This window comes from Mobula birostris, unplaced genomic scaffold (genome assembly GCF_030028105.1).
Source record: "Mobula birostris isolate sMobBir1 unplaced genomic scaffold, sMobBir1.hap1 scaffold_751, whole genome shotgun sequence".
NCBI classification, from domain to species: Eukaryota; Metazoa; Chordata; class Chondrichthyes; order Myliobatiformes; family Myliobatidae; genus Mobula; species Mobula birostris.
Window position 1 is genome coordinate 1 of NW_027278468.1, and position 57,500 is coordinate 57,500.

The 57,500-nt window shown below is 55.0% G+C and overlaps 1 protein-coding gene across 4 annotated transcripts; it reads left to right on the top strand.

The window, feature by feature from the left end:
• Positions 1 to 18,101: 18,101 nt before the first annotated feature.
• LOC140193731 (nuclear factor of activated T-cells, cytoplasmic 4-like) lies at positions 18,102 to 54,467 on the top strand. Of its 4 annotated transcripts, none has more exons than XM_072250901.1 (10): positions 18,102 to 18,364; positions 23,125 to 24,151; positions 27,063 to 27,225; positions 39,741 to 39,940; positions 40,935 to 41,107; positions 43,499 to 43,639; positions 44,591 to 44,646; positions 46,443 to 46,569; positions 49,854 to 51,329; positions 52,030 to 54,467. In XM_072250901.1, exons 1-10 carry the CDS (start codon positions 18,265 to 18,267, stop codon positions 52,104 to 52,106), a joined length of 3,540 nt encoding a protein of 1,179 aa, XP_072107002.1. In that variant the 5' UTR covers positions 18,102 to 18,264; the 3' UTR covers positions 52,107 to 54,467. The 4 variants fall into 4 exon arrangements, with proteins under 4 accessions (XP_072107002.1, XP_072107003.1, XP_072107004.1 ...); XM_072250902.1 differs by having other exon boundaries at positions 49,854 to 50,996; XM_072250903.1 differs by lacking the exon at positions 49,854 to 51,329.
• Positions 54,468 to 57,500: the final 3,033 nt, after the last annotated feature.

The window sequence follows — 57,500 nt, forward strand, 5'->3', positions numbered from 1 at the left end:
ACCCAGCTCCCTCACACCGTCCCTCAGTGACCCCTCTCCCCCAGCACCCTGTGTCACTGACTGTATCCCCACTAACGATAACCCAGCTCCCACACACCATTCCTCAGTGACCCCTCTCCCCCAGCACCGTGTGTCACTGACTGTATCCCCACTGACGTTAGCCCAGCTCCCTCACATTGTCCCTCAGTAACCCCTCTCCCCCAGCACCCTGTGTCACTGACTGTATCTCCACTGACAATAACCCAGCTCCCTCACACCATTCCTCAGTGACCCCTCTCCCCCAGCACCGTGTGTCACTGACTGTATCCCCACTGACGTTAACCCAGCTCCCTCACATTGTCCCTCAGTAACCCCTCTCCCCCAGCACCGTGTCACTGACTGTATCTCCACTGACATTAATCCAGCTCCCACACATCGTTCCTCAGTGACCCCTATCCCCCAGCCCTGTGTCACTGACTATATCCCCACTCACGACAATCCCGTTCCCTCACACTGTCCCTCAGTGACCCCTTTCCCCCAGCGCCCTGTGTCACTAACTGTATCCCAACTGACGATAACCCAGCTCCCTCACACCATCCCTCAGTGACCCCTCTCCTCCAGCACACTGTCACTGACTGTATCTCCACTGATGATAACCCAGCTCCCTCACACTGTCCCTCAGTGACCCCTCTCCCCCAGCACCCTGTGTCACTGACTGTATCCCCACTGACGATAACCCAGCGCCCTCACACTGTCCCTCAGTGACCCTCTCCTTCAGTACCCTGTGTCACTGACTGTATCCCCACTGACAATAACACAGCTCCCTCACACCGTCCCTCAGTGACCCCTCTCCCCCAGCACCCTGTGTCACTGTCTGTATCCCCACTGACGATAACCCACCTCCCTCATACTGTACCTCAGTGACCCCTATCCCCCAGCCCTGTGTCACTGACTATATCCCCACTGAGGACATTCCCGCTCCCTCACAACGTCCCTCAGTGACACCTCTCCCCCAGCGCTCTGTGTCACTGACTGTATCCCCACTGACAATAACCCAGCTCCCTCACACCGTCCCTCAGTGACCGATCTCCCACAGCACCGTGTGTCACTGACTGTATCCCCACTGACGTTAACCCAGCTCCCTCACACAGTTCCTCAGTAATTCCTCTCCCCCAGCGCCCTGTGTCACTGACTGTATCCCCACTGATAACCCAGCCCCCTCACACTGTCCCTCAGTGACCCCTCTTCCCCAGCCCTGTGTCACTGACTATATCCCCAATGACGACAATCCCGTTCCCTCACACTGTCCCTCAGTGACTCCTTCCCCCAGCGCCCTGTGTCACTGACTGTATGCCCACTGACGATAACCCAGTTCCCTCACACCGTTCCTCAGTAACCCCTCTCCCACAGCAGACTGTGTCACTGACTGTGTCTCCACTGACATTAATCCAGCTCCCTCTCACCGACCCTCAGTGACCCCTCTCCCCCAGCACTGTGTCACTGACCATATACCCACTGAGGAAAATTCCGCTACCTCGCACTGTCCCTCAGTGACCCCTCACCCCCAGCAGCATTTGTCACTGACTGTATCCCCATTGACGATATCCCAGCTCACTCACACCGTCCCTCAGAGACCCATCTCCCCCAGCACCCTGTGTCACTGACTGTATCCCCACTGACGTTAACCCAGCTCCCTCACACTGTCTCTCAGTGACCAATCTCCCCCAGCACTGTGTCACTGACTATATGCCCACTGAGGACAATCCCGCTCCCTCACACCGTCCGTCAGTGACACCTCTCCCCCAGCACCCTGTGTCACTGACTTTATACCCACTGACGATAACCCAGCTCCCTCACACCGTCCCTCAGTGACCACTCTGCCCCAGCACCCTGTGTCACTGACTGTATCCCCACTGACGATAATCCCGCTCCCTCACACTGTCCCTTAGTGACACCTCTCCCCCAGCAGCCTGTGTCACTGACTGTATCTCCATTGACATTAATCCAGCTCCCTCACACCGTCCCTCAGTGACACCTCTCCCCCAGCGCTCTGTGTCACTGACTGTATCCCCACTGACAATAACCCAGCTCCCTCACACCGTCCCTCAGTGACCCCTCTCCCCCAGCACCCTGTGTCACTGACTGTATCCCCACTAACGATAACCCAGCTCCCACACACCATTCCTCAGTGACCCCTCTCCCCCAGCACCGTGTGTCACTGACTGTATCCCCACTGACGTTAACCCAGCTCCCTCACATTGTCCCTCAGTAACCCCTCTCCCCCAGCACCCTGTGTCACTGACTGTATCTCCACTGACAATAACCCAGCTCCCTCACACCATTCCTCAGTGACCCCTCTCCCCCAGCACCGTGTGTCACTGACTGTATCCCCACTGACGATAACCAGCTCCCTCACACCGTCCCTCAGTGACCCCACTCCCCCAGCACCCTGTGTCACTGACTGTATCCCCACTAACGATAACCCAGCTCCCACACACCATTCCTCAGTGACCCCTCTCCCCCAGCACCGTGTGTCACTGACTGTATCCCCACTGACGTTAACCCAGCTCCCGCACATTGTCCCTCAGTATCCCCTCTCCCCCAGCACCGTGTCACTGACTGTATCTCCACTGACATTAATCCAGCTCCCACACATCGTTCCTCAGTGACCCCTCTCCCCCAGCCCTGTGTCACTGACTATATCCCCACTCACGACAATCCCGTTCCCTCACACCGTCCCTCAGTGACCTTTCTCCCCCAGTACCCTGTGTCACTGACTGTATCCCCACTGACAATAACCCAACTCCCTCACACCGTCCCTCAGTGACCCCTCTCTCCCAGCACCCTGTGTCACTGACTGTATCCCCACTGACGACAATCCCGTTCCCTCACATTGTCCCTCAGTGACCCCTCTCTCCCAGCACCCAGTGTCACTGACTGTATCCCCACTGACGTTAACCCAGCTCCGTCACACCGTCCCTCAGAAACCCTTCTCCCACAGCGCCCTGTGTCACTGACTGTATCCGCACTGACAATAACCCAGCTCCCTCACACCGTCCCTCAGTGACCCGCTCCCTCAGCATCGTGTCACTGACTTTATCCCCACTGACAATAACCCAGCTCACTCACACCGTTCCTCGGTGACCCCTCTCCCCCAGCACCCTGTGTCACTGACTGTATCTCCACTGACGTTAACCCAGCTCCCTCACACCGTCCCTCTGTGACCCCTCTCCCCCAGCACCCTGTGTCACTGACTGTATCCCCACTGACAATAACCCAGCTCCCTCACACAGTCCCTCAGTGACCCCCTCCCCCAACACCCTGTGTCACTGACTGTATCCCCACTGACAATAACACAGCTCCCTCACACCCTCCCTCAGTGACCCCGCTCCCTCAGCAGCCTGTGTCACTGTCTGTATCCCCACTGACGATAACCCACCTCCCTCATACTGTACCTCAGTGACCCCTCTCTCCAGTACCCTGTGTCACTGACTGTATCCCCACTGACAATATCCCAGCTCCCTCACACCATCCCTCAGTGACCCCTATCCCCCAGCCCTGTGTCACTGACTATATCCCCACTGAGGACAATCCCGCTCCCTCACAGCGTCCCTCAGTGACACCTCTCACCCAGCGCTCTGTGTCACTGACTGTATCCCCGCTGACAATAACCCAGCTCCCTCACACCGTCCCTCAGTGACCGATCTCCCACAGCACCGTGTGTCACTGACTGTATCCCCACTGACGTTAACCCAGCTCCCTCACACAGTTCCTCAGTAACCCCTCTCCCCCAGCGCCCTGTGTCACTGACTGTATCCCCACTGATAACCCAGCCCCCTCACACTGTCCCTCAGCGACACCTCTACCCCAGCACACTGTGTCACTGACTGTATCCCCACTGACAATAACCCAGCTCCCTCACACCGTCCCTCAGCGACACCTCTACCCCAGCACACTGTGTCACTGACTGTATCCCCACTGACGATAACCCAGCTCCCTCACACCATCCCTCAGTGACCCCTCTGCCCCAGCACCCTGTGTCACTGACTGTATCCCCACTGAAGATAATCCCGCTCCCTCACACTGTCCCATAGTGACCCTTCTCCCCCAGCAGCCTGTGTCACTGACTGTATCTCCACTGACATTAATCCAGCTCCCTCACACCGACCCTCAGTGACCCCTCTCCCTCAGCCCTGTGTCACTGACTATATACCCACTGAGGAAAATTCCGCTACCTTGCACTGTCCCTCAGTGACCCCTTACCCCCAGCAGCATTTGTCACTGACTGTATCCCCATTGACGATATCCCAGCTCACTCACACCGTCCCTCAGAGACCCATCTCCCCCAGCACCCTGTGTCACTGACTATATGCCCACTGAGGACAATCCCGCTCCCTCACACCGTCCGTCAGTGACACCTCTCCCTCAGCACCCTGTGTCACTATCTTTATACCCACTGACGATAACCCAGCTCCCTCACACCGTTCCTCAGTGACTCCTCTGCCCCAGCACCCTGTGTCACTGACTGTATCCCCACTGACAATAACCCAGCTCCCTCACACCGTCCCTCAGTGACCCCTCTCCCCCAGCAGCCTGTGTCACTGACTGTATCCCCACTAACGATAACCCAGCTCCCACACACCATTCCTCAGTAACCCCTCTCCCCCAGCACCGTGTGTCACTGACTGTATCCTCACTGATGTTAGCCCAGCTCCCTCACATTGTCCCTCAGTAACCCCTCTCCCCCAGCACCCTGTGTCACTGACTGTATCTCCACTGACAATAACCCAGCTCCCTCACACCATTCCTCAGTGACCCCTCTCCCCCAGCACCGTGTGTCACTGACTGTATCCCCACTGACGTTAACCCAGCTCCCTCACATTGTCCCTCAGTAACCCCTCTCCCCCAGCACCGTGTCACTGACTGTATCTCCACTGACATTAATCCAGCTCCCACACATCGTTCCTCAGTGACCCCTCTCCCCCAGCCCTGTGTCACTGACTATATCCCCACTCACGACAATCCCGTTCCCTCACACTGTCCCTCAGTGACCCCTTTCCCCCAGCGCCCTGTGTCACTAACTGTATCCCAACTGACGATAACCCAGCTCCCTCACACCATCCCTCAGTGACCCCTCTCCTCCAGCACACTGTCACTGACTGTATCTCCACTGATGATAACCCAGCTCCCTCACACTGTCCCTCAGTGACCCCTCTCCCCCAGCACCCTGTGTCACTGACTGTATCCCCACTGACGATAATCCCGCTCCCTCACACTGTCCCTTAGTGACCCCTCTCCCCCAGCAGCCTGTGTCACTGACTGTATCTCCACTGACATTAATCCAGCTCCCTCACACCGTCCCTCAGTGACCCCTCTCCCCCAGCCTTGTGTGACTGACTATATCCCCACTGAGGACAATCCCGCTACCTCGCACTGTCCCTCAGTGACCCCTCACCCCCAGCTCCCTGTGTCACTGACTGTATCCCCACTGACGTTAACCCAGCTCCCTCACACTGTCTCTCAGTGACCCCTCTCCCCCAGCCCTGTGACACTGACTATATGCCCACTGAGGACAATCCCGCTCCCTCACACCGTCCGTCAGTGACACCTCTCCCCCAGCACCGTGTGTCACTGACTGTATCCCCACTGACGATAATCCCGCTCCCTCACACTGTCCCTTAGTGACCCCTCTCCCTCAACAGCCTGTGTCACTGACTGCATCTCCACTGACATTAATCCAGCTCCCTCACACCGTCCCTCAGTGACAGCTCTCCCCCAGCACCGTGTGTCACTGACTGTATCACCACTGATGATAACCCAGCTCCCTCACACCGTCCCTCAGTGACCCCTCTCCCCCAGCACCGTCTCACTGACTGTATGCCCACTGACGTTAACCCAGCTCCCTCACACCGTCCCTCAGTGACCCCTCTCCCCCAGCGCCCCGCGTCATTGACTGTATCCCCACTGATGATAACCTAGCTCCCTCACAGCGTCCCTCAATGACCCCTCTCCCCCAGCACCCTGTGTCACTGACTGTATCCCCACTGACGATAACCCAGCTCCCTCACACAGTCCCTCAGTAACCCCTCTCCCCCAGCACCCTGTGTCACTGACTGTATCCCCACTGACGATAACCCAGCTCCCTCATACTGTCCCTCAGTGACCTTTCTCCCCCAGCACCCTGTGTCACTGACTGTATCCCCACTGACGATAACCCAGCTCCCACACACCGTCCCTCAGTGACCCCCTCTCCCCCAGCCCTGTGTCACTGACTATATCCCCACTGAGGACAATCCCGCTACCTCGCACTGTCCCTCAGTGACCCCTCACCCCCAGCAGCATGTGTCACTGACTGTATCCCCTCTGACGATAACCCAGCTCCCTCACACCGTCCCTCAGAGACCCATCTCCCCCAGCGCCCTGTGTCACTGACTGTATCCCCACTGACGTTAACCCAGCTCCCTCACACTGCCTCTCAGTAACCCCTCTCCCCCAGCCCTGTGTCACTGACTATATCCCCTCTGAGGACAATCCCGCTCCCTCACAGCGTCCGTCAGTGACACCACTCCCCCAGCACCCTGTGTCACTGACTGTATCCCCACTGAAAATAACCCAGCTCCCTCACACCGTCCCTCAGCGACCCCTCTACCCCAGCACACTGTGTCACTGACTGTATCCCCACTGACGATAACCCAGCTCCCTCACACCGTCCCTCAGTGACCCCTCTGCCCCAGCACCCTGTGTCACTGACTGTGTCCCCACTGACGATAATCCCGCTCCCTCACACTGTCCCATAGTGACCCCTCTCCCCCAGCAGCCTGTGTCACTGACTGTATCTCCACTGACATTAATCCAGCTCCCTCACACCGACCCTCAGTGACCCCTCTCCCCCAGCCCTGTGTCACTGACTATATACCCACTGAGGAAAATTCCGCTACCTCGCACTGTCCCTCAGTGACCCCTCACCCCGAGCAGAATTTGTCACTGACTGTATCCCCACTGATGATAATCCCGCTCACTCACACCGTCCCTCAGAGACCCATCTCCCCCAGCAGCCTGTGTCACTGACTGTATCTCCACTGACATTAATCCAGCTCCCTCAACCCGACCCACAGTGACCCCTCTCCCCCAGCCCTGTGTCACTGACTATATCCCCAGTGAGGAAAATTCCGCTACCTCGCACTGTCCCTCAGTGACCCCTCACCCCCAGCAGCATTTGTCACTGACTGTATCCCCATTGACGATATCCCAGCTCACTCACACCGTCCCTCAGAGACCCATCTCCCCCAGCACCCTGTGTCACTGACTGTATCCCCACTGACATTAACCCAGCTCCCTCACACTGTCCCTCAGTGACCCCTCTCCCCCAGCAGCATTTGTCACTGACTGTATCCCCATTGACGATATCCCAGCTCACTCACACAGTCCCTCAGAGACCCATCTCCCCCAGCACCCTGTGTCACTGACTGTATCACCACTGACGTTAACCCAGCTCCCTCACACTGTCTCTCAGTGACGCCTCTCCGCCAGCAGCATTTGTCACTGACTGTATCCCAACTGACGATAACCCAGCTCCCTCACACCGTCCGTCAGTGACACCTCTCCCCCAGCACCGTGTGTCACTGACTGTATCCCCACTGACGATAATCCCGCTCCCTCACACTGTCCCTTAGTGACCCCTCTCCCTCAACAGCCTGTGTCACAGACTGCATCTCCACTGACATTAATCCAGCTCCCTCACACCGTCCCTCAGTGACACCTCTCCCCCAGCGCTCTGTGTCACTGACTGTATCCCCACTGACAATAACCCAGCTCCCTCACACCGTCCCTCAGCGACACCTCTACCCCAGCACACTGTGTCACTGACTGTATCCCCACTGACGATAACCCAGCTCCCTCACACCGCCCCTCAGTGACCCCTCTGCCCCAGCACCCTGTGTCACTGACTGTATCCCCACTGAAGATAATCCCGCTCCCTCACACTGTCCCATAGTGACCCCTCTCCCCCAGCAGCCTGTGTCACTGACTGTATCTCCACTGACATTAATCCAGCTCCCTCACACCGACCCTCAGTGACCCCTCTCCCCCAGCCCTGTGTCACTGACTATATACCCACTGAGGAAAATTCCGCTACCTTGCACTGTCCCTCAGTGACCCCTCACCCCCAGCAGCATTTGTCACTGACTGTATCCCCATTGACGATATCCCAGCTCACTCACACAGTCCCTCAGAGACCCATCTCCCCCAGTGCCCTGTGTCACTGACTGTATCCCCACTGACGTTAACCCAGCTCCCTCACACTGTCTCTCAGTAACCCCTCTCCCCCAGCCCTGTGTCACTGACTATATCCCCTCTGAGGACAATCCCGCTCCCTCACACCGTCCGTCAGTGACACCAATCCCCCAGCACCCTGTGTCACTGACTGTATCCCCACTGAAAATAACCCAGCTCCCTCACACCGTCCCTCAGTGACCCCTCTCCCCCAGCGCCCTGTGTCACTGACTGTATCCCCGCTGACGTTAACCCAGCTACCTCACACTGTTCCTCAGTAACTCCTCTCCCCCAGCACCCTGTGTGACTGACTGTATCCCCACTGACGATAACCCAACTCCCTCACACCGTCCCTCAGCGACCCCTCTACCCCAGCACACTGTGTCACTGACTGAATCCCCATTGACGATATCCCAGCTCACTCACACCGTCCCTCAGAGACCCATCTCCCCCAGCACCCTGTGTCACTGACTGTATCCCCACTGACGTTAACCCAGCTCCCTCACACTGTCTCTCAGTGACCCCTCTCCCCCAGCAGCATTTGTCACTGACTGTATCCCAACTGACGATAACCCAGCTCCCTCACACCGTCCGTCAGTGACACCTCTCCCCCAGCACCGTGTGTCACTGACTGTATCCCCACTGACGATAATCCCGCTCCCTCACACTGTCCCTTAGTGACCCCTCTCCCTCAACAGCCTGTGTCACAGACTGCATCTCCACTGACATTAATCCAGCTCCCTCACACCGTCCCTCAGTGACACCTCTCCCCCAGCGCCCTGTGTCACTGACTGTATCCCCACTGACAATAACCCAGCTCCCTCACACCGTCCCTCAGCGACACCTCTACCCCAGCACCCTGTGTCACTGACTGTATCCCCACTGAAGATAATCCCGCTCCCTCACACTGTCCCATAGTGACCCCTCTCCCCCAGCAGCCTGTGTCACTGACTGTATCCCCATTGACGATATCCCAGCTCACTCACACCGTCCCTCAGAGACCCATCTCCCCCAGCACCCTGTGTCACTGACTGTATCCCCACTGACGTTAACCCAGCTCCCTCACACTGTCCGTCAGTGACACCTCTCCCCCAGCACCCTGTGTCACTGACTTTATACCCACTGACAATAACCCAGCTCCCTCACACCGTCCCTCAGTGACCCCTCTGCCCCAGCACCCTGTGTCACTGACTGTATCTCCACTGACGATAATCCCGCTCCCTCACACTGTCCCTTAGTGACCCCTCTCCCCCAGCAGCCTGTGTCACTGACTGTATCTCCATTGACATTAATCCAGCTCCCTCACACCGTCCCTCAGTGACACCTCTCCCCCAGCGCTCTGTGTCACTGACTGTATCCCCACTGACAATAACCCAGCTCCCTCACACCGTCCCTCAGTGACCCCTCTCCCCCAGCAGCCTGTGTCACTGACTGTATCCCCACTAACGATAACCCAGCTCCCACACACCATTCCTCAGTAACCCCTCTCCCCCAGCACCGTGTGTCACTGACTGTATCCTCACTGATGTTAGCCCAGCTCCCTCACATTGTCCCTCAGTAACCCCTCTCCCCCAGCACCCTGTGTCACTGACTGTATCTCCACTGACAATAACCCAGCTCCCACACACCATTCCTCAGTGACCCCTCTCCCCCAGCACCGTGTGTCACTGACTGTATCCCCACTGACGTTAACCCAGCTCCCACACATCGTTCCTCAGTGACCCCTCTCCCCCAGCCCTGTGTCACTGACTATATCCCCACTCACGACAATCCCGTTCCCTCACACTGTCCCTCAGTGACCCCTTTCCCCCAGCGCCCTGTGTCACTAACTGTATCCCAACTGACGATAACCCAGCTCCCTCACACCATCCCTCAGTGACCCCTCTCCTCCAGCACACTGTCACTGACTGTATCTCCACTGATGATAACCCAGCTCCCTCACACTGTCCCTCAGTGACCCCTCTCCCCCAGCACCCTGTGTCACTGACTGTATCCCCACTGACGATAATCCCGCTCCCTCACACTGTCCCTTAGTGACCCCTCTCCCCCAGCAGCCTGTGTCACTGACTGTATCTCCACTGACATTAATCCAGCTCCCTCACACCGTCCCTCAGTGACCCCTCTCCCCCAGCACCCTGTGTCACTGACTGTATCCCCACTGAGGACAATCCCGCTACCTCGCACTGTCCCTCAGTGACCCCTCACCCCCAGCTCCCTGTGTCACTGACTGTATCCCCACTGACGTTAACCCAGCTCCCTCACACTGTCTCTCAGTGACCCCTCTCCCCCAGCCCTGTGACACTGACTATATGCCCCCTGAGGACAATCCCGCTCCCTCACACCGTCCGTCAGTGACACCTCTCCCCCAGCACCGTGTGTCACTGACTGTATCCCCACTGACGATAATCCCGCTCCCTCACACTGTCCCTTAGTGACCCCTCTCCCTCAACAGCCTGTGTCACTGACTGCATCTCCACTGACATTAATCCAGCTCCCTCACACCGTCCCTCAGTGACACCTCTCCCCCAGCGCTCTGTGTCACTGACTGTATCCCCACTGACAATAACCCAGCTCCCTCACACCGTCCCTCAGTGACCCCTCTCCCCCAGCACCGTGTCACTGACTGTATCTCCACTGACATTAATCCAGCTCCCACACATCGTTCCTCAGTGACCCCTCTCCCCCAGCCCTGTGTCACTGACTATATCCCCACTCACGACAATCCCGTTCCCTCACACTGTCCCTCAGTGACCCCTTTCCCCCAGCGCCCTGTGTCACTAACTGTATCCCAACTGACGATAACCCAGCTCCCTCACACCATCCCTCAGTGACCCCTCTCCTCCAGCACACTGTCACTGACTGTATCTCCACTGATGATAACCCAGCTCCCTCACACTGTCCCTCAGTGACCCCTCTCCCCCAGCACCCTGTGTCACTGACTGTATCCCCACTGACGATAATCCCGCTCCCTCACACTGTCCCTTAGTGACCCCTCTCCCCCAGCAGCCTGTGTCACTGACTGTATCTCCACTGACATTAATCCAGCTCCCTCACACCGTCCCTCAGTGACCCCTCTCCCCCAGCACCCTGTGTCACTGACTGTATCCCCACTGAGGACAATCCCGCTACCTCGCACTGTCCCTCAATGCCCCCTCACCCCCAGCTCCCTGTGTCACTGACTGTATCCCCACTGACGTTAACCCAGCTCCCTCACACTGTCTCTCAGTGACCCCTCTCCCCCAGCCCTGTGACACTGACTATATGCCCCCTGAGGACAATCCCGCTCCCTCACACCGTCCGTCAGTGACACCTCTCCCCCAGCACCGTGTGTCACTGACTGTATCCCCACTGACGATAATCCCGCTCCCTCACACTGTCCCTTAGTGACCCCTCTCCCTCAACAGCCTGTGTCACTGACTGCATCTCCACTGACATTAATCCAGCTCCCTCACACCGTCCCTCAGTGACACCTCTCCCCCAGCGCTCTGTGTCACTGACTGTATCCCCACTGACAATAACCCAGCTCCCTCACACCGTCCCTCAGTGACCCCTCTCCCCCAGCACCGTGTGTCACTGACTGTATCACCACTGATGATAACCCAGCTCCCTCACACCGTCCCTCAGTGACCCCTCTCCCCCAGCACCGTCTCACTGACTGTATGCCCACTGACGTTAACCCAGCTCCCTCACACCGTCCCTCAGTGACCCCTCTCCCCCAGCAGCCTGTGTCACTGACTGTATCCTCACTGACGTTAACCCTCACACCGTCCCTCAGTGACCACTCTCCACCAGCACCCTGTTTTACTGACTGTATGCCCACTGACGTTAACCCAGCTCCGTCACACCGTCCCTCAGTAACCCCTCTCCCCCAGCGCCCCGCGTCATTGACTGTATCCCCACTGATGATAACCTAGCTCCCTCACAGCGTCCCTCAATGACCCCTCTCCCCCAGCACCCTGTGTCACTGACTGTATCCCCACTGACGATAACCCAGCTCCCTCATACTGTCCCTCAGTGACCTTTCTCCCCCAGCACCCTGTGTCACTGACTGTATCCCCACTGACGATAACCCTGCTCCCTCTCACCGTCCCTCAGTAACCCCTCTCCCCCAGCGCCCTGTGTCACTGACTGTATCCCCACTGATGATAACCCAGCTCCCTCACACCGTCCCTCAGTGACCCCTCTCCCCCAGCACCCTGTGTCACTGACTGTATCCCCACTGACGATAACCCAGCTCCCTCACACCGTCCCTCAGCGACACCTCTACCCCAGCACACTGTGTCACTGACTGTATCCCCACTGACGATAACCCAGCTCCCTCACACCGCCCCTCAGTGACCCCTCTGCCCCAGCACCCTGTGTCACTGACTGTATCCCCACTGAAGATAATCCCGCTCCCTCACACTGTCCCATAGTGACCCCTCTCCCCCAGCAGCCTGTGTCACTGACTGTATCTCCACTGACATTAATCCAGCTCCCTCACACCGACCCTCAGTGACCCCTCTCCCCCAGCCCTGTGTCACTGACTATATACCCACTGAGGAAAATTCCGCTACCTTGCACTGTCCCTCAGTGACCCCTCACCCCCAGCAGCATTTGTCACTGACTGTATCCCCATTGACGATATCCCAGCTCACTCACACTGTCCCTCAGAGACCCATCTCCCCCAGTGCCCTGTGTCACTGACTGTATCCCCACTGACGTTAACCCAGCTCCCTCACACTGTCTCTCAGTAACCCCTCTCCCCCAGCCCTGTGTCACTGACTATATCCCCTCTGAGGACAATCCCGCTCCCTCACACCGTCCGTCAGTGACACCAATCCCCCAGCACCCTGTGTCACTGACTGTATCCCCACTGAAAATAACCCAGCTCCCTCACACCGTCCCTCAGTGACCCCTCTCCCCCAGCGCCCTGTGTCACTGACTGTATCCCCGCTGACGTTAACCCAGCTACCTCACACTGTTCCTCAGTAACTCCTCTCCCCCAGCACCCTGTGTGACTGACTGTATCCCCACTGACGATAACCCAACTCCCTCACACCGTCCCTCAGCGACCCCTCTACCCCAGCACACTGTGTCACTGACTGAATCCCCATTGACGATATCCCAGCTCACTCACACCGTCCCTCAGAGACCCATCTCCCCCAGCACCCTGTGTCACTGACTGTATCCCCACTGACGTTAACCCAGCTCCCTCACACTGTCTCTCAGTGACCCCTCTCCCCCAGCAGCATTTGTCACTGACTGTATCCCAACTGACGATAACCCAGCTCCCTCACACCGTCCGTCAGTGACACCTCTCCCCCAGCACCGTGTGTCACTGACTGTATCCCCACTGACGATAATCCCGCTCCCTCACACTGTCCCTTAGTGACCCCTCTCCCTCAACAGCCTGTGTCACAGACTGCATCTCCACTGACATTAATCCAGCTCCCTCACACCGTCCCTCAGTGACACCTCTCCCCCAGCGCCCTGTGTCACTGACTGTATCCCCACTGACAATAACCCAGCTCCCTCACACCGTCCCTCAGCGACACCTCTACCCCAGCACCCTGTGTCACTGACTGTATCCCCACTGAAGATAATCCCGCTCCCTCACACTGTCCCATAGTGACCCCTCTCCCCCAGCAGCCTGTGTCACTGACTGTATCCCCATTGACGATATCCCAGCTCACTCACACCGTCCCTCAGAGACCCATCTCCCCCAGCACCCTGTGTCACTGACTGTATCCCCACTGACGTTAACCCAGCTCCCTCACACTGTCCGTCAGTGACACCTCTCCCCCAGCACCCTGTGTCACTGACTTTATACCCACTGACAATAACCCAGCTCCCTCACACCGTCCCTCAGTGACCCCTCTGCCCCAGCACCCTGTGTCACTGACTGTATCTCCACTGACGATAATCCCGCTCCCTCACACTGTCCCTTAGTGACCCCTCTCCCCCAGCAGCCTGTGTCACTGACTGTATCTCCATTGACATTAATCCAGCTCCCTCACACCGTCCCTCAGTGACACCTCTCCCCCAGCGCTCTGTGTCACTGACTGTATCCCCACTGACAATAACCCAGCTCCCTCACACCGTCCCTCAGTGACCCCTCTCCCCCAGCAGCCTGTGTCACTGACTGTATCCCCACTAACGATAACCCAGCTCCCACACACCATTCCTCAGTAACCCCTCTCCCCCAGCACCGTGTGTCACTGACTGTATCCTCACTGATGTTAGCCCAGCTCCCTCACATTGTCCCTCAGTAACCCCTCTCCCCCAGCACCCTGTGTCACTGACTGTATCTCCACTGACAATAACCCAGCTCCCACACACCATTCCTCAGTGACCCCTCTCCCCCAGCACCGTGTGTCACTGACTGTATCCCCACTGACGTTAACCCAGCTCCCACACATCGTTCCTCAGTGACCCCTCTCCCCCAGCCCTGTGTCACTGACTATATCCCCACTCACGACAATCCCGTTCCCTCACACTGTCCCTCAGTGACCCCTTTCCCCCAGCGCCCTGTGTCACTAACTGTATCCCAACTGACGATAACCCAGCTCCCTCACACCATCCCTCAGTGACCCCTCTCCTCCAGCACACTGTCACTGACTGTATCTCCACTGATGATAACCCAGCTCCCTCACACTGTCCCTCAGTGACCCCTCTCCCCCAGCACCCTGTGTCACTGACTGTATCCCCACTGACGATAATCCCGCTCCCTCACACTGTCCCTTAGTGACCCCTCTCCCCCAGCAGCCTGTGTCACTGACTGTATCTCCACTGACATTAATCCAGCTCCCTCACACCGTCCCTCAGTGACCCCTCTCCCCCAGCACCCTGTGTCACTGACTGTATCCCCACTGAGGACAATCCCGCTACCTCGCACTGTCCCTCAGTGACCCCTCACCCCCAGCTCCCTGTGTCACTGACTGTATCCCCACTGACGTTAACCCAGCTCCCTCACACTGTCTCTCAGTGACCCCTCTCCCCCAGCCCTGTGACACTGACTATATGCCCCCTGAGGACAATCCCGCTCCCTCACACCGTCCGTCAGTGACACCTCTCCCCCAGCACCGTGTGTCACTGACTGTATCCCCACTGACGATAATCCCGCTCCCTCACACTGTCCCTTAGTGACCCCTCTCCCTCAACAGCCTGTGTCACTGACTGCATCTCCACTGACATTAATCCAGCTCCCTCACACCGTCCCTCAGTGACACCTCTCCCCCAGCGCTCTGTGTCACTGACTGTATCCCCACTGACAATAACCCAGCTCCCTCACACCGTCCCTCAGTGACCCCTCTCCCCCAGCACCGTGTCACTGACTGTATCTCCACTGACATTAATCCAGCTCCCACACATCGTTCCTCAGTGACCCCTCTCTCCCAGCCCTGTGTCACTGACTATATCCCCACTCACGACAATCCCGTTCCCTCACACTGTCCCTCAGTGACCCCTTTCCCCCAGCGCCCTGTGTCACTAACTGTATCCCAACTGACGATAACCCAGCTCCCTCACACCATCCCTCAGTGACCCCTCTCCTCCAGCACACTGTCACTGACTGTATCTCCACTGATGATAACCCAGCTCCCTCACACTGTCCCTCAGTGACCCCTCTCCCCCAGCACCCTGTGTCACTGACTGTATCCCCACTGACGATAATCCCGCTCCCTCACACTGTCCCTTAGTGACCCCTCTCCCCCAGCAGCCTGTGTCACTGACTGTATCTCCACTGACATTAATCCAGCTCCCTCACACCGTCCCTCAGTGACCCCTCTCCCCCAGCACCCTGTGTCACTGACTGTATCCCCACTGAGGACAATCCCGCTACCTCGCACTGTCCCTCAGTGACCCCTCACCCCCAGCTCCCTGTGTCACTGACTGTATCCCCACTGACGTTAACCCAGCTCCCTCACACTGTCTCTCAGTGACCCCTCTCCCCCAGCCCTGTGACACTGACTATATGCCCCCTGAGGACAATCCCGCTCCCTCACACCGTCCGTCAGTGACACCTCTCCCCCAGCACCGTGTGTCACTGACTGTATCCCCACTGACGATAATCCCGCTCCCTCACACTGTCCCTTAGTGACCCCTCTCCCTCAACAGCCTGTGTCACTGACTGCATCTCCACTGACATTAATCCAGCTCCCTCACACCGTCCCTCAGTGACACCTCTCCCCCAGCGCTCTGTGTCACTGACTGTATCCCCACTGACAATAACCCAGCTCCCTCACACCGTCCCTCAGTGACCCCTCTCCCCCAGCACCGTGTGTCACTGACTGTATCACCACTGATGATAACCCAGCTCCCTCACACCGTCCCTCAGTGACCCCTCTCCCCCAGCACCGTCTCACTGACTGTATGCCCACTGACGTTAACCCAGCTCCCTCACACCGTCCCTCAGTGACCCCTCTCCCCCAGCAGCCTGTGTCACTGACTGTATCCTCACTGACGTTAACCCTCACACCGTCCCTCAGTGACCACTCTCCACCAGCACCCTGTTTTACTGACTGTATGCCCACTGACGTTAACCCAGCTCCGTCACACCGTCCCTCAGTAACCCCTCTCCCCCAGCGCCCCGCGTCATTGACTGTATCCCCACTGATGATAACCTAGCTCCCTCACAGCGTCCCTCAATGACCCCTCTCCCCCAGCACCCTGTGTCACTGACTGTATCCCCACTGACGATAACCCAGCTCCCTCATACTGTCCCTCAGTGACCTTTCTCCCCCAGCACCCTGTGTCACTGACTGTATCCCCACTGACGATAACCCTGCTCCCTCTCACCGTCCCTCAGTAACCCCTCTCCCCCAGCGCCCTGTGTCACTGACTGTATCCCCACTGATGATAACCCAGCTCCCTCACACCGTCCCTCAGTGACCCCTCTCCCCCAGCACCCTGTGTCACTGACTGTATCCCCACTGACGATAACCCAGCTCCCTCACACCGTCCCTCAGTGACCCCTCTCCCCAGCACGCTGTGTCTCTGACTTTATCCCCACTGACGATAACCCAGCTCCCTCACACTGTCACTCAGTAACCCGTCTCCCCCAGCACCCTGTGTCACTGACTGTATCCCCACTGACGATAACCCACCTCCCTCATACTGTCCCTCAGTGACCCCTCTCCCCAGCACCCTGTGTCACTGACTGTATCCCCACTGACAATAACCCAGCTCCCTCACACCGTCCCTCAGTGACCTTTCTCCCCCAGTACCGTGTCACTGACTGTATCCCCACTGACAATAACCCAGCTCACTCACACCGTCCCTCAGTGACCCCTCTCCTCCAGCACCCTGTGTCACTGAGTATATCCCCACTGAAGATAACCCAGCTCCCACACACCGTCCCTCAGTGACCCCCTCTCCCCCAGCCCTGTGTCACTGACTATATCCCCACTGAGGACGATCCCGCTCCCTCACACTGTACAGTGACCCCTCACCCCCAGCACCCTGTGTCACTGACTGTATCCCCACTGACGATAACCCAGCTCCCTCACACCGTCCCTCAGAGACCCATCTCCCCCAGCGCCCTGTGTCACTGACTGTATCCCCACTGACGATAACCCAGCTCCCTCACACCGTCCCTCCGTGACCCCTCTCCCCCAGCGCCTTGTGTCACTGACTGTATCCCCACTGACATCGCCGCAGTTCCCTCAAGTCCCTCAGAACCCCTTCTCCCACAGCACCCTGTCACTGCGTGTGTCCCCACTTGGTCAAACTCTGTCTCTTTAAAGAGTCACGTCAACCCCAACCCCCGCCTCCGAATATGGAACTGGTGTGCCTTGCGCTCTCTCTTGGGGCTCTGTCAAAGTTACTGGACCAATGGGAAACAGGGGGTGGGAGGCGGGAGGTCCCAGACACGCAGATCCATAAGTAGAAAGTTTTGTCCGAACTTTTGTAGAAGTTTTCTGGAGACGAGGTGGGGCCGCTGGGTCTACTGCAGAGGGTCTCCTGCCTCAGCGCCCCAACCAGCGGTTTGTGACACCCACCGATCAGCAGGATCTGTATCTCACTGACACGGGGATGAGGGCGTCCAGTTACCAGGAGGGAGAGGAGCTGGACTTCGGTCTTACGTTTGGGGAGGAGCTGGAGACGGGACAAACCGTACCGATGGGGAGCTCAGGTTTGTGGGATGGGGTGGGGTACACACACACACACATACACACACACACACACACACAATCAGATACAAACCCACATACACACACACACACACACACACACACACACACACATTGAATCAGATACAAACCCACATACACAGTCTCAAACACACACACACACACATTGAATCAGATACAAACCCACATACACACACACACAATCAGATACAAACCCACACACACACACAAACATTGAATCAGATACAAACCCACATGCACATTCTTAAACACACACACACATTGAATCAGATACAAACCCACATACACAGTCTTAAACACACACACACACCCCCACAGAATCAGATACAAACCCACATACACAGTCTTAAACACACACACACACACACACACTGAATCAGATACAAACCCACATACACAGTCTTACACACACACACACACACACACACACACATACACACACACGCACACAGAATCAGATACAAACCCCTATACACAGTCTCAAACACACACACACTGAATCAGATACAAACCCACATACAGTCTCAAACACACACACACTGAATCAGATACAAGCCCACATACACAGTCTTAAACACACACACTGAATCAGATACAAACCCACATACACAGTCTCAAACACACACACACACACAGAATCAGATACAAACCCACATACACAGTCTCAAACACACACACACACACAGAATCAGTTACAAACCCGCATACACAGACTCAGAGACACACACACACACACACACACACACACTGAATCAGATACAACCCACATACACAGACTCTAACACACGCACACACAGATACCCAGAGACTCAAATGCGGACACACACACACTCACCCACAGATTCAAACTAGACACAAGTAGTAATACATAAACATGTATGCTTTCTCTCACACACATAATCACACTCAGATGTGCACTCCCTCTCTCTCTCTCTCACACACACACACACACACACACACACATGTGCGTCCATATACTGGCATCCTGATACAAACACACCTGCGTGCACTCACACCCATGTTCAATCACACACATGTAGACATGCACACATTGACACATATACATAAACATCAGCACACACGTGTGTGTGGCAGCTCCCTCCTGGTCATCCTGCAGTATGTATGGACACTCCTGCACCACACTGCCCGATGTCGTGGTCCCACTCCCCACTCACCACCCACACTTTGCTCCCTCCACGCACTCACCGGGACCCTCCCTCCGTTCTGTCTCCTTCACCCTGCCTAACGTACCCCTCTCTTCATCCGCCTTCCGCTTCCCTCTGATTTCCAATTTATCCCTGAAGCCCCTCCCCACCCCCAGCACCTTTAAACCTCTCCCTCTAACAGGGCCAGATAGCCTAGGGAAGGGGTAGGAGAGTTAATCCCTCGCACAGTGACAGACTGTCGGCAACTATAGTTGGGGAGAGGTGGATGGGAGAGAGAGACAGGGATAGACTCCCGGCGTCTGACTGTAGCTGGGGAGAGGCGGGTAAGAGAGGGTTAACTGTCTCTGACAGGGACGGACTCCCAGCATATGACTGTGTCTGGAGAGAGCTGGGTGGGAGAGGGTTAACCCTCTCCGACAGGGGCCGGTTGCCCGCCGTCCAACTCTGGCTGGGGAGGGGCGTGTGGGAGGGAGAGGGTTAAGTGCTGCATTGCACCGACTGTTTCCCCACAGGGCTCCGCAGCACAGATGGTTTCACTTTGGGGAGTCTGTGCTTCCATACGGTCTGTTCCTCTGCCACTAGCTATTTATACCCGGGGCCCAGGCACTCTGCTGATTCAGGGTCCCCCTCTCCTGCATATCATTGGTGGGGGGGTGGATTCCAGCCCCTCCTGCCCTCCTGGATCACCCATCCGGTAGGTCCACTCAACACTTAGGCTATCCCTTCCTGTTAAATAGTCTCGCAGCCTCCCCCCATCGGGATCAATGGGGGGAGGGGGAGCCGTGTGTCGAAGCGAAGCACACTCCACATCGAATAGAATCATAGCCCAAGAACTGGCCCTTCGGCCCATCCAGTCCGGGCTCGTCCTGTTTGCCCGCACTTAGCCCACGTCCCTCTCAACCTTTCCTTTCCCTGTCCAAATGTCTTTCTAAAAGTTGCAAGCGTCCCCTCCTCGACCACCTCCTCTGGCAGCTTGTTCCACACACCCACCTCCCTCTGAGTGAGAACTTGTCTCTTTCAAATTCTTCCCACTCTCGCCTTAAACCCATGCCCTCTGGTTCTCGCTTTCCCCCACCCTGGGAAAAGTAAGCAGTGTCATTTTCTTTATCTTCGCTCATGTTTTTATTCACCCACCACCCCCCCAGCCCTCAGTTTGCTCCACTCCAGGGAAAACAGTCCCAGCCTACCCAGTCTCTCCTGATAACTTGGGCCCTCCAGATCCAGCAACATCCTGGTGAATCTTTTTAATGACATCCTTCCTGCAGCTGGACGGCACACAGTACTCTAGGTGTGGTCTCACCAACGTCCTGTAAAGCTGTAACGTGACATCCCAACTCCTATATTCAGCGCCCTGACCGACGGAGGCCAGCGTGCCAAATACTGTCTTCACCACCCTGTCTATCTGTGCCACCACGTTCCTGGGCCTCTGGCTGACTGTTTCATGCATCACTCCCGGGGGCCCTGCCATTTACTGTGCAAGTCTACCTGACCAAAACCCAGCACTCTGCACTTGCCCGAGTTAAGTTCCAGCCACCATTCCTTGGGCTACTTCCCCAGGTGATCGAGACCCTGTTAGATGGCCTTCTTCGCTTGTCACCACACCAGCGACCTTCCCCGCAGGTCCCCTTAAACCTGTGCCCCCTAGTTCTCGATTCCACAACCCTGAGGAAAAACACTGTGTCCGTTCGCCCAATCTACGCCCCTCACTTCCACAAGGCCATACCTCAGTCTCTGGCAGTCCGCAGTCCCATCCTGCTCGGCCTCTTGCCGTAACTAACCCCTCGAGTCCTGTACTCTCAATCAGATCTGCACTCTTTCCAGCTTAATGGCATCTTCCCTGCAGCAGGGCGACTAAAACAGTACCCAGTATTCCAGATGCAGCCTCACCGATAACTCCTCCACTCAGTGCACTGGCTAATGAGGGCCAGCTTGGAAAATGCCCTTTTCACCACCCTGCCAGGGAACCACGTACCTGCACCCCGAGGTCCCTGTGTTCGACTCCTTGCATTTCGCTGTGACCTGCAGTTCAGGAGAACAAGAAATCCCACTGAAAGTTCTCCCGGTCACAAAAGGGTGGGTGTGTGGGAGACAAGGTCTCCCCCTGTTTTGGTGTGGGGGGGGGGTGTTCACTGTCTCAGGATAAATGGTCAGCCAGGGACAGAGGGAGGGAGAAATTCATTTCCCCACCCCATCTCAAAGAGGGAGGTGAATCCCTGGGGGTGGGTGCTACTACTGGAAGTGCCCCCTCATTACGCTTTCCACCCTCCCCTCCACCAATGGGCAGAGCCTCAAGTATGGGATGATAGTCACTCTCCTCCCTGACCACCCCAGCTCTTTCCAGAGATGGGGCAAAGTGGTTGCCTTCACCCAATGACCTGTCCATCCTTCTCCTTCTCTCCAACCCTCCTCTCCATCCCTCCACCCTCTCCTTTTCCCCCTCCCCTTTTTCCCCACTCTCCCACTTCCACACCCTGCTATTTGTTCTCCCTTATCTATACCTCTCTTCCTAACAGTCCCCCTTGCTCGTTCTCTCTTCTGCTCACATTGCTCCACTCCTCTCTTCATCCTCTTTCCCTCCCCTCTCCACAATGCCCTGTCTTCCTCCTCAACTCCATTCCTCTCACCCTTGTTCACTCCCGCCTCCCTCTTTTCCCTGCAGTCTCTAAAACCCTCACCCCTCCACACTTCTAAAAACCAAGATGCTCCCAACCCCATCTAAACATCAATCTCACCCCTTTCTGCCCCACCCCTCAACCCACACAACACTCTGTCCCACCTTTCCCTGCTCCTGTTGCTCAGTCACACCTCTCCCCCCCCCCCCGGGGGGGACCCCTTACCCACATTTGTTCGTCTCTTGAGAAAACAATTTGACTCTTGCCCCCGCTCCCACTCTTCCTCCTCCTCTTCCCTGGGAACCGGTCCGACACCTCCGGCCATCCAACCATCCGTGTGTCTCCGAGATCGGGTGGGCAGTCCTGTTGAGGGTGGTGGTGGAAGTGAGGGAGTGTTGGTATTGTGAGAAGGAGGGAATCTCACAGTTGTACTGACCCCATCCTTTCATTTCTCTACCTCTCTCTACCTCTACCTCTACCTCTCTCTCTCTCTCTCTCTATCTCTCTCTTTCTACCTCTTTCTCTACCTCTACCTCTCTCTCTCTCTCTACCTCTCTCTCTTTCGATCTCTCTCTCTTCCTACCTCTCTCTCAATCTCTCTCTCTCTTTCTTTCTTTCTTTCTCTCTCTCTACCTCTACCTCTCTCTCTGCCTCTACCTCTCTCTATCTCTCTCTCTCTTTCTTTCTCTCTCTCTACCTCTCTCTCTTTCTACCTCTCTCTCTCTCCTCTACCTCTCTCTGTCTCTCTCTTTCTTTCTCTCTTTCTACCTCTCTCTCTGCCTCTACCTCTCTCTCTCTCCACCCCTCTCTCTCTCTACCTCTACCTCTCTCTCTATCTCTCCATCTCTCTCTCTCTATCTCTCTCTAGCTCTCTCTCTCTCTCTCTCTACCTCTCTCTGTCTTTCTATATCTCTCTCTCTCTTTCTACCTCTCTCTCTCTCTTTCTACCTCTCCCTACCACAGATCTGGAACTCCCAGAGACAAGCAAAGATGGAGCTGAGCCCCCATTTCCCACTTCCTCCCTCCCCATCAGCCTCTCCCGGATCCCCGCTCCACCCCGGGCTGGTGTGCACTCCCCACCTCCCCGTCGGGGGCCTCGGCTTGAAACCGAAACCGAGGCCTATCCAGGCCAGCCAGCCCGGCTGGTTTCCCTTGGCAACCGCCGGCTTGTGGCCTGCCCCACCATCCGGATCACCCCTATCCTGGCAGTGGGGGAAGGGGAGCCGGAGGAAGAGAGCAGGGGTTCGCCTCCGGGAACGTGGGCCAGGGGCTGGGGCCCACCACCTCCCTCTGCGGCCCTAGACCTCCTCCGTCCCCCGCCGGATCCCTTTACTTGCCGGGACTGGGCCCTGAGCACCGCCTCACGGGGCTGGCTCCCTGATGCGGCCTCACCGTCCCCTTCCGGCTCGCCCTCACCGTCCCCTTCACCCTCCCCCTCCGCTTCGCCCTCTCCGCCCTCCTGGGGCTCAGCCTCCCGCCTCTCTGAGGAAGCAGAGGCTGAGCTGAGTGAGGCTGCCTGGCGGGCCTCGCTGGCTTCCCCCACCACCCCACCATCACCTCTCCCGCTCGCCCACCGCTGCCGTCCCTCCCTGTCCCCCTCCTCTTCTTCCTCCTCCTCACCCTGCCCGTCGCCCGGGCCCCCCCTCGGTTCTCCGGCCGGCAAGAGGCGCCTCGCCAGGAGCGAGGAGGCGCCGGGCGCCTCGCCCCCACACTCACGCTGGGGTGGGGGCTCCAGCAACGAGAATCTCCATTCCTCCTCCTCCTCCTCTCCCCGGGGCAGCAGCCCCTCCTCACCGCCGACCGAATCCTCCAGCCGTACCCAGGTACCTAGCAAGTCCCGTCGCACCAGCCAGCAGCCCGGGCCGGATGGACCCTCCACCCAGCGGCGCCCGTCCCGCGAGGAGGCCTGGCCCATGGAGTACCTTGCCGTTCCACCGCCCTTCGGATGGGGCAGCGAGGTGCGGATGCTGGGACGCAGCCCCGTCTTCCGGTGAGTAGATCCCAGCACTGCGAAAATCCAAGTTTGCCATGGCCTTAAGGGGCCTTAAGTTTCTCCAGCTGCCCAATGCGGGGGCAGGTGCGGGGGTCACGGCCGACCGGAAACGGAACCGGGGTAACTTGATGATGGGTGATCATCCTATGTATTACTGAGAAGCCTGTTTCACGTGTGGGAGGGTTGTGGGCTACATTGGAGGGAAGGGTTAGATTGCCATGGAGCAGGTCAACCACCGACTAGGAATGGAACAGGAGCAGGCCACGCCAACAACGCGGCTACGAGAGCAGGTCCGAAGTTGGGAATCCGTCACTGAGAACCTCACTGCCTGACCCCCCAAAGCCTCTCCACCATCTCCGAGGCATCAAGTCAGGAGTGTGATGGGTCACCACCCCCCACCCCCATGAGTGAAGCGTCAGTGACACTCAGGAACCTCGACATCTCCCAGGGCACGGCAGCCCGCTTGCTAGGCACCCAGTCCAGAGCTACCCAGCCATTCTGGAGGTGGGGTAGGCTCTGACGAGGCCTGGGTTGGAGACCATTCACCATAAGGAGGTTGGACGAGCTTGGGTTATTTTCTCTGGAGCATCAGAGGCTGGGGAGGGACCTGATAAAGAGTAATAAGTTTACGAGTAGCGTGGGGTAGAGAGCCAGAGTCTCTTCCACACAAGTTTATAAGATGTGACCTCCCACTCGTAAAGTCACACTAAGTGTTCCAAATTAGCCCCTGCTTTTCCAAATGCGATTAAGTCCTCTCCCTAAGGATCCGCTCCAAAAGCCTCCATACCACTGAAGGGACTTCCTGGTTGATAATATCTTCAATTATCCCCAATGGGAAAGGACATAACTTCCTTCTCTTGACAGAAAGTGAATTTCTGGAATTCCTTTTCCTTCATTCAAGGAAGACACTGGTCAGTGTACAGATATCCCCCTGAGGGAGAGAGACTGAGGGACACCGGTCAGTGTACAGATGTCCCCCTGAGGGAGAGGGACTGAGGAACACCGGTCAGTGTACAGCTATCCCCCTGAGGGAGAGGGTCTGAGGGACACTGGTCAGTGTACAGATATCCCCCTGAGGGAGAGGGACTGAGGGACACCGGTCAGTGTACAGATATCTTCTTGAGGGAGAGGGACTGAGGGACACCGGTCAGTGTACAGATATCCCCCTGAGGGAGAGGGACTGAGGGACACCAGTCAGTGTACAGATATCCCCCTGAGGGAGAGGGACTGAGGGACACTGGTCAGTGTACAGATATCTCCCCGGGGGAGAGGGGCTGAGGGACACCGGTCAGTGTACAGATATCCCCCTGGGGGAGAGGGACTGAGGGACACTGGTCAGTGTACAGATATCCCCCTGAGGGAGAGGGACAGAGGGACACCGGTCAGTGTACAGATATCCCCCTGAGGGAGAGGGACTGAGGGACACCGGTCAGTGTACAGATATCCCCCTGAGGGAGAGGGACTGAGGGACACCGGTCAGTGTACAGATATCTCCCCGGGGGAGAGGGACTGAGGGACACCGGTCAGTGTACAGATATCTTCTTGAGGGAGAGGGACTGAGGGACACCGGTCAGTGTACAGATATCCCCCTGAGGGAGAGGGACAGAGGGACACCGGTCAGTGTACAGATATCCCCCTGAGGGAGAGGGACTGAGGGACACCGGTCAGTGTACAGATATCCCCCTGAGGGAGAGGGACTGAGGGACACCGGTCAGTGTACAGATATCTCCCCGGGGGAGAGGGTCTGAGGGACAGCAGTCAGTGTACAAATATCTTCTTGAGGGAGAGGGACTGAGGGACACCGGTCAGTGTACAGATATCCCCCTGAGGGAGAGGGACTGAGGGACACCAGTCAGTGTACAGATATCCCCCTGAGGGAGAGGGACTGAGGGACACTGGTCAGTGTACAGATATCTCCCCGGGGGAGAGGGGCTGAGGGACACCGGTCAGTGTACAGATATCCCCCTGGGGGAGAGGGACTGAGGGACACTGGTCAGTGTACAGATATCCCCCTGAGGGAGAGGGACAGAGGGACACCGGTCAGTGTACAGATATCCCCCTGAGGGAGAGGGACTGAGGGACACCGGTCAGTGTACAGATATCTCCCCGGGGGAGAGGGACTGAGGGACACCGGTCAGTGTACAGATATCTTCTTGAGGGAGAGGGACTGAGGGACACCGGTCAGTGTACAGATATCCCCCTGAGGGAGAGGGACAGAGGGACACTGGTCAGTGTACAGATATCCCCCTGAGGGAGAGGGACTGAGGGACACCGGTCAGTGTACAGATATCCCCCTGAGGGAGAGGGACTGAGGGACACCGGTCAGTGTACAGATATCTCCCCGGGGGAGAGGGACTGAGGGACACCGGTCAGTGTACAGATATCTTCTTGAGGGAGAGGGACTGAGGGACACCGGTCAGTGTACAGATATCCCCCTGAGGGAGAGGGACTGAGGGACACCGGTCAGTGTACAGATATCTTCTTGAGGGAGAGGGACTGAGGGACCAGTCACTGTGCAGATATTCCCCCCTCAGGGTCTGTTGTCAGTCTGCAGATCTCTTTCTCACACACATTCACGTGCTCCCTTTCTCACATTTACTGTCCCTCCCCCCCATTCACTTTGTTTCTCTTTCTCTCAGATTTACACTTTCACACACATGCACTCTCTCACTTTGTGTTTAACTCTCACATTCTTTCTCTCTTACCCACATTCACTCTGTTTCACTCTCCTGCACATTGACTCTCTCTCCCTCTCTCTCTCTCTCTCTCCACACACACATTCACTAACTTATGCTCCCTCACTCTCTCTTTCCATCACACACACATTCACACATTAACTCTCTCATTTTCAGTCTCTCTCTCTCTCTCACACACACACATTCATTCTCTCTCTGTCTGTTTCCCACAGGGCCTGTGCTCTCCCTCCTCTGGACTGGCCGCTGCCGAGCCACTTCAACCAGCTAGAGCTGAAAATGCTGGTGCAGCCCAAGCCTCACCACCGGGCACACTACGAGACGGAAGGTAGCCGCGGAGCAGTCAAGGCCCTGGCCGCGGGTCACCCTGTCATCAAGGTGAGCGTCCGTGCCTGCAGGACCCAGCCTTAAAGCAGCGCACCCTTGAAACAGACCCCAGCCGAACCCCAAGGATGAATCCCACCAAACCAGCCCCAGCCTCCGGCAGTGTTTAAATCACTGACAGAGCAACTTTCATCCTGTGCTCAGACATTCCCTCTGAAGCTGTGTACCTTGTCAATGTCAGCCCGCCAGAGGCTGTTTATGTGATCTTTGCATTTTCATTTGTGGTCGGGGTTGAGAATTTCAGGGGCTTAGCTGTCAGACCATACGGCATAGGAGCAGAATTAGGCCATTCGTCCCATCAAATCTGCCCTACCATTCAATGGTTTCTCTTTCTCTCTCTCTTTCACCCCACTGTTTCTCTCCTCCATTTCTCCTCATCTCTCTCTCCCCTCTTTCCCCTTTCTCTCTCTCCTACCTTTCCCCTTTCTGTCCTCCCTCACCTCTCCCTTTCTTTCTCTTTCTACCCCTACACCACTTTCTCCCCCTCTCCGTCATCATTATCATTGGGGTTAGGAAGCTATGATCACTTTGGCTCCCCTCACCATGCCCACACCAACCTGTCTGTCCACTGTCAGGGTGAAGCCCAGCATAAGTGAGCAGCAGCACCCCATGTTCTGCCTGGATGGTCTATACCCTCATGGGATTAACACTGGACTTTCCATTGTTGGTTATCCATTCCCCCCACCCCGTCTCTCCTTCTGCACAAGTGTGGAGAAACAGAGGGATCTTGGGGCCCACGTTAGTAGATCCCTCAAAGTTGTCATGCATATTGATGGGGTTACTAAGAAGGTGTATGGTGTGTTGGCCTTCATTAACTGGGGGATTGAGTTCAAGAGCCAGGAGGCAGCGGGACAACTGGCTGGACCACGCTTGGGAGTACGGTGTTTGGGTCTGGTTTTTTCATTATAGGAAGGATATAAGGATATAGCGAGGGTGCAGAGGATTAGAAGGCACATCTTATGAGGACAGATTGAGTGAGCTAGGAAGCAAAGAAGGATGAGAGGTGATTTCTCAAGATGATAGGTGACATAGATCAAGCAGATTCCTTCTCTTTCAGCCCTTTACCATTTCAGCCTGTCACGTCCCAGCTTCTCACTTTGAATTGAATTGAATTGAATGATCTTTATTGTCGTTATACATAGGTACAATGAACCTCTGTCTGGATTCCTCTCAGGCAATTAAATAAAGCGGTAGATAAAAACAAGACAGTAATATAAAAAGAGTATTGAATAGATAAGTAGCAGAAATAAGTTGCAGCAGCACCAGAACATCACAGTAATGCACAAAGTGTCGTTAGTGCAAGTATTTGAGCCCTTGTGTGTGCATGTGTGTGCTCACAGTCTCAGTTGTTGTTCTGTGGGAGCGGTGTGATGGAGGCCACAGCTCTGGGATAGAGGCTGTTCCTCAGTCTATTTGTTCTGGCTTTTAGAGTCCTGAACCTTTGGCTGGACGGCAGCGGGTCAGACCGGGAGTGGCCGGGGGTGTGTGGTGTCTATATGCTGATTGCTTTCCTCTTGAGTCTGCTGGAATAGATGGTGCCCAGTCACTTCTGGGTGAATGTGTGTGGGTGGGTGGTTGGGGGCCAGGGTGTGGGGGGGGGGGGGCGGATGATGCAAGAAGCTGGAATTAGATGGGAGAGGTAGAGGGCTGAAGAATGAGGAATCTCACGGGACAGGACCATGGGCTGTAGCACAAAAGGAAGGAGGAGGGGAGCCGGAGGGGAGATGATGGGCAGGTAATGAGGGTGGGAGAGGAGAAAGGAGGAGAAGGTCACCAGAATGGCGAATGGAAGGGAGAGGTAAAAAGTGGGGGAAGGGGGACTGTGAAAGAATTTACCGTACGTTAGAGAAATCTATGTTCATGGATATTCCAGGCAGAAAGTGCGCATGGCCACCTAGAGATCCTGCCTTTTAGCCCCCCCAATGCCTTTCTTTGTTGAGACAGAAAGGGGGGAGAAGCTGGGAGATGGACAGAGTGTCCCAGGTTGACGGGTAAAGGCCATAAGACGTAGGGGTGGAATTCAGCTATTTAACCCATCAGGAGTGCACCACTGATTTATTTTTCCCCTCAATCCCATTTTCCTGCCTTCTCCCCACAACCTTTCATACTCTTACTAATCAAGAATATCAGCCTCTGCTTTAAATACACCCAATGATTTAGCCTCCACAACAGTCTTTGGCAATGAATTGCACAGATTCAACACCCTCTGGCTAAAGAAATTGCTCCTCACCTCTGTTCCAAAGGGGTATCCTTCTATTCTGATGCTTTATCCCCTGGCCCGAACCTCACCCATTATTGGAAACATCCTCTTCCTGTCCACTCTATCTTGGCCCTTCAATATTCAGTCGGTTTCAATGAGATTCTCCACTCATTCTTCTAAACCCAAGCTAGTACAAGCCCAGAGCCATCAAATGCTCCTCATACATTAACCATTTCATTCCCAGGATCATTCTCGTAAACATTCTTTGGACCTTCTCCAATGCCAGTGCATCCTTTCTTTGATAAGGTGCCCAAAAAACTACTCATGTCACTCTAAATGTGGTCTGACCAATTCCTGATAAAGCCTCAGAATTACATATTTATATTTAAGTTTATATCTCAGTCCTCTCAAAATGAATGCTAACATTGTATTTCCCTTCAACACACACAAACGCTCTGCCCCCTCCCCCAGCTGCCCATCACCTCCCTCATGGTTCCGCCTCCTTCTACTACCCATTGTGTTTTCCCCTATTCTTTCTTCACCTTTCCTGCCCATCACCTCCCCCACCCCTTTATCTTTATCTTTCTTTTCCCTTACTGGTTTTTCACCTGGAACCTTCCAGCCTTCTCCTTCCCACCCTCTCCCCACCTTCTTTATAGGGCCTCTGCCCCTTCCCTCTTCAGTCCTGACAAAGAGTTCCGGCCCGAAACGTTAACTGATCGTTTCCACGGATGCTGCCTGACCTGCTGAGTTCCTCCAGCATGTTGTGAGTGTTGCTTTGACCCCAGCATCTGCAGATTATTTTGCGTTTACACACAAATAAAATGCTGGTGAACGCAGCGGACCAGGCAGCATCTGTAGGAAGAGGTACAGTCGACGTTTCGGGCCGGAACCCTTCGTCAGGACTAACTGAAGGAAGTGATAGTAAGAGATTTGGAAGTGGGAGGGGGAGGGAGAGATCTGAAATGATAGGAGAAGACAGGAGGGGAGGGGTGGATCTAAGAGCTGGAGAAGGGAGAAGACCGTGGGATGGGAAGCCTGGGGAGAGAGAGAAGGGGGGAGGGGAGCACGGAGGGTAGAGTGCAGGCAAGGAGTTATAGTGAGAGGAACAGAGGGAGAAAAAAGAGAGAGAGAAAAAAAAGGGTGAAAAATAAAAAATACATAAAATAAATAAATAAAGGATGGGGGTGTGAAGGGGAGGTGGGGCATTAACGGAAGTTTGAGAAGTCAATGTTCATGCCATCAGGTTGGAGGCTACTCAGACGGAATATAAGGTGCTGTTCCTCCAACCTGAGTGTGGCTTCATCTTTACAGTAGAGGAGGCCATGGATAGACATATCAGAGTGGGAATGGGACGTGGAATTAAAATGTGTGGCCACTGGGAGATCCTGTTATCTCTGGCGGACAGAGCGTAATGTTTAAGGTATTTCCCTTCCTTGTCACCCACTGAGCCTGCAAATTAACTTCAAGGAATCTTGCACTGACTCCCCAAGACACTTTGCACCTTTGATTTCTGAATGAGCTCCCCATTTATAAATAGAGGTGTATAGTGTGGAAACAGACCCTTCAGCCCGTCAAATTCATGCCAACCGCAAACCACCAATTTACACAGTTCTCATTCCACACACTTCCTGACTCTGTTCCATTTGCCATTTCTTTGCCCATTCTCCATATCTGCCCAAGTCCTTCTGCAGACTCTGTTCCCTCAAAATTAGATGCTCCTCCACATATCTTTGTATTGTCCACAAATTTGGGAGGGAGAGACAGTGAGAGAGAAGGCGGCAGAGGGAGGGGTTGGAAGGAAGGCACAGCAGTAGGAGGTGAGGGGTGGGGTGAGAGGGAGAGGGGTGGCGATGGAAACTTGCTGGGGTCTGCTTTCTGTTGACGATGCCTGTAATGTGCGGGCAAAGATGAACACGCCCCTCATTCCCCAGTGTGCTGACGTCAATAAGGTTCTGGGCCTGACCTCTGAACACCAACAGATGGCTCAGAAAACTTCAGAGGATTGGGACCAATTTCCAGATGTAATCATCGACAGATGATGTCAAATTTAATATTTTTTTTTACAATGAAAGAATTTGGTGTGGTTTCCTGTAGAAATATTTGAAATAGTTCACCGGGTAGCCAAAAGATTCATCCAATAAGAGTTCTGTAATGACTTTCAGAGTGAAGCTCCCTCCGCACTGTCCTGTCCCACACTCCCAGGGACAGGGTCAGACACAGGGTGAGGCTCCCTCCACACTGTCCCGTCACACACTCCCAGGGACAGGGTCAGACACAGGGTGAGGCTCCCTCCACACTGTCCCGTCACACACTCCCAGGGACAGGGTCAGACACAGGGTGAAGCTCCCTCCACACCGTCCCGTCACACACTCTCAGGGACAGGGTCAGACACAGGGTGAAGCTCCCTCCACACTGTCCTGTCCCACACTCCCAGGGACAGGGTCAGACACAGGGTGAAGCTCCCTCCACACCGTCCCGTCACACACTCTCAGGGACAGGGTCAGACACAGGGTGAGTCTCCCTCCACACCGTCCCATCACACACCCCCAGGGACAGGGTCAGACACAGGGTGAAGCTCCCTCCGCACTGTCCTGTCCCACACTCCCAGGGACAGGGTCAGACACAGGGTGAAGCTCCCTCCACACCGTCCCGTCACACACTCTCAGGGACAGGGTCAGACACAGGGTGAAGCTCCCTCCACACTGTCCTGTCCCACACTCCCAGGGACAGGGTCAGACACAGGGTGAAGCTCCCTCCACACCGTCCCGTCACACACTCTCAGGGACAGGGTCAGACACAGGGTGAGTCTCCCTCCACACCGTCCCATCACACACTCCCAGGGACAGGGTCAGACACAGGGTGAGACTCCCTCCACACCGTCCTGTCACACATCCCCAGGGACGGGGTCAGACACAGGTTGAGACTCCCACCACACCGTCCTGTCACACATCCCCAGGGACGGGGTCAGACGCAGGGTGAGGCTCCCTCCACACCGTCCCGTCACACACCCCCAGGGACAGGGTCAGACACAGGGTGAGGCTCCCTCCACACCATCCCATTCACACACTCCCAGGGACAGGGTCAGACACAGGGTGAGGCTCCCTCCACACCGTCCCGTCACACACTCCCAGGGTCAGGGTCAGACACAGGGTCAGGCTCCCTCCACACCATCCCGTCACACACTCCCAGGGACAGGGTGAAGCTCCCTCCACATTGTCCTGTCCCACAAACCCAGGGACAGGGTCAGACACAGGGTGAGGCTCCCTCCACACCATCCTGTCCCACACTCCCAGGGACAGGGTCAGACACAGGGTGAGGCTCCCTCCACACCGTCCCGTCACACACTCCCAGGGACAGGGTCAAACACAGGGTGAAGCTCCCTCCGCACTGTCCTGTCCCACACTCCCAGGGACAGGGTCAGACACAGGGTTAAGCTCCCTCCACACCGTCCCGTCACACACTCCCAGGGACAGGGTCAGACACAGGGTGAGACTCCCTCCACACCGTCCCGTCACACACTCCCAGGGACAGGGTCAGACACAGAGTGAGGCTCCCTCCACACCGTCCCGTCACACACCCCCAGGGACAGGGTCAGACACAGGGTGAAGCTCCCTCCACACCGTCCCGTCACACACTCTCAGGGACAGGGTCAGACACAGGGTGAAGCTCCCTCCACACTGTCCTGTCCCACACTCCCAGGGACAGGGTCAGACACAGGGTGAAGCTCCCTCCACACCGTCCCGTCACACACTCTCAGGGACAGGGTCAGACACAGGGTGAGTCTCCCTCCACACCGTCCCATCACACACCCCCAGGGACAGGGTCAGACACAGGGTGAAGCTCCCTCCGCACTGTCCTGTCCCACACTCCCAGGGACAGGGTCAGACACAGGGTGAAGCTCCCTCCACACCGTCCCGTCACACACTCTCAGGGACAGGGTCAGACACAGGGTGAAGCTCCCTCCACACTGTCCTGTCCCACACTCCCAGGGACAGGGTCAGACACAGGGTGAAGCTCCCTCCACACCGTCCCGTCACACACTCTCAGGGACAGGGTCAGACACAGGGTGAGTCTCCCTCCACACCGTCCCATCACACACTCCCAGGGACAGGGTCAGACACAGGGTGAGACTCCCTCTACACCGTCCTGTCACACATCCCCAGGGACGGGGTCAGACACAGGTTGAGACTCCCTCCACACCGTCCTGTCACACATCCCCAGGGACGGGGTCAGACGCAGGGTGAGGCTCCCTCCACACCGTCCCGTCACACACCCCCAGGGACAGGGTCAGACACAGGGTGAGGCTCCCTCCACACCATCCCATTCACACACTCCCAGGGACAGGGTCAGACACAGGGTGAGGCTCCCTCCACACCGTCCCGTCACACACTCCCAGGGTCAGGGTCAGACACAGGGTCAGGCTCCCTCCACACCATCCCGTCACACACTCCCAGGGACAGGGTGAAGCTCCCTCCACATTGTCCTGTCCCACAAACCCAGGGACAGGGTCAGACACAGGGTGAGGCTCCCTCCACACCATCCTGTCCCACACTCCCAGGGACAGGGTCAGACACAGGGTGAGGCTCCCTCCACACCGTCCCGTCACACACTCCCAGGGACAGGGTCAGACACAGGGTGAGACTCCCTCCACACCGTCCCGTCACACACTCCCAGGGACAGGGTCAGACACAGAGTGAGGCTCCCTCCACACCGTCCCATCACACACCCCCAGGGACAGGGTCAGACACAGGGTGAGACTCCCTCCACACTGGCCGACCCACACTCTATCAAGGACAAGGATGTCCCCATGATTCATGGGTTATTGAATCCTAGGCACACTTCCAGGCTGGTGTTTAACTGGTTAAGAATTCAGCGGAGACCTGGTTGCGTGTGTGACGTAGACTGGCAGTAGGCCCTAGAACTGCTCGTAGAACTAAACTCAACAACAGTTTTTAATTTTAGTCTCCACTTTCCAGGGACATGGCTGGGCTGTTTCAGTCAGAAGGATTTAACCCCCTCCTTCCTGTCTCTCCCCAGTCAGAGAGAGGCAGCGACATGGGGAGTGAGAGAGAGAGGGAGAGACAGAGTAGAAGGGGTAGAGGGAGGGATGGTGAGTAAGGGAGAGATGAAGAGTAAAGGATGAGAGGGAGGGAAAGGGAAGTAGGGAGGCAGAGGGAGAGAGGAGAGTGGGAGAGTGAGGGAAGAAGTGAGTGAAAGATAGAGGGAGAGGGAAGCAGAGCTGTAGGGAGTGGGTAGTTGGGGCAGAGAGAAGGAGGGAGAAAGGGGAGTGGGAGGGAGTCAGAGGGAAAGGGGAGAGTGGGAGATAGAAGGAGGAGGGATTATACCACTCACTCTCTCTCCCTCCTCCACCTTTACTTCCCACTCTTCCCCTGCCTCTCCCCATCCCTCTCTCAAATCTCCCCTTCCCTCTCCTCTCTCCCTCCCTCCCTCCACGTTTGCTGTCTCTGTCCATGATCAAGGGGGCACGGGCATGCTGACATTGGAATTGTTCCCAGTTCGCAGCCTCTCCCTCTCCTCTTCGGGTAAAAGCTGGCCTCAATCATCGCAGGCTTTCTCAGCCTCTCTCACGCAAACGCCCTGCTTCCCTCTCTCAACTCGCCACTCTCACTGATTACCTCTCTGATTCAATCTCTTCATCTCTCTCTTTCACTCTCTCCCCCTCTCTCACCCTTAATATCATACTCTCCTTCCCTCTCTCTTGCCGCCTTCTCTGTATATCCACCATCTCTCTCAATTACCTCTTTCCCCTCCCATTTTCAATCACTTGTCTCTCTCCCCCATCTATTTCTCTCCCTCCCTCTCCTCTCATTCTCCTTCCTTCTCTCTCTAGTTATCAATTACCTCTCTCCCCCCCGATCATGTATTCCTCATTCTTCAAATCACTTCTTTCTCTCCTTGTTCTGTGTTCCCTCTCCCTCTCCTCTCTCTTGCCCCTCACCCCTCTCTCCCCACCCCTCTCCTCTCCTCTCTTTCCACTTCCTCACCATCCCCGTCCCTCCATCTCTACCCCCTCCCCTTTCCCACATGCAAATCAGAAAACAACACAACTCTGAACATCTGTAACCACTTTTCATTCTGAACAGATGTTGGCAGCAAACAGACAAACAGTTTACCCACCTCCTCACCACCCACACTCTGCCTCGGCTGGGCCCTTTCTCCTTCCCAGTGCGTTCACAGAGCAGAGACCCTCCATAACCCCCTCGCTCTCCTCCTGCACCAGGGCCTTGTGTCAGTGGGGGAGGCGGTGTAGCAGGGGCCGATGTTTCATGAAGGGCCTATCCTCTGCCCCAGAATATTCTGGAAATAGTGACTGTCCATAACCTCCTCATCCTCTTCTGTCTTCTCCCGCTCCTCCGTGTGTGGGAGTCGTAGCAAGGTCCCTGCCTTTCATTGTGCGTTCTGGGAGCAGTGACCCTCCACAACAGCCTTGCCTCATTTTCCAGGGACTACTGGGTGGGTGGAGGAGGGTGGTTTCTGCAGGGCCTCTGTCTAAGGTGGGGTGCTGTCTCTGCCTCTGTGAATTCTGGGAAAGTGACCCTCCATAATCCCTTTCCATCCTCCTGCTCCTCCTCCGCCTCCACTTGGGCCGCCTCAGATAGGGCTTGTTTTTCTTCCTCCGTAATCGTGGAAGGGGTCAGAGCTGGACTGTTGGCACCACAGTCTCCCCACACTTGGGAAGAGGCTGCTACATCTGACACCGGCTGCTTCAGGCCTAGGGAAGGATGCCTCTGGGCCTGAACCAGAAACGGAAAGTTCTGGAAATGTTCAGCAGGTCAGGCAGCGGCTGTAGAGGCAGAAGTGGGCCCAACGGGCCTAAATGCAATAGGGCATGTTTTACTGGTGGGGACTATCCAATTGTGCATTCAATGAATTTTAGAGAGGCCCCAGCCTGTACAGTGAGGCCCCGGCACAGAGTTTCAGAGAGGCCCCAGCACAGAGTTTCAGAGAGCTCCGGCACAGAGTTTCAGTGAGGCTCCAGCACAGAGTTTCAGAGAGGCCCCGGCACAGAGTTTCAGAGAGGCCCCAGCACAGAGTTTCGGAGAGGCCCCAGCACAGAGTTTCAGAGAGGCTCCAGCACAGAGTTTCAGTGAGGCTCCAGCACAGAGTTTCAGAGAGGCCCCGGCACAGAGTTTCAGAGAGGCCCCAGCACAGAGTTTCGGAGAGGCTCCGGCACAGAGTTTCAGAGAGGCCCCGGCACAGAGTTTCAGAGAGGCTCCGGCACAGAGTTTCAGAGAGGCTCCGGCACAGAGTTTCAGAGAGCTCCGGCACAGAGTTTCAGAGAGGCCCCTGCACAGAGTTTCAGAGAGGCCCCAGCACAGAGTTTCGGAGAGGCTCCGGCACAGAGTTTCAGAGAGGCCCCGGCACAGAGTTTCAGAGAGGCTCCGGCACAGAGTTTCAGAGAGGCTCCGGCACAGAGTTTCAGAGAGGCCCTGGTGCAGAGTTTCAGAGAGGCCCTGGTGCAGAGTTTCGGAGAGGCTCCAACACAGAGTTTCAGAGAGGCCCCTGCACAGAGTTTCAGAGAGGCTCCGGCACAGAGTTTCAGAGAGGCTCCTGCACAGAGTTTCAGAGAGGCTCCAGCACAGAGTTTCAGAGAGGCTCCGGCACAGAGTTTCAGTGAGGCTCCGGCACAGAGTTTCAGAGAGGCCCCTGCACAGAGTTTCAGAGAGGCTCCGGCACAGAGTTTCAGAGAGGCTCCAACACAGAGTTTCAGTGAGGCTCCAGCACAGAGTTTCAGAGAGGCTCCGGCACAGAGTTTCAGAGAGGCCCCGGCACAGAGTTTCAGTGAGGCCCCGGCACAGAGTTTCAGAGAGGCTCCGGCACAGAGTTTCAGAGAGCTCCGGCACAGAGTTTCAGTGAGGCCCCGGCACAGAGTTTCAGAGAGGCTCCGGCACAGAGTTTCAGAGAGCTCCGGCACAGAGTTTCAGAGAGGCTCCGGCACAGAGTTTCAGAGAGGCCCCGGCACAGAGTTTCAGTGAGGCTCCGGCACAGAGTTTCAGAGAGCTCCGGCACAGAGTTTCAGAGAGGCCCCGGCACAGAGTTTCAGTGAGGCTCCGGCACAGAGTTTCAGAGAGGCCCCTGCACAGAGTTTCAGAGAGGCTCCTGCACAGAGTTTCAGAGAGGCTCCAGCACAGAGTTTCAGAGAGGCTCCGGCACAGAGTTTCAGTGAGGCTCCGGCACAGAGTTTCAGAGAGGCCCCTGCACAGAGTTTCAGAGAGGCTCCGGCACAGAGTTTCAGAGAGGCTCCAACACAGAGTTTCAGTGAGGCTCCGGCACAGAGTTTCAGAGAGGCTCCGGCACAGAGTTTCAGAGAGGCCCCGGCACAGAGTTTCAGTGAGGCCCCGGCACAGAGTTTCAGAGAGGCTCCGGCACAGAGTTTCAGAGAGCTCCGGCACAGAGTTTCAGTGAGGCCCCGGCACAGAGTTTCAGAGAGGCTCCGGCACAGAGTTTCAGAGAGGCCCCTGCACAGAGTTTCAGTGAGGCTCCGGCACAGAGTTTCAGAGAGGCTCCGGCACAGAGTTTCAGAGAGGCCCCGGCACAGAGTTTCAGAGAGGCTCCAACACAGAGTTTCAGAGAGGCTCCGGCACAGAGTTTCAGAGAGGCCCTGGCACAGAGTTTCAGAGAGGCTCCGGCACAGAGTTTCAGAGAGGCTCCGGCACAGAGTTTCAGAGAGGCTCCAGCACAGAGTTTCGGAGAGGCTCCAACACAGAGTTTCGGAGAGGCTCCGGCACAGAGTTTCGGAGAGGCTCCGGCACAGAGTTTCGGAGAGGGTCCGGCACAGAGTTTCGGAGAGGCTCCGGCACAGAGTTTCGGAGAGGCTCCGGCACAGAGTTTCGGAGAGGCTCCGGCACAGAGTTTCGGAGAGGCTCCGGCACAGAGTTTCGGAGAGGCTCCGGCACAGAGTTTCGGAGAGGCCCCAGCACAGAGTTTCAGAGAGGCTCCAGCACAGAGTTTCAGAGAGGCCCCGGCACAGAGTTTCAGAGAGGCTCCGGCACAGAGTTTCAGAGAGGCCTGGTGCAGAGTTTCAGAGAGGCCCTGGTGCAGAGTTTCGGAGAGGCTCCAACACAGAGTTTCGGAGAGGCCCCTGCACAGAGTTTCAGAGAGGCTCCAACACAGAGTTTCAGAGAGGCTCCAACACAGAGTTTCAGAGAGGCTCCGGCACAGAGATTCAGAGAGGCCCCGGCACAGAGTTTCAGAGAGGCTCCAACACAGAGTTTCAGAGAGGCTCCAGCACAGAGTTTCAGAGAGGCCCCGGCACAGAGTTTCGGAGAGGCTCCGGCACAGAGTTTCAGAGAGGCCCCGGCACAGAGTTTCAGAGAGGCTCCGGCACAGAGTTTCAGAGAGGCTCCGGCACAGAGTTTCAGAGAGGCCCTGGTGCAGAGTTTCAGAGAGGCCCTGGTGCAGAGTTTCGGAGAGGCTCCAACACAGAGTTTCAGAGAGGCCCCTGCACAGAGTTTCAGAGAGGCTCCAACACAGAGTTTCAGAGAGGCTCCAACACAGAGTTTCAGAGAGGCTCCGGCACAGAGTTTCGGAGAGGCTCCGGCACAGAGTTTCGGAGAGGCTCCGGCACAGAGTTTCGGAGAGGCTCCGGCACAGAGTTTCGGAGAGGCTCCAACACAGAGTTTCAGAGAGGCTCCAACACAGAGTTTCAGAGAGGCTCCGGCACAGAGTTTCAGAGAGGCTCCGGCACAGAGTTTCAGAGAGGCTCCAGCACAGAGATTCAGAGAGGCTCCAGCACAGAGTTTCAGAGAGGCTCCAGCACAGAGTTTCAGAGAGGCCCCGGCACAGAGTTTCAGAGAGGCTCCGGCACAGAGATTCAGAGAGGCTCCGGCACAGAGTTTCAGAGAGGCTCCGGCACAGAGATTCAGAGAGGCTCCGGCACAGAGTTTCAGAGAGGCTCCGGCACAGAGTTTCAGAGAGGCTCCGGCACAGAGTTTCGGAGAGGCCCCAGCACAGAGTTTCAGAGAGGCTCCGGCACAGAGTTTCAGAGAGGCTCCGGCACAGAGTTTCAGAGAGGCCCCAGCACAGAGTTTCAGAGAGGCCCTGGTGCAGAGATTCAGGAGACCAAAGGGTGGAGGTTCAGTGAGGCCTCGGCAGGGAGATTCAGGGAAGCCCATGCACTGAGTTACAGTGAGAGCCCAGTGCAGACATTCAGTTTGTCCCTAGCAGAAAGATTCACTGAATCTCCAGTGGGGATGTTCAAAGATGCTCAGTGACCCAGTGTGGAGCAGATTTTTAACCTTCTCTTTGTTACTCCTTCACCCCCCCCTCCTCCTCCCTAATCCAGCTGCAGGGGTACGCGGAGCAGCCCCTTACTCTCCAGATGTTCATTGGCACAGCGGATGACCGGAATCTCAGGCCCCACGCCTTCTACCAGATCCATCGGATCAGTGGGAAGATGGTCACCACCTCGAGCCAGGAAGCACTGGTCAACACAACCAAGATCCTGGAGGTGCCTCTCCTCCCCGAAAACAACATGACGGCAAAGTAATGTCACCTCGCCCTGTGTCTGACCCTGTCCCTGGGAGTGTGTGACGGGACGGTGTGGAGGGAGCCTCACCCTGTGTCTGTCCCTGTCCCTGGGAGTGTGTGACGGGACAGTGTGGAGGGAGCCTCACCCTGTGTCTGACCCTGACCCTGGGAGTGTGTGATGGGACGGTGTGGAGGGAGTCTCACCCTGTGTCTGGCCCTGTCCCTGGGAGTGAGTGACGGGACGGTGTGGAGGGAGCCTCACCCTGTGTTTGACCCTGTCCCTGGGAGTGTGTGACGGGACGGTGTGGAGGGAGCCTCACCCTGTGTCTGGCCCTGTCCCTGGGAGTGAGTGACGGGACGGTGTGGAGGGAGCCTCACCCTGTGTTTGACCCTGTCCCTGGGAGTGTGTGACGGGACGGTGTGGAGGGAGCCTCACCCTGTGTCTGTCCCTGTCTCTGGGAGTGTGTGACGGGACAGTGTGGAGGGAGCCTCACCCTGTGTCTGACCCTGTCCCTGTACCTGGGAGTGTGTGACGGGACGGTGTGGAGGGAGCCTCACCCTGTGTCTGACCCTGACCCTGGGAGTGTGTGACGGGACGGTGTGGAGGGAGTCTCACCCTGTGTCTGACCCTGTCCCTGGGAGTGTGTGATGGGACGGTGTGGAGGGAGTCTCACCCTGTGTCTGACCCTGTCCCTGGGAGTGTGTGACGGGACGGTGTGGAGGGAGCCTCACCCTGTGTCTGACCCTGTCCCTGGGAGTGTGTGACGGGACGGTGTGGAGGGAGCCTCACCCTGTGTCTGTCCCTGTCTCTGGGAGAGTGTGACGGGACAGTGTGGAGGGAGCCTCACCCTGTGTCTGACCCTGTCCCTGTCCCTGGGAGTGTGTGACGGGACGGTGTGGAGGGAGCCTCACCCTGTGTCTCACCCCGTCCCTGGGAGTGTGTGATGGGATGGTGGTGGAACGTGTGGAGGGAGCCTCACTGAACATCTGAAACTTTTAAACCCCACAGTATAGATTGCGCGGGGATCCTGAAGCTTCGGAATTCTGACATTGAGCTGCGGAAGGGCGAGACAGACATCGGCAGGAAGAACACCCGTGTGCGTCTGGTCTTCCGTGTCCACATTCCACAGTCTGGAGGCAAGGTCGTCTCGTTGCAGGTGTCCTCCGTCCCAATTGAGTGCTGTGAGTGGTTGAAGTGTCCTCTACCCCACACTGCCATCCAGCCGTCTGTTATCAACCCCCCCCACCCCAACTCAGTTTCATCTTGATTCCTGACGGAGCCTCCCTCCTTCTCTTGCACAGCACTGATCCTGTTCTCAGCTCACATCCATTGAGTGTGTACTGGCTCTCCTTGGGGTTACCACACCAGCCCGTCTCCCCCTGCTCTCCCAGCACAGTGCATAAGGCTGTTGTGGCTCCAGTTCAGTCCTCACCTCCAGCTGTGTGTGTGTGTGTGTGTGTGTGTGTGTGTGCCTGTATGTATGTGTGCACGCTCCTGTGTATGTCTGTGTGTGCGTGAGCATGCTTCTGTGTGTGTGTGTGTTACTGTTTGTGTCTTTCATATGGGTGTGGGTGTTTCACTGTGTATGTTTCTGTTCTCTCTCTTGTGTGAGTGTTTTGCTGTGTGTGCTTTTTCTTTGGCATGAGTTTGTGTGGTGAGTGTCTTTCTTTGATGTATGTGTTTCTGTTTTCTGTGCGCACGTGTGTCTGTGTGTGTGTGTGTGAAGTTTGCATTCTCTCTCTCTCTCTCTCTCTGTGACCCCATGTCCCTTTCTTCTCATGTCCCAGAAATGTGTGGTTGGTGGGTTAATCTGCCTCTGTGAGTTCTTTCCCAGTGTTGATGAGAATGTGGGGGGTGAGCGGTGATATAAGGTTTTTAAAAGAGGATTGGGCTTGGTCTGAATGCTAACACAGACTGGAGAACTGAAGCTTAGAGATGGTACAACAACAATTCACCAGGATGTTGCCAGGACTGAGAACTTCAGTTATAAGGAGAGACAGGAGCAAAGGGAGCTGAGGGGTGATTTGATAAAGGTTTATAAAATTGTGAGGGCCATGGATAAGGTGGATGGTAACCATCTTTTCCCTAGGATAGGGGACTCGAGAATGAGAGAGCACAGGTTTAAGGTGAGAAAGGAAAGTTTTAAGGGGGACATGAGGGGTTAGTTTTAGCAAACAGAGGAGACCATAAGACATAGGAGCAGAATTAGGGCATTTGGCCGATCGAGTTTGCACCACCATTTCATCATGGCTGATCTAACTTTCCTCTCAGCCCCAATCTCCTGCCTTCTCCCTGTATCCCTTCATGCCCTGACCAATCAAGAATCTATCAACCTCTCAACTTCTGCCTTAAGTACACATGAAGACTTGCCCTCCACAGCTGCCTGTGGCAATGAATTCCACAGATTCACCATGCTCTGCCGAAAGAAATCCCTTGTCAGTTCTGTTCTAAAAAGATACCCGTCCATTTTGTGGCTGTGTCCTCTGGTCTTAGACTCTCCCACTGTAGGAAACATCCTCTCCACTTTCACTCTATCAAGGCCTTTCACCATTCTATAGGTTCCAATGAGGTTACCCCTCATTCTTCTGAAATTCTAGTGAATACAGGTCCAGATCCATCAGATATTCTTCATATGACAAGCCATTCAACCCTGGAATCATCTTCATGAACCTCCTTTGAACCCACTCCAGTTTCAACAAATCCTTTCTAAGGTAAGGGGCCCAAACCTGCTCACGGTGCCCCAAGTGAGGCCTCACCAGTGCTTTATAAAGTCTCAATATTAGATCTTTGCTTTTATACTCAAGTCCTCTTGAAAAGAATGTTAACCTCAGGTTTGCCTTCCTCACCACAGACTCATCCTGCAAATTAGCCTTTAAGGAGTTCTGCACAAGGACTCCCAGGTCCCTTTGCATCTCAGTTCTTTTCTATTTTCATATCTCTAGGAGGTTGGTGTGTGGAAACAGCTGCCAGAGAAGGTGCTGTAGAGGTGGGGACAATTACAATGTTTATAAGACATTTGAACAGGTGCATGGATAGGAAAGGTGACTGGGGATATGGGCCAAATGCTTTGGGTTTGGATAAACTGGATGCTCTTTTTCACCCAGGGTAGAGGAGTCTATATCTAAAGGGGGGGGGGGTTGGTTATGGGGAGAGGGAAGAGTTTTAATGGAATCTGAGGGGGTAAGAGAGGAACTGATACCTGGAAGGTTCTAGCAGAGCAGTTGACAGAGATACAACCAAGAGGGATTTAGTTAGTGCAAGGCATGGAAGCATGCCATCCTAAAGAGGTCAAATGGAATCAGTGCAGATAGAGGGGGTAGGAGTGACTATGCTGGGCTTAAAACCCGGCTTCTGTGCTGGATGACCCTCCTGACGAAACCTTTGAGGGTCTGTAGAGACGGTCCCCTCTCCCCCAGTAAAACATATCGCCCTCCCAACCTCCACCACACTGAACTGCACTTGCCCTCCGTCCCTGCCCTGCTCATTTCACCCCACACTGTGCCCTCTCGCCACAACCCCTCACACTCTGCACCCTTTCATTTGCTCTCCCCCACCCCACCTTCCCCCTCCAGCTCAGCGATCGGCTCATGAGCTGCCCCAGGTGGGGAGCTACAACACGATGTCCTGCCCAGTGTCGGGGGGAGAGAGGCTGGTCATCACCGGCTGCAACTTTCTGCCTACCTCCAGGGTCATCTTCACCGAGAAAGGGCCAGGTATGGACGGGGGACTGACCTTGGGGGGGGATGTGGGCTATCTGCTGGGAGGGACCAAGGCAGTGGGTAGATAACTGGGAGAATGGGGACGTGGGTGACAATGGGGTGGGGCAATAGGGGTGGAAAGGAGAGGTGACCACACGGATTCCCTAGGGTGGGGGTGAACACAGGGAGGGAATTGTGGAAGAATGGGGTGACCCAGATAAAGAGAGATGGGCGGCAGGGAGGGAGTGGTGAACCCAGGGAGGGGTTAACTCGAGGAGGAAGGTAGTGATTTCAGGTGAGGAGGAGGGATGGGGTGACCACAGGGGGGGGGGGCGGGGTTGGTTAGGTGGGTGGCATTCTCTCTATCCCCCTCGGTTCTCTTCACCCACCACTGACTGCCCCCTCATCCTCAATTCTCTCCTCTCACAGCCTCCCTTCCCTCAGCCTCAACGCTCCTCCTCCTACACCATCTGCCTCACTCTCTCCTTCACTCTCCCCCTCATTCACCTCTCCCTCCTTCCTCACTCTCTACCCCTCACCCTTTCCTTCTCCTCCCCCCTCACCCAACTCAACCTTCTCTCTCACCCTCTCTCCCTCGGGTCCACCTGTCCCCTCACTCCCTCTTCCTCTTACTCAACACATTTTCTCCTCCCTCGCCTCCCACCTCCCTCAGTGGAATTTCAGATGGGCTCATTTATAGGGAGGAGGTGTAAGGGGAGGGGGAGAGGGCAATTTGGGGGAGGGGCGATGGCAAGAGAGGGAGAGAGGTGGGCGAGTGGAGAAGGGGACAGGAGGGGATTAGAGACAGGAGAAGAGGAGGGGGATGTTGGAGACAGGGGAGAGCAGAGGAAGATGGGGTGGTAGGATTAGAGACAGGGAGAGAGGAAGGAGGGAGAGAAGAGCATTGGAGGGAGCAGGAGGGAGCGTGTCAGATGGAAAGACACACTGTCACATTTCTCCCCACAGATGGACGAATGCGCTGGGAGGTAGAGGCCAAGGTCAACAGTGCAGAGACCACAGAGGTAAGAGTCGTCCTTTCACCCCCTTGGCACTGAGCTCTGGGACTGGCTGTCCCGCAACGGCATGAGGAAAGCCCAGTGTATAGCCAACCCCCGTACCCCGCAGAGAGACTGGTGTCTCTCCCTTCTTCCCCACGTCCCTGCAAAGGATGGATTAGATCCCAGCCTGTAACTCTATATACAGTATTATTCTTCTTAAGCCCATCACCCCGACTGCCAACAGCAGCTCGCCAGAGTCCCCTGTCCAGGGTCCATCAGCCTTCTGGCTTCCAGTTTCACCACACGACTTCCTCTGTCTTCTGGGCAAAGATCCTTCCTCCCTCGGGGATGAGTTCTTTGGAGCTACTGTTGGCGTTTCAGTAGTTCTGAGTTATTTTAAGGATGGGGTCACTAGCCCTGTGCCCAACCCTCCTCCTTTTGTGGCAGGGTTTGGGACTGTGCATGGCAGAATCCCAGCCTGTAACTCACTCTGGAAGTCTGTCCTTGTGTATATACCCCCTTAAATCCCCTAGATAAAATGTCAGCCTGCAACCCACTCCTGGGTTTCTGTGCACAAAACTCCCTGCTCTCTCTGCGTTGGTGTTTCAGCTCCCTCTGCTGGCCAGTTTAAAACGCTTATTGTTTCTCTGTCTCTCTCCCTCTTTCTCACTCCTGTTTTCCTGTCCCTGCTCTTCACTCTTTCTGTCCGCTCTGTCATGCTCACCTATTTGTTCCACTCTCCCTCTCCCTCACAATTTCCTTCCCTCCTCTCCATTTCATGTACACCCTCTATCTCTCTTGCACACTCTCCCCTTGTCTGTCATTTTCTCTGTTCCTTTCCCTGTCTCCCCCCTCCATTTCCTCACCCTTCCATAATCCATCCCATCCTCCTTCATTTTCTCTCTCCCCACTCTCTGTCCTTCTGACTCTACTCTTTCCTCTCACCCTTCCCCTCCCATTCTTCCCTTCACCCCCCTCCCTCTCTTCCATTTTGCCCTCACCACCTCCCCACCTCTCCCCCCTCGCTTGCACCCTCCTCTCCTTCTCACACAACCTCTTGCCATTTTTCCTCCCTCTTTCCAACTGTCCCCCCTCCCCACTTCCCTCTCCTCTTTCCCCTTTCCTCTCCTCCCCCTCTCCCCTCTTCCCTCTCCTCTTTCCCTATTCCTCTCCTCCCCTCTCCCCTCTTCCCTCTTCCTCCCCTCTTCCTCCCCTCTTCCTCCCCTCTTCCTCCCCTCTTCCTCCCCTCTTCCTCCCCTCTTCCTCCCCTCTCCCTCCCCTCTCCCTCCCCTCTCCCTCCCCTCTTCCCTCCCCTCTTCCCTCCCCTCTTCCCTCCCCTCTTCCCTCCCCTCTTCCCTCCTCTCTTCCCTCCTCTCTTCCTCTACTCCCCCTCTCCCCTCTTCCCTCTCCTCTTTCCCCTTTCCACTCCTCCCCCTCTCCCCTCTTCCCTCTCCTCTTTCCCTATTCCTCTCCTTCCCCTCTCCCCTTTTCCCTCTCCTCTTTCCCTATTCCTCTCCTCTGCCTCTCCCCACTTCCCTCTCCTCTTTCCCTTTTCCTCTCCTCCCCTCTCCCCTCTTCCCTCTCCTCTTTCCCTATTCCTCTCCTCCCCCTCCCCTCTTCCCTCTCCTCTTTTCCCTCTCCCTACTTCCCCATTCCCTCTCCTTCCAATTCCCTCTCCCTGCTCCTCATTCCCTCTCTCTCTCTCTCCTGCCTCCCCCTTTCCCCTCTCTTTCCCCTTCTGCTCCTCCCCCCTTCCCCTGCCTCTCCCCTCCTCTTTGATTTGCTGCTTTCCCCATTCCCTCTCTCCTTCCCCTCTACAGAGCAACATCGTGACCGAGGTTCCGCCTTACCACAACCAGTCCCTCACCGGCACCGCACACGTCTGTTTCCTGGTCTGTAATGGCAGAAGGAAGAGGAGCCCTCCCCAGAGTTTTTGCTATGTCCCGGGTGAGTTACCTGCCAAGTGCATGTTCCCCGAATGCCCCCTCCCCAGAAACGAGAAGGCCCAGTCCCCCCTCGTCCTCTCTGCCCTCTGTGGAACCTCAGTCCCTCACTTGTAATGAATCCACACTTCGGAATCAAGTTCCTTCCTGTGAGCCGCACAAAGGGTAGAGAAGGTCTCTCTCCCCGAGGGAGGGGTATTGGAAACTAGACGGGTGTAGTTTTAAGGGGAGATTGTCACGTTGCCGAGGTACAGTGTAAAGCTTATCTTGTATGTTATTCATACAGATCAAATCATTACACAGTTGGGGTAATGAAGTGTAACAGCTGCGGGGGACGTGCAGGGCAGATAAGGAATAAGGTGCAAGATCACAATGAGTTAGTTTACGAGGCCAAGAGTCCAATTTATTGTACTATAGAACCATTCGATAGTCTTAAAACTGCGAGGTCGAAACTGTCCTTGAGCTGGTGGTATGTACTTTCAGGCTTTTGTATATTCTGCCCCGTCCCACTGACTGGAGGTAGGAGGAGAGAGATTGTTCGGGGTGGGGAGGGGTCTTTGATTATGATGGCTGCTTTAGAGAGGCTGTGAGAAGTGTAGACAGAGTCTGTGGACGGAAAGCTGGTTCCTGTGACGTGCCCGTAACTCTCTGCAGTTTCTCACAGTCACCGCTTGTGCAGAGCATTTCCCCACTTATGCAAGGTGATGTGCATTGGGAAATCACATAGGGGTAGGACGTGTACGGAGAGTGGTAGCAATGTAGCGGTCCTGGTCCATAGCTCTCTGAAAGTGGTGAAGAAGGCGAATGGCATGCCTGCCTTCATTACTTTGCATCCCTCTTCACAGTGGAAGCAGCAGTGTGCCAGAGGTCTGAGTGTCAGGGAGCAGGAGTAAATACCATTGCTATTTCCAAGGAAAAAGTGCTAGCCAAACTGAAAGGTCTTAAGGTGGATAAGTCACCTGTACCTGATGGACTACACCCCAGAGTCCTGAGGGAGGTTGCTGAAGAGATACAGATGCATTCGTCAAGATCTTTCAAGAATCACTTGATTCTGGCATGATCCCGGTGGACTGCAAATGTCATTCCACTCTTTGAGAAAGGAGGAAGGCAAAAGAAAGGAAATTATAGGCCAGTTAGCCTATCATCAGTGGTTGGGAAAGTGCTGGAGTCTATTATTAAGGATGAGGTTTCGAGGTACTTGGAGACCAATGATAAAATAAGTCAAAGTCAGCATGGTTTCCGTAAGGGGAGATCTTGCCTGGCAAATTTTCAAGAAAGTAACAAACAGGGTGGACAAAGGAGAGGCAGTGGATGTCATTTACTTGGATTTTCAGGAGGCATTTGATAAGATGCCTCACACGAGGCTGCTTAATGAGATAAAATCCCATGGCATTACGGGAAATGTACTGGCATGGATAGAGCAATGGCTGACAGGCAGGAGGCAGCAAGTGGGAATAAAAGGGGCCTTTTCTGGTTGGCTGCCAGTGACTAGTGGTGTTCCTCAGGGGTCAGTATTGGGATCATTACTTTTCACATTGTTTGTCAAAGATTTAGATAATGGAATTGATGGCTTTGTGGCAAAGTTTGCAGATGATACGAAATGGGTGAAGGGGCAGGTAGTGCTGAGGATGTAATGCAATTGTAGCAGGACCTAGACAAATTGAAAGAATGTGAAAAAAAAATCAGGTGGAATACAGTACTGGGAAGTGTATGATAATGCATTTTGGTAAAAGGAACAATAGTGTGGACTACTATCTAAATGGGGAGAAGGTTCAAACATCAGAGGTGCAGAGGGACTTAGGAGTCCTTGTGCAAGACTCCCAGAAAAATAATTGACATGTTAGTCTGTGGTAAAGAAGGCAAATACAATGTTGGTATTTATTTCAAGGGAAATAGAATATAAAAGCAAGGAGATAATGTTGAGCCTTTATAAGACACTAGCCAGGCACACTTGGAGTATTGTCAACAGTTTTGGCCCCATATCTCAAAAGGGATGTGTTGTCATTGGAGAGAGTCTAGAGGAATTTCACAAGGATTGTTCTGTGAATGAAGGGGTTAACATATGAGGAACGTTTGGCAGCTTTGGGCCTGTACTCACCGGAATTTAGAAGAATGCAGGGGGATTACATTGAAACCTACTGAATGGTGAAAGGGCTAGATAAGATGTAGAGAGGATCTTTCCTATGGTGGGAGTGTCCAGAACTAGAAGGCACAGTCTTAAAATTGAGAGGTGATCCTTTAAAACAGAAGTAAGGAGGATTTTTTTTAGACAGAGAGTAGTAAATCTGTGGAATGCTCTGGTTCAGATTGCAGTAGAGATCAAGTCCAGGCGTGTATTCAAGGCAGAAGTTGATTGTTTCCTGATCAGTCAGGACATCAAAGGATATGGCAAGAAAGCAGGTGTATGGAGTTGAATGGGATCCAGGATCTGCTATGATGGAATGGCAGAGCAGACTCGATGGGCTGAATGGCCTAATTCTCCTCCTATGCCTTATGGTCTTATTAGTCAATGCACTGAGTACAAGAGTTGGGATGTGATCTTTACACAATACTAGTCAGACCACATCCGGAGCACTGTGTGAATTTCCGGTCACCACACTACAGGAAGAGTAAGTAGTTGTGTTAAAGAGAGTGCAGAGGAGATTTCCCTAGGTGCTACCAAGACTGGGTGGAGTTTGGTTATAAGAAGAGACTGGACAGGATGGGACTGTTTCCCCAGAGTGAAGGGTGACTAATAGAGGTCTGGAAGAGGCATAAAGAGAGGAGATACTGCAGGTTCAGTCTCTTTTCCTATGGCCGGGGTATCAAACATGAGGAGTAGGTTTAAGGGGAGGGGATAGAGGTTTAAAGGAGAGCTGAGGGGCAAATGTATTTCAGACAGAGAGTATGACATTTTCAACATGTTGCTGGAGGTGGTGGAGGAATCAGATACAACCAAGAGGCATTTAGATGTGGGGAATATGATCCTAATATGGGCATATGGGTTCAGTTTAGATGCAGGGGGAAGCATAGACAAGTTGGGCCAAAGAGCCTATTTCTGTGAGGTGGAGGGGAGATATGATATTGGTAGAGCATTCTGAGAAAACCCATAAAATCACAGGGTGAGATCTCTTCGCCGGGACTGTTTGTGGAAGGTGGGGTCCCAGCCATCTCTCCACTCCCCTTCTCGCAGTGATTAGGGGCTCATGCTCTTGAGCTCCCCTCCACTCCATGTGGGATGGGAGGGTGGAGATTGTGGGTGGCTATCAACACCAGTGTCTCATAGAAACTGTGATCTCTGCCTTCTAGTGTATGTCAAAGAAGAGTCGTCCCAGGACCTGCAGACGGGACATAGTTCGGCAACCCCCCCTTCTACCCGGCTCGCCTCTGGCCCGAACTCCCCACCTTTCCCAGGTTTCCTGTCCCCCGAGGGGCTTACTGAGAGTCGCTCCCTCCTGGTACCCTCTGGGATCCTGTGCTCCAGGGTTCTCCACTCCAGCCTGGCCAAAAACAATGAAGTCCTGAGGAGAGGTGACCCTAGCCTTCCCTTCACCTGTCCTAGCTACGGGCAACTGTTGGCCCCACCCAACCAATTGCCTCAGACCAGCCAGAGTAAGTCATTAATCCAACACAACCAAGGGCACCCATTGGCTCACAATGACCAGAGCCAACAGTTGACCCAAACCAGCCAAGGGCTCACATTGGCTTCCAATGACCAGAGCCAACAGATGACCCAACCCAACCAAGGACACTCTTTTTGTTGCAGTGACCAATGTCAACCATTGATCCAACCCAACCAAGAGCACCTGATCAATACTGGTGAACAGTGCCAACCATTGACCCAAGTTCACCAAGTGACCCACACCAGTCACAGTCAACCATTGAACCAACCCAGCCAAAGGCACCCATTGGCTCCTGGTGAGCAAAGCCAGCTGCTAACCCAAACCTACCAGGGGGACCAATTGACCCAGCCAAATCAAGAACAGCGAGTGGTTCACACCACCCACAGCCAACCATGGACCCAGCCCAACCGAGAGCACCAACTTGTCACTGGTGACCACTGCCAGCCACTAACCCGGCAGCACCAAGGGCACCCATTGCCTCTTGAGCTCCCCTTCTTACCGATGACCCAGCCCAGTCGAGCTCACCACATGGCTATCGGTGACCAATGCCAGCCGCAGGCCCAGCACAACCCTGGGCCCCGATTGGAGAACCTCAACCATAGTCATCCGTTGAGCCGACCCAACCAAGAGATGCCATTAGCGACCAATCACCAATGCCCGTTGCTAGCCCGATCCCATCAAGGACACACATCTGCTCACACCATCGCCGGTAGACTGGTAACTCGAGCCCCCCACGGGCACCCTCTGACCCAGATCGGCACAATACGTCCCGTACCCGCCGGCTTCGCGCGACCTGGCCAGGGTCCGCTCTCGACCAGTCCCCAGACAGGTACCCACGGCTGTGAAGCGCCGCAAACTCTAGCCGACCAACCGCGTCCAGGAAGCCGCTGCCCGTCCCACCCAAGACTCCCCGCCTTGGTCTCCCACTCCCCTCTCACGTACTCTCCACACCGGGCTCCGGAGACTGGCGGACAGGCGACCGCCCACCCCCTCGCGATCGAGGCGCGAGGGTGTCCGGGATCTCGCGACCCGACCACTGGCTGCCGGGGAGTACCGCGGGACGCCGGAGAGAAGGGAGGGGCAGGGGAGGAGGAGGGAGAGATCGCGGAGTGCGAGGTCTCCTTCGGCGCCATCCCGATCCAGGGGATCACGCTAGACGACGGTAGGTGGGGCGCGGTCCCTTTTAAGAGCCCGATCGTTTGCCTTTTGGGGTCAAAGCCGAGCCATAGCGCGGAGAAAGCGCCACCCTGTGCCTGACCCTGTCCCTGGGAATGCGAGAAGGGACGATGAGGACAGAGCCTCACGCTGTGTCTGACCCTGTCTTGGGGAGAGCGTGACGGGTCGGTGTGGAGGAAGCCTCACCCCGTGTCTGACCTTCTCCCTTTTATTTAAAATGCATTCGTTGCAACTTTACACTACGACTGTATAAAAACACAAATACAGTGACAGAAACAGACTAAATTTTATCCTGATCTCGGATGTCATTTATCCTCTGCGGCATCTCGCGGCCTCAAAACACCTCCACCGTACCCTTGGAGTCAATGCGTTCTTTCTTCAGGAATACTCTGGCACGGAAGTCCCCCCGGAAAATTGCCTGGCCGGGGGAGTCAGCCCGGGCAGGACACTCCACTTCCCGCCTCCGGGACCCACGGATAGCTAACTGGGTCAGCCCCGGGAGTAAGCTTACTGGGAGATCCTCCCCCCTCCATGTTCCCCTCCTTCCATAATGGATGACCAAATATGACGAGGGTGGGTCCGGCCTGTTCCTGGGAGTGTGTGACGAGACGGTGCTAGGTGGGTGTTTGAGTTTGCCCGGCCTGAGTTCCGAACTCCCATCTTCTATCTTCTTTCCATTCCCACAGTGAACGAGATTATCGGATGGGACCTCTCGGACGCCCCAGAATCCTTACGGACAAAGGCACGGACGGAAGAGCCATGACTGCGGGAGGGATCTCCGCCAATCCGTTCCAGAACGCCAGAGGCGTCGGGTTTGACTTTTGGGTGGAAGCGGTCCTGGCGTGATGAGGCATCCCGGCTCATTCCCTTGAACTTTCCGTTCCTATAAACTTCCTTCGCCGCCACCACCAACCTCCCCCACCCACGTGGAGTTTTTTCTGTCATTGTGTCAGCATAGCGGGATCCCAAGTGCCTCTGCCGGCCTCGCAGCAGCCGGTGGGTGAGGTGGTTGTACGTCCTGGCCGTAGTAGCTACGGTCTCCCTCCCGCAAAACCCCGAACTTTCCCACAGCCCCCTCCTCCTACCCCCTCCCTTTCCTCCTTCGCTCGCCCTCCCGCCCTCCTCTTCCTTCCTTCCTTCCCCTTGCCTCCCCGTCCTTCCTATCCCCTTCCCCTCTTCCTCACCCCGTCTTGTTATGGGGGATTTTAACATGCTACTGGGAAAATCATGTTGGTACTGGACTCCAAGAAAGGGAGTTTGTGGAATGCCTCAGAGATGGATTCTTAGAGCAGCTTGTATTAGAGCCTACCAGGGAGAAGGCAATTCTGGATTTAGTGTTGTGTAATGAGCCAGATTTGATAAGGGAACTGGAGGTAAAGGAGCCATTAGGAGGTAGTGACCATAATATGATAAGTTTTAATCTATAATTTGAGAGGGAGAAAGGAAGATCGGAAGTGTCAGTATTACTGTAGAACGAAGGGGACTATGGACCCATGAGGGAGGAGCTGGCCAAAGATGACTGGAAAGATACCCCAGCAGAGATGACAGTGGAAAAACAGTGGCAGGTATTTCTGGGAACAATACAGAAGGTGCAGGATCAGTTCATTCCAAAGAGGAAGATAGATTCTAAGGGGACTAAGGGGTGACCGTGGATGACAAGGGAAGTCAAGGACAGTATAAAAATAAAAGAGAGGAAGTATAACATAGCAAGGATGAGTGGGAAGCCAGAGGATTGGGAGACTTTTAAGGAGCAACAGAAGATAACTAAAAAGGCAATACAGGGGGAAAAGATGAGGTACGAAGGTAAGCTAGCCAAGAATACGTTTGTATAAAGGAGGATAGTAAAAGCTTCTTTAGGTATGTGAAGAGGAAACAATTAGTTAAGACCAAAGTTGGGCCATTGAAGACAGAAACGGGTGAAATTATTATGGGGAACAAGGAAATGGCAGACGAGCTGAACAGGTACTTTGGATCTGTCTTCACTGGGGAAGACACAAACAATCTCCCAGATATAATAGTGGCCAGATGACCTAGGGTAACGGAGGAACTGAAGGAAATTCGCATTAGGCAGAAAATGGTGTTGGATAGACTGATGGGACTGAAGGTTCATTAATCCCCAGGGCCTGATGGTCTGCATCCCGGGGTACTTAAGGAGGTGGCTCTAGAAATCGTGGATGCATTGGTAATCATTTTCCAATGTTCAACAGATTCAGGATCAGTTCTTGCGGATTGGAGGGTAGCTAATGTTATCTCACATTTTAAGAAAGGAGGGAGAGTGAAGACAGGCAATTATAGACCAGTTAGTCTGACATCAGTGGTGGGGAAGATGTTGGAATCAATTATAAAAGATGTAATAGCGGCATATTTGGATAGCAGTAGCAGGATAGGTCCGAGTCAGCATGGATTTACAAGGGGGAAATCATGCTTGACTAATCTTCTTGGATTTTTTGAGGATGTAACTCTGAAAATGGACATGGAAAAGCCAGTGGATGTAGTGTACCTGGACTTTCAGAAAGCCTTTGATAAAGTCCCACATAGGAGGTTAGTGTGCAAAATTAGAGCAAATGGTATTGGGGCCAGGGTTCTGACATGGATAGAAAATTGGTTGGCAGACAGGAAACAAAGATTAATGGGTCCTTTTCAGAATGGCAGGCAGTGACTAGTGGGGTACCGCAGGGCTTGGTGCTGGGACTGCTGCTATTTACAATATATATTAATGATTTAGATGAAGGGATTAAAAGCAACATTAGCAAATTTGCAGATGACACAAAACTGGGTGGCAGTGTGAAATGTGAGGAGGATGTTATGAGAATGCAGGGTGACTTGGACAGGTAGGGTGAGTGGGCAGATGCAGTTTAATGTGGATAAATGTGAGGTTATCCACTTTGGTGGCAAGAACAGGAAGGCAGATTATTATCTGAATGGTGTCAAGTTAGGAAAAGAAGAAGTACAATGAGATCTAGGTGTCCTTGTTCATCAGTCACTGAAAGTAAGCATGCAGGTACAGCAGGCAGTGAAGAAAGCTAATGACATGCTGGCCTTCATAACAAGGGGAATTGAGTATAGGAGCAAAGAACAGGAATTCTGCAGATGCTGGAAATTCAAGCAATACACATCAAAGTTGCTGGTGAACGCAGCAGGCCAGGCAGCATCTCTAGGAAGAGGTACAGTCGACGTTTCAGTCCGAGACCCTTCGTCAGAACTAACTGAAGGAAGAGTTAGTAAGGGATTTGAAAGTGGGAGTAACTCTTCCTTCAGTTAGTCCTGACGAAGAGTCTCGGCCTGAAACGTCGACTGTACCTCTTCCTAGAGATGCTACCTGGCCTGCTGCGTTCACCAGCAACTTTGATGTGTGTTGATAGGAGCAAAGAGGTCTTTTTGCGGCTGTACAGGGCCCTGGTGAGACCACACCTGGAATATTGTGTACAGTTTTGGTCTCCAAATTTGAGGAAGGACAGTCTAGCTATTGAGGGAGTGCAGCGTAGGTTCACGAGGTTAATTCCCGGGATGGCAGGACTGTCATATGTTGAAAGATTGGAGCGACTGGGGTTGTATACACTGGAATTTAGAAGGATGAGAGGGGATCTGATTGAAACATATAAGATTATTAAGGGATTGGACACGCTAGAGGCAGGAAACATGTTCCCGATGTTGGGGTAGTCCAGAACCAGAGGCCACAGTTTAAGAATAAGGGGTAGACCATTTAGATCGGGGTTGTGGGAAAAACTTTTTCACCCAGAGAGTTGTGGATCTGTGGAATGCTCTGCCTCAGAAGGCTGTGGAGGCCAATTCTCTGGATTCTTTCAAAAAAAAAGAGTTAGATAGAGCTCTTAAAGATAGCGGAGTCAAGGGATATGGGGAGAAGGCAGGAAAAGGGTACTGATTGTGGATGATCAGCTATGATCACAGTGAATGGTGGTGCTGGCTCGAAGGGCTGAATGGCCCACTCCTTCACCTATTGTCTATTGTCTATTATCCCCTTTTCCTCCGACCCTCTTTCCTCCCCCTCCCGCCTCCCTCTCCCTCCCTCTACCCTCCCCTCCCTCTTTCCCCCTCCTTGGTTGGTAGTAAGTCATTTCCTGAGTCTTTTATATAGGTATACACTAATCATCTGTAAAATTCAGGCTTCGACATTAGTTCCAACTCCCCAGTTAATCGTTACTCTGTCCTTCCAGTTGCTGTTTGTAAGATAAATAAATAAAGCCAGTGGCGTGAGTCAGTCTCTTCCATATCTATCTATCTCTCTCTCCCCCTCTCTCTTACTACCCCTCCCCCGCCCCTCTCTCCTCTCTCCGCCGTTTCTTTAAGCACCTCCAGCAATACAGCGTCTACTTCATAAGGGAACAGAGGGTTCTGGCATCAGGTCTATATGTACAGAGATATGTATGAGGGATAATATGGGAATTATACACATATATATACAGCAGTGAGATCGGCACCTTGTGTATATGAACGCAAACATCAAAAACATCAGGACTATATCTATCGGTAACATATATACGATAGTAATATACGCACCATGTACATAGTAAACTTAGACAGCAGTGACACTGGGACCGCGATCCGGTTGAGTACATGGTTACGCGGGAGAGTGTGGACTACAACTCCCGCCGTGCAGTTCGGCGTGGGGTGGGGGGGTGCGACGGAGGCCGGTTACTCAGGTGACGCCGCGCATCTCCGTGGGGTATGCTTCGGCGCCGTCTCCCCATTGCGTCACAATGGATCGCATCGGCACATGGCTTGGGATCACTATGGGGACGGGGAAGCGTGGCCAGCCGTGGCGCGAAGTGCGCGCAGCCCGCGGACTGGGCGGCTGCTAACGTGGTGTGAAGACCCCCCATTGTTGCTGTTGGGAACGGGGTATCCTTCCAGTACCACTGCCCCTGTGAGTAAACGTTTGCAAGCTGGGCTGATGCATGGAGCAGTGCTTTTATGGCATGCATTAGTGGGAAAATGCACCAGTTCTTAGATTCCCTGCCATGGGAGGCAGAAGGTGATGCACCCAGCGTGGGAAACCTCCGATAGAGGCAAGACAAACTTTTTCTCAAACATTCTATCTCTTGGAGCACCAGTAGGTGCATTTGTCTTCGCCGGCTTCGATAGTTCCCGTAGATTTCGACCCGTCCTCCTGTGCGTCCACCTCAGGAGTGCCCTGTACCCTGACGGGGTCCCTTCGTTCATTTGCCTTCTGCTGACCCCAACCAGACCAAGGACGGTCTTCACTCCGAACGCCAAGCGTCTGTATTGACCACGAACCCCACGCCCCCTCCGTTTTCTTCGCATTCCCAAAGCAGGGAGGCAGAGCATGACCTCAGCGGCGAGAGCCAGGTGCTGATTGGGACGCCTTGCAATGAAAGACACCCTACAGGAGCAGGCGGCAAAAGGAACAGTACCTTTCTGTCTGAATAAGAGATTAAGCGCTACAAGGAGAGGTTGGAAAAACCTAGATTGTTTCCCTCTGGCTGAACGGGAGACTCGAGACGGGTCTATACGATCTGGAGAGGCTTAGATAGGGTAGCACCCAAGTGTGGAAATTTAAATAGAGGGCATAGGGTTAGGGAGAGAGAGAAAAATGTAAAGAGGTTTTCTTGCGGGGCAGAGTTTTCTTTATGCTGAGCAGTGGGTGTTTGGAAAGGGTTCCCAGGAAAGCTGGTTGAAGCAGATATGATGGAGGTGTTTAAAAGGCTGTTAAGGTAGACACGCAGGTGTGCAGAGAATGGGAGGGACGTGGATCATGTACAAGCAGAAGAGATGTACCATGTTCAGCACAGGCACGATGTTCTTGCGCCGTACCGTATGGGTGTGTTTCCGTGTGCCAGCGGAGACCAGGCCAGCTCCAGTTAAGGATTGGGGAGCAGAATTCCTATTGCCGAGTTTGCGAAGTGGTTCGTGATGAAGTGAGGCTGCGTAGGGAAACAACCGGGGACCGGAGTCTGAGGTCGGGTGATTCGGCGCCCACAGCGCCCTCCCTCGGCGAGGAGGAAGACTTTCAAGGACGACGAGAAGGGGAACACCAAACTGCTGTCTCGTCCACGGGAAAAATTTATCTCTCCGCACTCAACTCTGAGCCGGGCAGTAGAGACTCGCCTCTGGAGAGACAGCTCCGGGCCAAGGGCTACTTGGCAAGGGCAGCCTTGTCAGAGGGACAGTCTTTCCG

What these genes read in the sequence shown, in the direction of transcription:
- LOC140193731 (XM_072250900.1), top strand. Translation starts at nt 18,265, where the DNA reads ATGAGGGCGTCCAGTTACCAGGAGGGAGAGGAGCTGGACTTCGGTCTT. An exon ending in CGTACCGATGGGGAGCTCAG is followed by an intron (nt 18,365 to 23,124) that starts GTTTGTGGGATG and finishes TCCCTACCACAG; the next exon opens with ATCTGGAACTCCCAGAGACA. An exon ending in GGACGCAGCCCCGTCTTCCG is followed by an intron (nt 24,152 to 27,062) that starts GTGAGTAGATCC and finishes TGTTTCCCACAG; the next exon opens with GGCCTGTGCTCTCCCTCCTC.